Source organism: Streptopelia decaocto (genome assembly GCF_964273445.1).
Source record: "Streptopelia decaocto genome assembly, contig: HAP1_SCAFFOLD_75, whole genome shotgun sequence".
NCBI lineage: Eukaryota > Metazoa > Chordata > Aves > Columbiformes > Columbidae > Streptopelia > Streptopelia decaocto.
Genome location: NW_028116137.1, coordinates 42,138 through 112,025, shown reverse-complemented (window position 1 = coordinate 112,025; position 69,888 = coordinate 42,138). Strand labels below are relative to the sequence as shown.

The 69,888-nt window shown below is 50.6% G+C and overlaps 2 protein-coding genes across 2 annotated transcripts; both read left to right on the top strand.

Annotated features, from left to right (window-relative positions):
- The first annotated feature begins 20,428 nt into the window (after positions 1–20,428).
- On the top strand, positions 20,429–24,036 carry LOC309452363 (uncharacterized protein). Its single transcript, XM_082076997.1, has 3 exons — positions 20,429–20,713; positions 22,108–22,438; positions 23,142–24,036. The coding sequence occupies exons 1-3, from the start codon at positions 20,641–20,643 to the stop codon at positions 23,158–23,160; spliced, it is 423 nt and encodes a 140-aa protein (XP_081933123.1). The 5' UTR covers positions 20,429–20,640; the 3' UTR covers positions 23,161–24,036.
- A 10,932-nt stretch (positions 24,037–34,968) lies between these two features.
- On the top strand, positions 34,969–39,391 carry LOC309452359 (ubiquitin carboxyl-terminal hydrolase 42-like; the record flags this gene model as incomplete). Its single annotated transcript, XM_082076993.1, has 11 exons — positions 34,969–35,155; positions 35,599–35,709; positions 35,785–35,887; positions 36,029–36,096; positions 36,257–36,327; positions 36,858–36,940; positions 37,178–37,289; positions 37,544–37,684; positions 37,902–38,002; positions 38,253–38,349; positions 39,314–39,391. 11 exons carry the CDS (start codon positions 34,969–34,971, stop codon positions 39,389–39,391), a joined length of 1,152 nt encoding a protein of 383 aa, XP_081933119.1.
- Positions 39,392–69,888: the final 30,497 nt, after the last annotated feature.

Below are 69,888 nucleotides of genomic sequence, written 5' to 3'. Positions count from 1 at the left end.
CGGGACCCTGCACAGGATGGTGTTGGGGTCTGCAGGGACGGGTGGGACCTGCTGTGGTTCCTGGTGAATGTGAACTGAACTTGTCCTGATGGCCTCGAATGAAACCAGACTGACTGTAGGTGGTTTTCTTCCCAGATCCCGTTCCAACCTCCATGCTCAGTGCTAAAGAACAAGAGACCTTGTGCTGTTTTCCAGATGTCAGTGGCTGCGAATCAGCTGAGAACATCCTGCCTTAGGTAACGGGCAGGTGGTCTGTGATCAGGGCTGTGGACTTGAATGGCCGTGCTTTCATGAGCGTTTCCTGGTCTTGCCATTTCAAAGCCCTTCCTTCTCCTGGAAATTTAAGACGGCATTTCTTATACTGAGGTTCAGACGGGAGTTGGACTTACTGTTGAACGGCTGATATAATGTGCTCCCTGAGGAGCACATCTTGCTGTTTTGTTGTTGTTTTCCAACACCGTCTGAACTTTGGTCAGCAAGAGGAAGAGTGGTTGACAGAGTCTGTTTGCTGAGAGCAACGTGTTCCTGTACCTTTCCCGTAGTTCTGTGGTGAAGGATTCCTTCCCTTGCAGAGAGGACTGCGAGACCCGCTCCTGTCAGGTGGGACTTTGCCTCCAAACGAGGTGCAGCCTCTTCCATTGTGACATCAGTCACTGCTGTTGATGTCACAAAGCAGCATCAGCGCTGAGGTCGGCACAGCAGGGTATAAGACCAGGGGTCTCCCTGCGCCTCGGTCACTCTCGATCTTGAGGGAACTGAGATCGCAGAGTTTCTGGCTCACTCCCGAGCGAGCGAGATGCTTGTTACCTGCACCTCAGCAGGTACCCAGAGACACCCAGAGATGGCTGAACGTCTGAACTGGTATGTTGGGAATATTTTCTGCTCCCTTCCCCAGGTGTGTTTTCCACCTCATCAGCTGGGTGGGTGGAGGGTGGACAGGAGAGGAACACGAGGGCAGCCTGAGAGCTGGGTCTGGAGCTGTTGGAAGGCGGCAGCCGCCTTTCAGTCTCCTCATGAACGCAAGGGCTGGGCCCAGAAAGCCTTTGATCTCTGCAGAATGAGGGACAGGTCCGTTTTGGATGGGACAGAGAGAGTCCCAGGGGTGGCCCAGACACATCCTGCCGCAGTAATTGTGAGAGCTCAGCTCCGTCCTGCATTGTGCTCTGCAGGGTGGGTTCTGTCCCTGAGCCTGCTTGGTTTTCCTCTCCACGGGGACCAGAAGGACACCAGCGTGTCCTCTGTTGGCCGTGGGTCTGACTGTGTTCCTGACAGAGGAGGTTTCCATGGGAAACCTGGTCAGCTCCTCACCAGGGCTCTGCCTCAGGAAAGGGGCTCAGGATCCTCAGAGGGGTGCAAGGAGTTCTCTAGGAGAACAAAAGGGATTGTTTATTCCTGATGAGTGTCGCTGTGAGCCTGTTGAGAGCCTCCTGGAACAGGCAGGAGGAATTTCCCCCTTGCAGAGCGGTGTGTGCTGTGTCTTGGCAGATCAGGCTCAGGGCAGCAGGGCCCAGACACCAGAGGGTTTCTTTGGCGCTTCCTTGGTGCCCGTTGCTTGCCAGCACACACTGACATTCAGCCACCCTCCCTCTTTCCAGTCTGCATTTGTCTGCAGTTCTGCCGAGAGAAGGGCCAGAGATAACCCGGCTGCTAAAGAAACGCTGCGAGAGGGGAGACACACACCCCCCTGGCAGCTGTTGGACTGTAGGGGCACAGGCTGAACCTTCTCTTGAGAGGGCGGAGAACAGGAGCAGCACAAGTGTCCATCGGATGCTGGGCAGGAGAAACAGGCGTCTGTTATGTCCTTCCATTTCCAGAGAATCCCTCTCCAGCCCCACAGATGTGAAGTGTGGACACAAGTCCTGTTGCAACTCCTGCTCTTAGTACGGAATCAACCTTGAGCCCTTTGTCCCTAAATGTGAAATGTGGACACAAGTCCTGTTGCAACTCCTGCTCTTAGTCCGGAGTCAATCTTGAGCCCTTTGTCCCTAAGGAAACAATCTTTGCCGTGACAAATCCCCCCTGGTGCAGCTGGTGACACCTCCAGCAGTGACTGGAGCTGGTGCAGGACCAAGCCAATGCACACGGCAGGAACGCCAGGCTCCAGGGCTGCAGTCCCTGCTGCTGCTCTCCAGTCTGCTGCTGATCTGCACAGGAACCGCCAGCTTCACCAGCCTTTTCTTTATCTGCTCTGCAGGAAGATGAAGGCTCTCAAGGCAATGACCCTGGTGCTTCTCCTTGGTCTCTTCTCTTTCGGTGAGTCTCTGCAGAGCTCCAACCTGAGGACGGTGCTTTAGGAGGCACTCGGGGCTCCATCCTGCCCTGTTCCGCTTCCCCCGCTGTGAGCAGAGGAGCTCAGCCAAGAGCAGAAAGTCCCCACAGAGCTGTGCCGGTCCCTGCTCCAGCGGGACGGGTGTGGGTGAGGAAGGGCTGAGTTGCCTTCCCCAGGAGGGCTGAGCCAGTTCTCTTCAGCCCAGGGAGAGGCTGTGGCTGAGCTCTCCTGCCCCAGGGGCTGAGAATCTTCTGCAGGACAAGGAGCACAGTCCATGGCAGGGAATGTCCATCTATTGCGGAGCCCGTACGCCATGATGGCCACTGTCAAAGGCAACAAGAGGAGAGACAACTATGGCACTTGGGAGAGACACAGAAAGGGGAGCGGGCAGGCCGAGGCACAGCCCAGCCTTAGACCGAGTTCTAAGCTCTGGTGTGTGTCTGCCAGGTGTTTACCATGTGGGACGACTTGGCGCCTTAACCTGGAGCACCACAACAGAATTGGGAGACCTCAGCGAAGCCCTGTCCCTGCCCATTCAACTCCGTAAGCTCCAGGAACAGCTTTACCATCTGCGCTGGAGCGCAAAGGATGTCACTGAGCGGGCTCTGCAGGAAGGACTGAAGCAGGCAAAGCTCCCAGGCGTTACCGGACGGGTAAGGGCACAAGGCAGAAGGATCTGCTCAGGGGTTTTATCCTCCGTCCGCACGTATCCTACTCCATTCCTGTCACAGCCAACAGGCTGGTGCTGCTGGAACAAGTGCTGCCATGGCCACACTCCCTTTTCCTGTTGCTCCACACTTCCTTATGGGGAAGAGAGAGCGTGACGGGAATGCCAGCTGTCTGAGTCGGACCTTCCTCTGCGCCCAGATCTCGGGTCCCCCTCAAGGGAGGGCTGGAAAGAAAGAATGGTCTCAGAGGTCCAGAGTCAAGCCGGGCCTATCTCATGCCCAGAAGGCTTGCCCCTGGTCTGGGGCCTCTCCACAGGAACAGCCCCTTCCCGCAGCTCCAGCATTCAGAGCACTGCAGTGAGCAGCCCCCCCTTTCTGATCCCGACAATCACAGCAGAGCAAACCTGGGAGGCTTCCAGGCAGTGTGGGCGTTCCCTCCATCTGAAACGGGCCTTGTCCCCGCTCACCTTGGCTGGCCTTGCAGGGAGCTGCTTGCCCCGGTCCTTCTCCTGCCAACAGGCGCTCTCCTTTGTGTTCCCTCCCAGGCTGTGCACGAGATCATCAATCAGGCTTTGGAGAAGCTGGAAGAAATGCAGGTCCCGATGCCGGATTATGCCCTGAAATCAGCAGGTATTGTGACATTGTACAAACAAACCAGTTCCAAAGCGCCTCCTGTCCAGATTGACAAGATGGGCATTGGAACATGCCCAGGGGTAGGAGAGAAGGGGTGAGAAGTCACGGGTCACCTCGTGCCCTAAAAGTGCCTCCGCTGACAGAGGCTGTAACGGGCCAGACCCCATGGGAAGCACAGGAAGGCTGGTTCACATTCTTGCCTATTTCCACGGCCAAATCCGACAGTTTGATGACTCCCTGCTGTGTGTTCCAGAGGGGTCGTGCCAGCAAGACAGAGGAGAACCCACTGTAGGACATGGATGACAACTGAGAAGCCTTTTCCAAGTCAACAGTGCAATATTTCTCCTGACACTGCCTGGTGATCATGCTCATGTTTGAATTTCCAGGGGCAGCCGTCATTCAGTCCAGGACTTCTCCATCACTCCGGGATGCCAAAGCAAAAGTCTTCCTGTATTCCCTGCCGGTGATGGATTACATGAGGTCTCCTGAGCTGATTCTGGAGGTAGAAGCACCAAGAAGCAGTAACACTAAGGCTGGGAGAATGAACCACACACGCTGCTCCGAGTGTCCTTCCCACCTGTCTTTGCTCCTCGAAGCTTCTTCTCCTGCCCCTTCTCTCATGGACCTGCTCTCCTCCTGTGTCTCCCTGCTGAGTGTTCCTTGTCCTTTCAGCCGGACAATCATCCTGGCAACTGCTGGCCCTTCCCAGGGAGTCAGGGACACGTGTTCATCAAGCTGTCCATGCCGGTCGTTCCCAGAGCCGTCACCATGGCCCATGTCTCAGGGACAGCGTTCCATGCAGAAAGCATCTCCGGAGCTCCCAAGGACTTTGCTGTCTATGTAAGTGATTTCTCTGGAGTTGGGAGCTGGGGGTTCCACAGCATTTCTGATCAGGGAATGAAGCTGGGTCAAAGATTCTGGTGGCCTGAAGCTTCCTCCTGTCTCAGAACAAACAGGCTCCTTGGTGCTGCTTCCTTCCCATTGTATTCCTCTTTTATTCAATGTACCACTCAAAAAAAAAATCTCCTGGGGCAAGATGCTACTCCAGGAGCCACAGGGAAAAGGAGCTGGACAGTGCATGGTCCTAAGCCTTCTTGGCTTCCAGTCCCAGTGCATTTGTGATGCTCAGGTCACCTCCCTCTCACTGGGAGCGTCTGCTCCTTTTCTGACAGGCAGCCTGGACTCGCTGAGTGGGCAAGTGTGACGTGCTGCCCACCTGCAGCTCTTCGTCTTGTCCTGTGCTCATGGTCCTTGGACTCCGTAGCTGAAATAACCCCGTACTTCACCGGCTGAAGTTCAGTCTCCCATGGTGCACCAGACGCTCTGTTTTCTCCACCCATCTTTCTGTAGGGCTTCAAGGAAGAACACGAGGAGCAGGGAACGTTCCTGGGACAGTTCACTTTCCTGGCGGCGCTGAATCCCAGTCAGACCTTCCAGCTGAAGGTATGGGGACAGAGAGGGAGGAGAACTGCAGGAGAGGAGGAGAAATGCGGCTGCATGGGGAGAGGCTTCCCTGCCAAAGGGTACAGGCAGCCCTGTCCTTGAGCGAGTGCCACGCTGCCTTTCTTCTGCTTTAACTTCCTGGTGGCGGATGGCTGCACTGCCATCTTCTCTTTCATTTTGGGGTTAAACTTCATTGCTTAGAAGCGCCACAGTTGAAGCTGGAATCAGCTTGACTGTCTGGACCCCAAGTGCACACAAGCGGCCACATCCCGTAGGATGCAGGACTGCTGGTCTGCCAGTTAGACACAGAAATACTGGGCTTCCTGAGGGTTCTGTTGGTGCTGGCAGTGAGCAGTGACAGGGAGGCCGTTCTGTTTCCGTGGCTTTCTGGAGAAGGCAATGAGACATGTTGGGATAAAAGCCATTTTTGAAGCTCCCCATTGGGATTAAAAGGCATTTGGGGCTCCCCATTGGGATTAAAGGCAGTTTTAAGGTTCCCCATTGATCCCCATTGAGCCCCATTGACTCCAATTGACCCCCATTGACTCCCATTTGTCCCCATTGACTGCCACTGACGGCCATTGACCCCCATTGACTCCCATTGACCCCCACTGACTCCCATTGATCCCCATTGAATCCGATTGATTCCCATTGACCCCCACTGACCCTCATTGACTCTCATTGATCCCCATTGACTCCAATTGACTCCCATTGACCCCCATTGACTACCATGGAACCCCATTGACCCCCATTGAGAAATTTGTTGGTTTTGAGTCTTCCCAGAGCAAAAATTGTCAAATTTAAGGTGAAATTTGTCAGTTTTGAGGTGAAATTGTACACCAGCACTGGGTCTTCTGCCTGTGGAAGCCTGTGCCCCAAAGCAGGCGAGAGCTTTCCAGTGTATTTGCTGAGGCACCTGGTCGCTGTTGCTTCCTTGGCTGTTCTCATGGCCCAATGAGGGAACATCTGGACCACGACAGGTCAAAAACCCCGCGGGGCAGCAGGAAGGAAGCTGCTGGTCGAGGCCGTCGCTGCGGCACTTCTGTCAGTGCTCACGGGCCAGAGAGGAAAAGGCGACTCATTTCTTCTTGTCCTTGCAGAACGAGCTCCCTGGGGTCGTGAATTACATCAGGCTGCAAGTGCTGAGCAACTGGGGCCACCCGGACTACACCTGCCTGTACCGGTTCAGGGTGCACGGTGATCCGCCCAAAGACAGGGGAGACACGGCAGTTTCATCTGTCAATAAATTCCATTAATGTTCACCCAGTCGAGTTCCCGTCTGCTTTGCCTGTGATGCTGCCTGGTCCTCCCTGAGCTCACTGGAGCTCCCTGTCCTGCTCTAAACCCACCAGCTTATGGGAGACTTCAGGAGTGCACAGCAAGATTGTCATTATTAGGGAAAATAAGAAAACTGAGTCACAAACCTGCAGAAAGCCTGACATGCACACACTTGCTGCGACACAGGAACATCAGCAAGGCCCTGCCTGGACACCAGAGATTAAATTAATGGACAGGTTTCCTGTGCAGGAATAAATTATGGATCGACTGAATGGAACCATCTGTTGTTACTTGTTTTCACAAGAGGCACATGGTGCTTCAGCTGCCATCTTTCAGCCTGTTGCCGATGAGAAAATGGAAGTGTGGTTTTTCGTAAGAAGGAAACCTTAATTGGAAAGTTGGTTCATGGACTTTTTTGCCTCTCTGGGCATGTATGGACTTAATAGCCCAGGAACCGTTACAGAGTGATTAGCAAAGCAATCCCAGGACACTTAAAGATCCCATACCCACACCAGTCTGTCCTTCCTTTTGACCCCAGCTCCCCAAGGCAGGAGCAGGCAGGGCAGTCGTGCGCTCGGGCCGCACCAGGGAGGAGAGAGCAGGGCCAGCGCTTGGCAGCCGGGGCTGGGAACAGCAATCTGTGCTCTGAGCTGGGGCTTAGTCCATGTGCAAGCCCAGCACGGGTCCAGATACCAAACTGAGGGTGTCGGTTCACCCCGGTGCCACACACATGGCACCTTCTTCCATCGCCTCCTCCGATGAGCTGTTTTGCAGCCCCTTCCAGCTCAGCCCAGCTCAGACACCTGCACTCTGGCTCAGGGCTGCCTGGGGCTGGTGACCCTCGGGGCAGCAGCAGGAACCGCTCTGACCCTGGTTGTGGGGCTGTCCCTGGGCTGAGCCCTCGGGCCCAGGGCTGCTGAACTGGGCCATGCTGGGGCCCAGGGTGCTGAGGTCAACAGGTCCCCCTGTCGATTTTCTCATAGATACCCACAGGGACCAAAGAGACCATAGAGACCCACAGAGAGCCATAGAGACCCACAGGGACCATAGAGACCCATAGAGACCATAGAGATCCACCGAGACTCATAGAAGCCACAGAGAGCCATAAACACCCATAGGGACCCATAGAGACCATAGAGACCCATAGAGACCCATAGGGACCATAGAGATCCATAGAGATCCATAGAGACTATAGAGACCCATAGAGATCCGTAGAGACCCATAGAGACCATAGAGACCCACTCTGTGACTGTTGCTGTTCTCCGTGGGGCAGCGTGGTGCTCAGCAGGCACAGCCAGAGCTGTTCCTGTGCCAGGAGAGGACTTCACACAGAGCCTTGGCTGATGGGGACAGTTCCCACCAGCCGTCCCGCTCTGGAAGGTCGAGGGGACACTGACTGGTTGTCACTTGCCTTGCAGGAACAGGATTGACCAGCAGGAGGGAGGCAGGACCGGAGGGTCCATGAGGTCAGAAAGCACATCAGACAGCTGGTACAGTCATGGTGACAGCAGAGGGAGAACAGAAAGAGATGTAGTGACCTGGCTGGGCCAATGCTGCTGATGTGACACCTGCCACACAAACACAGACACAGATCCATCACCACATGGTGGAGAAGGCAGAAGTTAAAACACATGAAGCACCGTGGATCAGCTAGAAACCATCCAGATTACACGTGGGAAGGACGATCTACCTGGTGACAAGAACATCACCTGACAAAGGATGCAACAGGGGAGCACTGGCAAATGAAAGATTAGTTAATTTGGATTAGCAGCTGACCTAACAATATCAAAACTAAATACAAATTCTGGATGGCTCCCTATCAGCATAACAAGACATGTGCAGAAAGAACTGAACAGGAAGAATAAATAAATTGGTATAATATGTGTGAAATGTCAATGGCACAAGAATGCACCCTCCCGGTAGAAACTAAAGCTACACTATTTTTCTAAAAATGCAGTACATTTATTATAAACATTCAGCCAGGGAAAAGTTAGGGTGACCCTTCCCATTAAAAATGTTTTTATTTCATGTGGCGGTTTGATGGCGTCAGTGTGGAAAGTTTTTCTGTCCCTTTAGTCTCTGCAGACAGACAGAGGCCTCGGTGGGTCCTGAGGAGGCGGGAAAGGTGCCTGGGAGGGAGGAGAGCACGGGGAGATGGGGACAGAGGTGCAGACAGAGCAAAGAGCCGGTGCTGGCACTGAGGACACTGCTGCTGTGCAGGGGCTGCTGGGGTCACAGCCCCAGAGCAGTGACAGACATGACCGGGCCACTGGCTTGTGCTGGTCACAGTATCACACAGTATATGGTCCCTTGTGGAGCAGAAATCCCCCTGCAGCCCCTGGAGCTCCACGCAGGAGCAGGTTCGCCACCACGACGGTCCTTTCTGCACCCCTTGTTCCACCCCACGGGCGTCGGGCTCAGGTCCCACACGATCCAACACGTCCTCACCAACCACCGCTCCCCTTCCCGCCCTTTGGTGTCACACACAGACAGTTGCCCGCAGTCCATGGGCCACCCCTGTGAAACGCCCATGAAATGTCACAACAGCCGTTGAGCTCCTGGAGCCCGTGGCTTTGGGCTCCGTCTGTTCCGTGGCCACTCCGGACAGCACAGGTGTCTGTTCATGGGGCCACGGGCACCAAACCCAGCTCGGGTGGGAACCGAGAGGGTCCCCTTGTGTTCAGGCCCAAAGCGCCACCTGTAGCATCTGCCCACCCCTTTGAGTGCCCAGAGCGTCCTTCCTGGGGCCAAATCCTCATGTTTAGGGTCCCAACGTGTCTTTTATCACCCACGGCCTTTGTTCAGGGCCCACAGCTTCATTTTTAGGTGGGCTTCGTTGCCTGGCAACAACCAACCAGAAGTCTATGGGGAGTCAGTGGACCCAGGACAGCCAATCACATTTGAGGAGGCGGGGTGAGTCATGTGACTGATAGGTAACCAGCCAATCAAGCTTTGAGGTCTGCAGGAAAGGCGGTGAGAGTTGAAGGAGCTGAGGAGTGTTCAGGGCCGGGCTGTGCTGGCTGCACCAACCACATCTGGTGGGAGTGCAGTACATAGATGATTGACATGCAGACTGACCCATCACTTGATAGGAGGAGCCAATGGGAAATCCCAGACAGCCAACCAGAGGAAACAGGGCCTCAGGAAAGGTGGAAAATGTGGGGGGGAGTAACCCCTCAGGCAGCCAATCAGAGAGAGCATCACTTCAGAGCAGGGTGGGCCCCAAACCAGGGCAGAGCCAATCAGCTGCAGGATCAGCTCAGGGGAGGAGACTGACAGCCCTCCCGACCAATGGTGTCGCAGCCCAGGCTGAGCTTTGCCGTGGCCACCCTGGAGCTGCCCCACGGCTGAGCAGCCCCCGGCCCAGCCCTGGGGCCCTTTTTCCTCCCTCTGGGGCCCTGGGGATGTTGTGCTGCCTCTGGCTCAGGTGTGCGTGGGCTGCTCTGGCCTTGTTCTCCTGGGCGGGGGAGGGGGCAGGGGGCACTTGCTGGAGAGGAGCTGCTGGGGCTGGAGCTGGAGAGAGCAGGAGAAGGGGAAGCGGCTGGAGGGTGAAGTGCAGGGATCCCCACAGCTGCTGCTGCAGCTGCACAGAGACAGCTGCCCCTCTGGTGAGGAAGAGTCCCTGTGAGCAGCCTCAGCAGAGCAGATCACAAACGTGCACCGCAGGGTCTGTGTCAGTGAGGAAAATTACTGTACGGCCGTAGAGTGTGTGTGTGTGTGTGTGTGTGTGTGTGTGTGTGTGTGTGTGTCTGGGAAGCCTCGTGCGGTGAGAGCTGTTGGACACCCATGTGTTCCTTGGGTGGAGGACGGGCAAGAGACTGGAGCTACAGCAGAGGAAGGGAGGAAAGGACAGACAGACACAGACAGGAGGGCCTGAGCTCCACAGTTTGCCTGGCCATGCAGAGAGCTGGAGCTCTGGTGAGTCCTGGGTCATGTCACCTCTTCTGTGTCCCCGTCCCTCCCTGCCCGCTCCCCTTTCCTCCTGCTTCCTCTCCCTCGTTCTGCCACTCTTCCTATTTCTCGGCTGATTCTTCTTCCATCTCTGTCCACATCCCTGTCCCTATTTCCCCTCTTGCTGTTCATAGAGACATAGATGTCACAAATTCACACTCATAGTCACAGAGCCACAGCCACAGAGTCAAAGAATCACAGTCATAGAGTCACAGTCACAGATGTCACAGTCACAGTCACAGATGTCACAGAGTTACAGTCACAGCCACAGGGTCAGAGTCCCAATCACAGAGTCGGAGTCAAAGAGTCACACTTAGAGTCACAGAGACACAGAGTCACAGTCACAGGTTCAGAGACACAGAGTCATAGTTGTGGTCACAGAGTCAGAGTCACAGTCACAGGTTCAGAGACACAGAGTCACAGATGTCACAGAGTCACAGAGTCACAGTCACAGGGTCAGAGACACAGAGTCATAGTTGTGGTCACAGAGTCAGAGTCACATATGTCACAGAGTCACAGGCACAGGTTCAGAGTCACAGAGTCACAGAGTCACAGATGACAGAGTCTCAGATGTCACAGAGTCACAGAGTCACGGTCACAGGGTCAGAGTCAGAGAGTCGTAGTTGTGGTCACAGAGTCACCGTCACAGAGTCACATATGTCACAGAGTCACAGTCACAGTCCCAGAATCACAGTGTCACAATCACAGAGACAAAGTCACAGAGTCCCAGTCACACCATCACAGTAAGAATTTCACATTGTCACATAGTAACTGAGTCACAGGGTCACAAACAGAGAGCAGAATCACAGAGTCCCAGTCACATAGTCCCAGAGCCCCAGAGCCCCAGATGTCACAGAGTCACATAGTCACATAGTCACAGAGTCACAGGGATACAGTCAAAGAGTCACGGTTACACAGTCACACTCACAGAGTCACAGACAACACAGAGTCACAGACTTCACGGAGTCACAGAGTCACAATCATGGGGTCAGAGTCAAAGAGACATAGTTGTGGTCACAGAGTCACAGTCACAGAGTCACAGATGGCACAGAGTCTCAGTCACAGAGTCACAGATGACACAGAGTCACAGATGTCACAGAGTCACAGAGTCACAATCATGGGGTCAGAGTCACAGTCATAGTTATGGTAACAGAGTCACAGAGTCACATACGTCACAGAGTCACAGTCACAGAGTCACAGTCACAGAGTCACAGTCACAGAGTCACAGATGACACAGAGTCACAGATGTCACAGAGTCACAGAGTCACAATCATGGGGTCAGAGTCACAGTCATAGTTATGGTCACAGAGTCACAGAGTCACATACGTCACAGAGTCACAGTCACAGAGTCACAGTCACAGAGTCACAGAAGACACAGAATCACAGATGTCACAGAGACACAGAGTCACAATCACAGGATTAGAATCACAGAGACATAGTTGTGGTCACAGAGTCACAAAGTCACAGAGTCACAATCATGGGGTCAGAGTCACAGAGTCATAGTTATGGTCACAGAGTCACATATGTCACAGAGTCACAATCATGGGGTCAGAGTCACAGAGTCACAGTCACAGAGTCACAGATGACACAGAGTCACAGATGTCGCAGATTCACAGTGTCACAATCATGGGGTCAGAGTCACAGAGTCATAGTTGTGGTCACAGAGTCACAGTCACAGTCACAGTCACCTGCTGATCGTCAACCGTCAGCAGTCCTACAACGGAAGGGTCATCTGAAAGACCAGGCAAATCAGACAGCTGTTCAATTTTCTCAGTGTCCACAGCTGCTATACCAAATGCCCACCTATACCCTTTTGGGTCCTTAAAATACCCTCTCCTGAGGTAGTCTATGCCAAGGATGCACAGAGCATCTGGACCAGTCACAATGGGATGCTTTTGCCAGTTTTTTCCAGTTAGGCTCATTTCAGCCTCTACAACAGTCAGTTCCTGGGATCCCCCAGTCACTCGAACAATATTGATGGATTGCGTTCCTTTATAATTAGAAGGAATTATTGTGCACTGAGCACCAGTGTCCACTAAAGCTTTGTACTCCTGGGGGTGTGTTGTACCAGGCCTTCGTATTTGTACAGTCCAATAAACTCTGTTATCCCTTTCCTCCACCTGGTTGGAGGCAGGGCACCTCTAATTTCTGTTTTGCACAGTCTCTGGGTGTGAATTAGAGGTTCCTTCAAGAGCATCAGAATCTCTTCTGCTCCTTTTGTAAACTGGAGCAGCCACCTTCCTAGGAGTTTTTCCTTTGATCTCACGTACTCGTTCCTGAAGTTCTGAGGTAGGTCTTCCATGACACTTATTCATGTTTTCTCCCTGCTCATGTAGGAAGAACCACAGTGAACCTCTTTTTGTGGGCTGCCTCTGTCCTCTCTCTCGAGACTGGAAACGCCTTTTCCTAACAGCTGAAACATAGGTTTGTGCAGGTCGTGAATGGTATGTGTCTTCTCTGAGTTCTTTGATTTCTTGCAACAGCTTTTCAAACCGGTCATCAGATTTTTCACAGTTTCTCCACAGCAGAGACACAAGCCCGTAGAGAACCAGCAAGGCTGTCCTCAAAGTTCCAGAGCTGCTCAATCACTTCAATAATACAAAATATACAAACCCAATGTTGAAAGTCTCAGCAACTGCAGAGCCGGCACCCAAAGTCCTGGACTGGACTCTGCAGCCAACCGGAGCTGGATTCAGTCTGTCACTGGCCTCAGTTCGCAGGGACGACTTGCAAGGTCCTCTCCTAATGTCGGTCATAAGCAGAAGGGAAAAGGCAAAAAAAGGGACGAGATCCTTGTGATCTCCCACTTTTATATGAAGTATTCACGTGAATGGAATGTTATACACCGTTGGTCAGTTTCTTGGTCACTTGTTTCTCGTCGCCCCTCTCGCGAGATGTCCATCCGTGCTTATCAATAAGTTTGCATTCCATTGCTATATTTACCAAAACATGTGTCTGGTGCTCCAGGAAAATGCAGCTCATATGAAAGCTTTAGCTGACAGGCAAATTCACTAAAAGAGTAACTTGTTTTAAAAAACAACAGGACAAGTCGTTAGCAGTGCAGGTCAGAGCGGCTTCCAATCATCTCCTTCTTTAGAAGTGCTGTTTCGTCTTAAGCTTTCAGACTTTTTTTCTAATTTTTGGTGCATGCTTTCTTCTACCTCTCCCAAAATCACTGAGTCGTGTATGAACTAGTGGCACATCATGCTGGGGGATGGTGGGGACACGATGGCCTTCCACTTAGGGTGGTGTAGATGTTGAGACTTTGGGATTTTCTTCTTGTCCTGTGCTGACATAGGACATGAAAAGAATGCCTACTTTTTCCAAGGATTTGTCTGCTCCCTAGGCTGAAACCAAACTGCATGGAGGGGGGAAGAAGTGTGCTAGGGGAGCAAAAGGAGATTGAGAGCTTGCAAGGACCTTGTTAGGGTCCACTCAGCGATGGACTCGTGATGGTTCATTTACGTTCTTCTCGAGGCACAAAATTAAGGCATCTGAAACGCCAAGGGCTTAGAATGCAATCAAACAGTGATACTTTATTATTTTGCCTGTAAAGCGGCACGCGATGGCGAGAGAGTAAGAAAACAGGAAAGGAAAAAGAAACAGGGAAAGAAGAAGGCAAAGAGGGGAATGAGCACTGGTTTACCAGCAGATGAGTTCCAAAGGTGTCCGTCCCTCTGGGGTCCAGTCCCGTGGAGTCCTGCCGGTCCTCCATGGTGGTTTGGGATCCTCTGGTGGGGAGATCTCAATGACGTCCAGTCAGGAACCATCTTTATACTTCTTCACCCCCCCTCGCTCCCATTGTTTCAGGCCAATCTCCACCTTTGTTTCTCAATCCGGGCTTAACTGTGCAGGCTTGAAAAGTCTTTGCCTCTCTTGCCAGCGCTTGTCTGCGCCTGCGTGGCCTGCACTCAGGGCTATCTGTCTGGTCCATTGGGTGACCTCAGGACCCTTGGCCAGCTTCTGGGCATGCTCTTTTTGTTGTCCTTTGTTCGAGGGAGCGGGTGAGGGACAAGGTGTGACTGAGGCTGCAGGTAAGAATCCATCTTCTGGACGGCAGCGGTTGTCCCTGGGTCAGAGAGACCCATCTAACAATCCCTTTTAGGAGCTGGGGGCTAGCTTGGCTGAAGCAGCAGGCAAACTCCACACAGCAGCCATTGTTAGCAGTAGCCTTCCCGGCCAGAGACCCCTGTGCAACACAATGCTTCTCCTCAGGCCTCTGTCTAAGTCACTGTCAGTCTGTTCTGGATGGCGATGTTCAGGCAGATCCTGGTTTTGGACCGACTCTTACAGACCTGGAGCAGATTCTGAGAGTTTGCTGTTCCAGAAAGGTTTGGCTGGTGCAGCAGCTGAGAGGAAATGGCCAGCTATGATGGGTCCCCAGAGTGATGCTTTGGGACCGGTGGCACGTGCATCTCCCTAACCAGGCAGTAGAATGCACTTTGGGCCCGGTAGAAGGAAGGTGGCAGAGGCAATGCATTGGAGAGCTGGCAGGATGAAACTGGGAGGTGGATGAGGCCACCTCCTTTAGCAAGTGAGTCAGTGAACAGCTCACAAGTACTGTAAAAGCGCACCTTGGGAGAACCCTGGTTGTCACTAAAGGGGGAAACGGTAGATTCTATTGCTGAAAACAGACTGTGTGGTTTTGTGGATGTGGCTTCAGCCTTCTTCTTGAAAGGAGGCTCATACCTACTTAAGAAAACTCATGACGATCGTGTTGAAAACAAAGTATCAGTGTGGTGAGGCTGTAGAGTGGCCCTTGGTTTGTACTGCAAACAAGCTCTGAATGCGGATTCTTGCAGGTGCAGCGGAGCAGGCAGCAGCATCTGAGCAAAGCTCTGGGGGACGGGGTCCTGTGTGCTGGGGACAGCTTCCCTCGCCATTCTCTGCTCCCTCCTCCTTCAAGCAGGGGCTGCCCCACGCCGCGCACAGGCAGTCCCAGCCGGGCCCGCAGGTGGGTGTCTCCGTGGCGACCGCCGGGCTCTGTGATGTGGGCACCTCGTCATAACCAGAGGCCATTGTTACATGGGGTTGTCATAGCCAGAGGCCATTGTGACACGGGGGTCCCCGCCCTGACCATGGGGGTATTTAAGGAGCGAGAGCCCTGGGGTGCTCACTCCCAGGAGAGCAGCTTCTCAGGAGCAGCAGCTTCTCAGGAGGCAGCATCTCCCCTGGGTGCCCGTTGCAGCTCTTTGGTAGACGAGACCCAAGATGCCCATCGACGAGGAGGCGAACGCCCACTCCCAGCCCTTGGGGCTTCCCCCCTTGCTCCACAGGCCACAGGGGAGGGACGGGACAGGGCAGGAGGGAAAGGCCGGTGGTTGGACGGGGCCGCAAGCAGCTGCTGCAGTGCCGGGACTGCCACCTCCATCCCCTGTGTCCTGCTCCTCCTCCTGCTCGGAGGTCAGACACAGCCTGGGCCAGCACAGCATCCAGAGCACCTCGGTCACCACCTCGGTGCGGGAGCGCGTCCAGGACCACCGTGAAGGTCCCCAGGAGGGGTCTGGCTGGCCTCGCAGCACCAACACCGAGGCAGCAGCAGAGGCAGAGTGCCCAGCACCTGCCCCACAGGGCCCCACAGCCTACGACGCAGCTCTGTGGGACACAGCCCAGCGCATCTTCAAGGAGAGCTTGCGCAGGGCTGTGGCTGAGATCATGGGAGCTGGCCAGGAACCGCAGGAACAGCAGGACCTGGCCCAGCGCATGGATGTGGAGGATGAGAACAACAAAGAGGGGTGCGAAGGCGGAGACATCTTCATCCCCAGCATCTGGATCAACCCCTTGTTCCAGGAGCACCTCCAGGACACCCCTGCAGGTCCCCAGGAGGGGTCTGGCTTGCCCAGCTGCACAGACACGGAGGCGGCAGCAGAGGCAGAGCGCCTGGAACCTGTCCAGCAGAGCCCTGCAGAGGACGATGTGGACCTGTCTGACATTGTGGAGCACATCATCAGTGAGGCCGTGCACAGGGCTGAGGCTGAGATCCAGGGACCTGGCCAGCAAGCGGTGGAACAGCGGGACCTGGCCCAATGTGTGGATGTTCCAGTGGCAGCACCAGCACCTGCAGGACTTGAAGCCACTGAGGCTCGTTTGGCAGGAGACAATGAGGGACAGGCCAGCACAGCCCCTCTCGTCCCAGCTGCAAAGGACGAAGAAGAGAACACAGTTTCTCCAATGTCTGCAGAGCATGGAGGAGAGACCAGCACAGACATGGCCTGCCCAGCGCAGGGCCCAGCTCCACGGCGACGGCCTTCCCGGTTCCGGAGGGCGCTGCGGGCTCTGCGCAGGGCTTTCCGCTGCAGCTGCACCGCGGGACAGCAAGAGGAGTAGAGCCCGGCTGCCAGCGCCACGCGGGTGCCTGCGCAGCGTCCACGCCAGGGATGGGTGCATGGACAGTGACCGCGGGATTCACCTGCCCTGAGGACATGGTGCTGCCAGCCTCTGCTCGGCCTTGGATTGTTTTTAGAAATCATTAAAGCCAATTAAAAAAATGACAGTTTTCCCCCTGTGCTCATCTGTTCCTGCTCCACCTCGGGACAAAGAAGGCTGCAGGAAATCTCTGTCCTCGGGGTGTCCCGGCATTGGTTGCGGGAAGCCCTGGGCTGGTGCTGCCGCAAGCCGGCGGTTTGGCTGGATCCCCCTCAGGCTCCCTTCCCACCCGCCTGCCTCCAATTCCAGTCAAGGACTTGGAACATTTGAGATCTACTGCCGACTTGGCCTGGTTGACCTGCACCGTACGGCATCCCCTTCGTCTCACAAGGAACCTCCCCATTGCGGGGGTGTTTCGGAACACCTCCATGAGCCAATTGCCCCTCCATTTTTAAGTCCCTCGCCTCCACGGTGCTGGTGCTCTTCCATCAATGGCAGCAAGTGCAGCACTGTACCCTGTTAGTGAGTCCGTCCCGGCAATGCATAATCTTGGCTTTCGTTCCAGTCCCACCATCAGGGCATTCCCACTGCCCTTGGTCTCTCCTTTCACAGCCATGTCAATAACTTGCCAGGAGCAATCACAAGCCTTGTGTCTCTCATTCTCTGGACCACCACACAGCCCGGGGATGCCAGCAGCCCCTTCCCTTAGGGACTGCTGCATGGCAGGGTGCTGAGCTCTTTCATGGATTCTCTGAATTAGTTTCACTTGTTTTTCTTCACAGCTGATGAGAATTTTCTCTGTACAGCCCATCCAGGGTCCCTTGCCCTAGAGACTGGAGGTCGTAGGTGTGCTCTGCTTCCCCTAGCCCAGCTGTGGGGCCCAGGAACAGCTGCACTGTGTGTCCTTCTGCACTTGCCTGACTTTTTTTCCTCCAAAGCTCAGCTGTTTGCCCCTCTCCCACAGGCTCTAGTCCCTGGAGGCTCTGCACTCCAGGTGGAGCAGCAGCAGCTGGGTGTTGACAGAGGGTAACGTGTGGCCCTTCTTTAGCTTATCAGGCGGCCCTGATTGCTCGTCTCCAGGCTGGTGGGGCCGTGACTGCTGCCCTGGGAACTGCTCACTGCCACGCTCTGACTCCTGCCTCGACACCAGCTTGCTGCCATGTCGTGCTTGCTGCCTGCAGCCCTTCTTGCTGCCTCGCCGTCGTGCCTGCCTTGTTTGCTGCCTCACTGTTTCCATCTCTTTTACCCACCTATTCTGTGTATTGTTGCTCCTCTCAGATTCTTCAGCAGGGGACTTGTAGATCTCTGCCAGAGCCCTCTTGCTCCAAACTTGACCCCTCTTGGTGACTTTGCTGGTTCTTTGGCTGGTCCAGATGGTCCCCTACTCGGGGCTGTAGGCCACCCTCTGCTCTGACTTTGTTATCTCCCTGAATTCTGTGCTAAGCTCCTGCTCCTGGCAGGTCTGCAGGTTTGCTCCAGCTCAAAACCCTGTCCCGGAGGTTCCTGCCTTTGAGAAACACGTCACTGCTGGCCTGCTGAACTGCAGCACCCATCTTACTGCACGAACCTCCACCCTCCTGGCTTTCTTGTGCCCCGGTGCTTGGGCACCACCTCCTGGTTCTGGTGCCAGCAGGTGTTGGCTGCTGTAACAGTGCTGGTGTTGCTGGCTTGCGGGCTGATAACAGGCGAGACCCTCTGCACCCACGCGTGGTGCCGGGATGGGGTCCCTTTCTTCTGCCGAGGGACTCCCAAGTCAGGAAAAGCCGGCTGCTCGCCCCCTTGCTGGAGAGCTGAGCCTTGATCCATCTCAGGGGACACTGGAGGGTCCCCCAAACACCAGCAGCCCCGCTTCACACTGCTGAAGGCATCGGGAGGGGACCAAGGGGGCCCAGCCACAGTGAAGTGTGACCTCATTGTGTTTCTGCAGTTGCTTGGGGCTGGAATACGCGCTGCATCCATGTCCGAACCTGCCTTCTACGGGAAGCTCTCCTCCATGGGGTGTTTTCAAACCAGTTTGGCTTGGTTTATTTTTTGTGTATACCTATATATCTCACTCCAGGGTTTCCTTAGACACCACCACACAAAGCTCTGCATAGGGTTTTGCTGTTGCAAAGCAGCTGTTCTTGTGGAAACGCCCTTCACTCCTCTTCCACACTGCTAAGGTGATGGAAACAATTCAGGGGAACGGAAAAAAATCCTCACCCACCTCGTACTTTATGTGATAAACCCTATGCAGCCCTCTGTGGTCTCCCCTGTGATGCAAAGCCACGTTTTAGCCACATTCCCATCCTCTTGAGCTCATGGTAGGAAGCTGCTCTGGTAACATTATTAAAACCCAATTCTTTGTCACTGTCATGGGCTCCTTCGTGTGCCCTCACAGTCCTGCAAATGACCCATGGGGCCAGGGAATATGTCAATTCCATGAGTGCCCTTTTTGACCTGGCATTTGGATTTTTTGCACCTGTGGCAGTTGCACATCCCCCTGAGATCTGGAGCCTTCACTGGGGCAGCTGATGGCTCTTTAGCACCTTTTGTGCCCCACTGTGCCTGTCCCCACATACACACCTGGGGTGGTACCAAAGTGCTGACAGTCACATCCTCCTCTATCCCGGGGCAGGGTGACTTCACCTCCACCTGCTGGGGGGGCAGGAGGGGTGAGACCCTCAGCCAATTGGCGGGGTCGTTAACAAAGGAGGTGCCCAGAGTAGCAGGAAGCTTCTGGACCATGTTCTAATGCCCACAGCCAGATCTGACCAGACTATAAAACAGGGTCCCTGCTGGAGGCCCCCTTGGAGTGGTCTTCTCACAGTAGCGGGTCTGTGAGCCGGAGCCCTCTCCTTAGACTGGGACGCTGTCTAAGGAGATTCCTGGGATTGAGAGCGCCTCACCTCCTCGTTTGGGTGAGTCGTTATTTACTGGATATGTCCGTAAATGAGTCCTTGCCCAACCAGGTGAGTGATTATTTCTTGTGGGTACCCTGGAGTCAGAGGGCTCTGGTTTTGTTTCTTGTGTGTGCGTGCACGCTGTGGACCCTTATTCTTATTTTGCTGTACCCCAATAATCTCCTCCACTGATATACAAACCTGTATTTTATGTTGTCGGAGTGCTAACTAATTGCATGAACCCTGTTTCTGGTCGGTTTATTGGCTGCACTTCTCCGGCCAGAATAAAGTCTGTTTTGGAACTCATTGTCTGTCTAAAACTGACTTTGAGGTGCCTCTGTGACAAAATTTACAGACCTCGCAACTGCTGCACAAGCCAAATCATTCTAGAATGACAGGGTCTAAGAATCTGCTACCAGTCCTTGCAAGCTCTCAATCTCCTTTTGCTTCCCTGGCACACTTCTTCCCCCCTCCATGCAGTTTGGTTTCAGCCTAGGGAGCAGACAAATCCTTGGAACAAGTAGGCATTCTTTTCATGTCCTATGTCAGCACAGGACAAGAAGAAAATCCCAAAGTCTCAACATCTACATCGCCCTAAGTGGAAGGCCAACGTGTCCCCACCATCCACCAGCGTGATGTGCCACTAGTTCATCCACGATTTGGTGATTTTGAGAGAGACAGAAGAAAACATGCACCAAAAATTAGAAAAAAAAAGTCTGAAAGCTTAACAAAGAAACATTTGTAAAGGGAACCGTGGCAAACTGGGCAGGTACCTGAGAGGCGGCGGGAGGCATTGCCTGTGGATTTATTCCTGCGTGTTGAGTCTGGCCGCTCTAGGAAGGGGAGGGGAGAAGACGAGAAGGAGGAAGCGGGACTGCGGAACCAGTAGCCAAACCCGCGCTCCCCCACCCTGACCCCTCCTGTTCCGAGGAGGCGCCGCTCCCAGCCAGGGCGGGTTCCCCGGGCTGCGGCGGGGCCGCCCGGCCGGGTCTGCGGGCGGCAGCCGGACACTCTGGCTTCTGTCCCAAGGTCACCCCGCTGAGCGACAGCGGCACAAGCCCGGAGGGGCTGCGGGAGGGGCGGCTCCCGGTCACCCCCCCGCCCCGTCCCGGTGCCTCATGGCGGAGCTGCCTCCGCTCCGGCCCCGCCGATGCTGCCCGTGCTCTTCCTCCTCCTCCTCCTCGCCTGCCCCGGCAGCTCGGCGGCCGGGCTGGGGATCACAGGCAAGTCTCTGCTCACCGGGGGACAGGGGGGTCCCTGGGTCCCCCCGGGACCGCATGCCGGGTGGGTGGTCGTTCACGCTCCGGGGGTGTCCGTGGATGTAGCACCGCGCGGTTTGGGGTGTTTTGCTGACTTAGGAGCTGCCGAGTTGTCAGTTGCAGCAAGGGCAGCCGTAGCTCAGCAGCGGGGCTGCATCTCGCCGAGCTTCTCCCCCGGCTTTAGGGGTGCAGGACCCTTTTTCCTGACTCGTTTTTGAAGAAGGGAAGGCAAGTCCTGGACTTGGGCACTCCTCAGCCCCATCTTTTCCCCGGAGAAGAACTTTTCAATGAGGATCGGGAAGAGGCTCACTGGCTTTCCCGTTTCTTAATGCCATTTTTTGGCAGTGATCCGATGGGAAAGTGCTTGTTTGTGGGGAGGGCTCCTTGAGCTCAGATTTGTGCCTTTGGTAGAGGGGGAGGGAGGAAAAGGACTCCTGAGTGGGATCGGGGAGTTGTCCCCAGGTTCAAGCTGCTGGCGCTGTGCAGATACACCAGCTGAACGTTTAAGGCAAAGAACTGCATTTTTCGGGTGAGAGATACAAAGGGAACTCATATGCAAATGTTCGGACTTTCTGCTTTTCCATGTTGTTGCTTAAATCCAGAAATAATGAAGCCCCAGCGCCGCTGTTTGCAGAGCTGCTGAGCCAGGGCGGGTGTTGCGGTGCAGGGGGGTGACTGGGGCTGGGCCCCCCGTGCCCAGCCAGCTGCTTGATCACCACCCTCTTTGGCAGGACAGGGAAGAGAGACCATAATGAAGGCTTGTGGGTCAACATAAGGGCAGGGAGATCACTCAGCAATTACTGTCATGGGCAAAACAGACTTCACTCGGGGAAAAATTAGTTTAATTTATTTCTAGTCGAATCACAGTATGGAAATGGGATTCTAAAACCACCTTCTCCTCACTACTCCTTTTCCCCGGGCTCAACTTCATTCCCAAATTCTCCACCTGTGGATGGATGTCTGCTCCCCTGTGGACCTCCATGGGCTGCGAGAGCATCTCCTCCCATTCCTTTTTCAAATGGTCTTGGTGTCTGCAGGGCTGTTTCACATATTCTCACTCCTCTCTTCCAGTGGCTGTCGTACAACAGTTTTCCCCCCTTATTAAATACGTTATCCCAGAGGCACTACCCCTGTTGCCAATGGGCTCAATGTTGGCCAGCAGCAGGCCCGTCTTGGAGCCAGCTGGCATTGGCTCTGTTGGACATGGGGGAAATCTCTGGCATCTTCTCGCAGACGCCACCCCTGCAGCCCTCTGGCTGCTAAAACCTTACCAAGCAAACCCAATACATACAACCGCCTCCCAGGTGCATGGAGTTGACTCTCAGCGGCTGCAGAGTAACATCTGATTTCTTTTTCAGCCCGCACACTTTCTCCATGCTACTCTGCTGACCTCAGGCCAGCATCACAGAGACTCGTCTCGGCTGTGGGCTGCACTGTGCTTTTGACAGTACCACCAGTGAACGCCAGCGAAGTTGTCTTCTGGGAATACAAAACCGGCTCGCAGGAAGGAGTCATCATCAATTATGCTTTTGATAGACCTGCCAACGTGTCTCGTCCCTATGAGAATCGCACATGGTTCAATGAAACGGATTTCTCGCTGCAGATCGTGCTGCAGCAGGGAGATGACCAGCTGTACCGGTTCAGGTCCGAGTTGGAGGCCACAGACTGGTTCCAGCTGACAAAAATTAGGTAATTCTGTCCAGCACAATCCATCATCTTTATCTTTCCACCTCTTTCTGGCATTAATAATGACTAGATAAAACCTATCAGGACAGATACTGAGTGTGATAAATGACCAAGACTCCAATAATTTGCCAAACAAGAGTCTGGTTTATTTAATAGGTGAATTAAGCACATACACCTTAAGTTTCTGATCGACCTCTTTTATTTCCTTGGCTAGCCCTTCTCGCACTCTGAGTCTGTGGTTGGTTGACACTAGGGGTCTTCTCTCACTCTGATTGGTGGTTGAAGAGTTCCTTCTTCCTCAGTGCAGACTCCAGGTTGTTACTGAGGGGTCTTTTCTACCGAGTTCCCCCCCCACTTCCCCCGTGGCAGCAATCTCGGGGAAGGCCACCTTCTCCTTCACGTCACTCCCTCCCACCTTTCCTATCCACATGTGCATATGGTACAAAACAAGTTCCACAACTTTTTACAGAAAACTTAACTATCTTTTCATTTTCTTAAGAGCCCATGCCTTATTTGGTTATATCTGTAAACAACAGCATGAATCACAGCTGCATTTCTCACAATTCCCCCTTTTTCTTTATTATCCCCTTGATTCGTGCTTTGGCCTCAAAGTTAGCTAGCACCTCCCTAGTGGCGGCTAGGTCCAATTTTGTGTTCTCTTTTAAAATCATTAATTTATACCCTGTTCCTTTTGTTGCCATTTCAGGATCTATAGGCATGGCTGAGATTTGCATGCCTTGGACTACTGAATGTATTAACCAAATAAAGCGCGGGATCATACATGGCATGAACAGTAAACCTAGAAATGCACATAGTATCATGAACCCTATTTTCTTCTACCAGGCTCCCCCAAATAAGTTATCCCACCAGTGGCTAGGAAGTATAGAATTCCATTTCTGTACTGGTACGTGTGCAACTCGTTTTATCTCCTCTGCTATTTTCATTATGGCTTCCCCATTATCATCTATTTCCAAACAACACTCAGAAGTATTCCATTTCCCAAAACCCCCCCTCTTCAGCTAAAAGATAATCTAAGGCTACCCAATTTTGGTACACTGCGGCTCTGGTTTGAGACAATTGTCTCGTTATGAGATTCAGTGCCTCAGCTGTGCGGTTGCTTGTTATTTCAATCACTGCTTGCAACCGAATAATTCAGTTTAGCATATATATTGGGGTATGGTATCCCCAGCTTCCATCTTGGGCCCAGGTGGCTGGATCCATACTAGTAATCCTTCTGGGCTTACACTCTCTCCTCTCCAAGGCCACTGTTCTGCCATTTGACACCCCCCACATATCCAGCGTGAGGTAGTGTGCAGGGGTCTTGGTAGATAAAGGTCTGTTGCTGAATTAGTCAGGCTCAAAGGAATCTCAAGGCCGCTTGGAGAAGCAGAGTCTGCTGTGAGAAAGAGGGGCGTTCCTCAGTCAGCGGGGTCCTGGCGTGGCGTGAATCATCGGACATATCATCAGTGAGACTCCAGAGCACGGACAGCCCACGATACTCATTTAGCGAATCCATGCTTGGAGCGTGGACGCGTGATTAGAATATAGTTACGTATATAAGGAGACTTGTTTCTGTAATAAATGGCTTAGTGTGATTCACACTGAATCGACTGGTTTTGCTGAGTCCTTATCTCGCTCTAACAAATGGTGACCCCAACGTGATACTCTGAACGGCGTACCACTGAAGTTGGGGAAAAGCCTGGAGCGGCCCAGCCGGAGGCGGATCAGCTGGACTGAAAACCGGGCGGAGTGTACGGACGCTCCGCGTTAATTGAAGAAGTCACCGTAAAAGGGTGAGCGGCTGGGAGCGGGAGGAGGGGAGAATGAAGTTATGGAGCAAAATATATCCTCGAGGTAGAAGTTATAGTTAAACTCCTCCTGCCTATTCTCTCTATGAGAGGACTTTAATAAGAAGAAAGTAACATATGTAGACTATTAATTCGGTACAGAATTAATGGCTACCCGGGAGAAAACGAGAAGGCTTATAAATGTTAACTTTGGGATGATAAAGGGCAGAAATTATGGAATAAGGTCAGCAATGGAGATGATAAAGAAACTAAATCATTAGTGACTACATAGAAGCTTAAAATTTCCACCTTAAAAGACTTTAAGGCCGAGCGGGCTACCGTTGCCAGAATTTTTCCAGCGTTGCAGCCTGATAACAAACCTAAAAATGACTGTGAAGTTTACCCGGATCGTGTTTTTTGACCCCCTCCCCACTCCATCCCCCGTTGTGCCGTCCCCCCGATGATACAGCAGTCTGGGGTGGGGGGAGGAAAAATGCCGAGCGGGTGGCCTCCTGTACCGTCATCTAACCCTGGTGAGAGCAGCAAGTCCAGAGGATTGGAGTCAGACAACTTGCTCAAAGAACCTGTGACAGATGAGAATGCTAAAGTCGTAAACAAGTGTACTATCAGTCCTTTTACCAATCTGCTTTTACTGTCTTTCAACCCTCTAACTCCTACAAAAGAGCAGAAGGAGTCGCCGGATGAGAACTGGGCAAAAGAACTCTGTGAAAGGTAACAGCTATAGATCATTTAGGACAGAACTATGCGGATTCTTTGAAAGGGGCAGGTAACCCACAACTCCTGGAAGAGACACTAACTGACACACCACAGCTACAGACACGATAAATTTCTGAAATCCTGAGGTAGTCAACAGATCTTGCATATCAAGCTATGAGAGAGGTGTCTGAAACCAACAAAACAGCCAAATAATTTGCAACTGTTAATCAGTGTCCCAATGAGAATTACATGCAATTTATTGACTATCTTCAAGAGGCCATCAGTAAGCAGGTTGAAAACTTAGAAGCTAAGGAAGCACGAGTGTTTAAATTAGCAGTAGAGAATGCTAATGTTTGCTATCAACATGTTATTTGTGAGTTTTACAGTACATATTATGTGCTCCGTGTATTGCCTCTCTGAAAATCAAGCAGCTTGTCAGGAATGTGAGTTAATTGTTTTCAAGCAGGCCTGTGCGTTCCCCCCCCTTCCCCTCTCTCCCCCTCCCTCCCTCCCTGTTCTCAAGGTTTTTACTTGCAAGATGGGGTCAGGAATAATTGTTTTCCGTTGTGTTCCTAAAAAATCAGTATTGGGAGGTGTTTTAAAACTTGGGAAAGCACTCGGAATTATAAGGAAGGAAGATCTTGTAAAACATTGTAATTAGTGGTGGTTGCGGCATAAGTTAAATGATTGGGAATAGTGTCCGGGGAATAGAATCTTAAAGTATAACACCTTGTTGCAATTAATGTTGTTTTTAGGGCGAGAAGAGTGGAGCAAAGTAAATCCCTACAAGAGATCATTAAATCATTTCAGACAGCTGAGAGAGTTAACTGATAACACACAGGTCACAGCAAACTTGTTAGAGTCTGCAAGATGCTTTCCCTATTAACCTGTTTTCTTTGTGGGTATCTGTTTAAGCGTGTTGCAATTTTGGTAGGTCTGTGCTATATGGTACGATAAGTTCACAGTCTGTTAAATCATGAGAATCCATTGACTCAAAATGTGCATTTTGTGATAATTCAGAAGATCATCAGTAATTTAGTTCTTTACTGCGTGAATGTGATGGTAAAATTTTGCGTGTGGTAGCTGTTATTTTTCTCTCCAGCATGCTAGCTTTACTCCAGCATTCAGACTTGCGCAACTCTGTGACAAGCTGTGTCTCATCTCGCTGTGCTGTATTTGGCTTTTCCGTATGTACATCATGTAAAGAATCCTGGTTTTGGAATAACAGCTGTAGCGCACCAGATGAGACACTGAAAGAAAACAAAACAAAACAAAACAAAAAAGGCCTTGCCCAGTACCTCCACCTGGCTGAGCAGTGAGCGGCCCAAAGGTGCAATGCAAAAATTGAGATATTGTCTTAAATTAGTGTGACCGTGATCCATCTGAATATTTGAACTGGGTATTTGGTTTTCACATCTGAGCTCAGTATTTTGGTTTGCATATTGATATTTGGTACCAAAAGAATCTTGTTTGGGGAGATAATTACAAAATGGGAACCGGTTCCACTGCTAAAATTCCACCTTGCTCCCCCTTAGGATGCATCCTTACACCTTAGAGTAACTGCTTGTATTGTTAGAAAAGCATTTAAATTGTTAAAATGCTATGATAGATGTGAATTTGGAAGAGGTTGTATTTAAAAGTTGCTAGAATATTAACTGATTTGGATCTAGGAAAATAGAATAATGGCTTGATGTTTATTATACTGGTTTATACTGTTTTTTGACATCTCTAAATTGTAAAAGGTAAATGGAGCTAAGGAATGTAACTATTGCTGAGCTACTTGAAATTGCATATAAAGTGTATTATGGCTGGAATGAAATGGGAAAACAAGAGACCAAAACATCCCAGGCCTGTGTGCAGCTCATTGTAACTGAGGAGTTTCCCGGAGCCTCCCACTTCGTACCAGCCATTATGCCAGCTGCGTGACCTTGGTTATCTCTAAACTGCAGCACGAAGAGAAAGAAAAACACAAATGGAAAAACCTGGCTGCCTGCTTTTGAAGCAGTGAAAAAGGGGGGTCCCCCCCCACAGCAGAGATGTAATACTGAATGGAGCAGTCTGAGGGTGACGTTTAAAGGCATCCTTAGCAGACCCACAGTTCTAATGAAACTGGAAAACTAAATCAAAAATTTGTTGATAGACTTATTCTGTGGTAATTAGTTGTAAGAGACTCCTTAGTAAATTCACCATGCTAATTTTCAAGGTCATGGGAGAGAACGAAAGAAAGGCCATTTTTTGAGACCAATGGAATGCCAAATTTTGAACAAAGTTTTAATACATGAATTCTTATAGTTGCCAGAAAGTCCTATACCTCTCTTAGGTTAAGATTTGTTAAGTAAATTAAGCTCAAATAATGTTTTCTGAGAATTCTGTTTAGTTGCATGGCCTACAAGAAGCTGCTGGGATGGTGCAGATCTGCTTGCTGCAAGTGAGAAATCTCCAAGGAAATTTCAAATGCTGTATTTCCACCAGTATAAACAGCCAATGTTTCGATAAAGCAAATTCTACACTGATAGATCTGAAACAGGACTTCGATCCGGTAAGGGAAAACAATATCCAATAACTATGACAGCCAAAATGGAGTTAGAAACTTTGAGGAATGAATTTATGACAACCTTACAGGCTGGCTGCATTTGATTGGACTTGCAGATTTGTCTATTTATAGCTACAACACAGAAACAACCTGTGGCTATTGTGGGACAGTATGATGAGATTGCTAGCAAACTGATATACCGACTGTTATATACCAATTGTCACTCTGATCAAGAAAATGCAGGGAATGAATTTAAGTCTTAATAGGCCATGATCCTTTTGTCATATATGTACCATTTGTGAAATGTAATTCTGATTTTTTATTTGTAATCTATGTCTTTATAAATTGCACTAGCTGGTTTTCTTAACAGCACAGCTTTTGGCATGCATAAATGTAAAATGTAAATTGCTGCAGAACCTGCAAGTCTTTAACATCAGGTCATAGGCCATACTTGTATTTGGTCTGATCCTACATACTTGCACAGTTTTTGTTGATGATTCTGGGAAGTCTCATAAAGCTGTAGTGGTTTGGCGTGGAGATAACAATTGGCATCATTCTGTAAAAATTATTGAAGGTTCAACCCAATTAGCAGAACTTGGCGCAGCTTTAAATTACTTAGAGCTTTTTAAGGAGGAACCTCTAAATTTGATTTGTGATTTTGAGTACGTAGTCAAGACCCAACGTATGTATCTGGTTCTGAACTTTTTGTTTGTTTGTTTGTTTGTTTTTATTTAAAAAAAGGGGGAAGTAGGGGAAACACCACAAAACCAATTGTCAAAAGCATTGTATGTGATGAAATACTTTGCAAGCATGACCCAAAACCATGCTAAATCAGAAAGAACCTACATTAGTTATGGTCAAGTCACTAGTCAATGGAAAAGGCCTCATCAGTTGATAACCTGGGGAAAAGGTTATGTTTGTGTCATTACAGGCCGAGGATTGAAGTGGATTCAACAAAGATTCAACGGATGCAGATGGACAGGAGGGAGATAAGTTGTGAGGACTGATTCAGATGTAAGCCATGGATCCCAATTCAGTGTTACAGATGCTCGCAGACCTGCTGGTCTAGAAGCCTATTAGCAAGCAGGTGGTGTACCTTCTGTGGAGAATGGCAATTTGAACAATCAGCAGGAGATCCAAAAGGGTGATATTATGATTAGATAGTTAATGCATAGATAAGGTAAAATTAGGAGATATCTCTACCATAGTAATCTAAGTTTAGCAACTGATAAAGTTTTAGAGGAGTTATTAAGGTTAAGCTATTGATCTTTTAAATATGTTAAGATAACTTAAGATATTAATTCAATTATTAGTATATGCTGATGATATTAAGTATGTTACCCTATAAACTGCGCAGTTATAAATCTTTTAGGAATTTAAGAGAATATATTGTATTAACTTGTCTGCTTATTTTGAATCTATTAAAATCGGGTGTTAATAAGGTTGTCAGAGTAGAATTAAGGTTTTAAGAATAGGCAGGTAGTAGTTTGATCTTATTAAGTAAGGTTTAACTGCATTATATGTAATTGTCATTACGTTGTTAATCACGTGTTCTATGTTGCAGTATATTTCAAAAATGATGCACCGTGCGGTTCAAGGGGCCTGACTAATTCAGGAAAAGAAAGGGGGAAGTGTGGAGGGGTCTTGATAGATAAAGACCTGTTGCTGAATTAGTCAGGCTCAAAGGAATCCCAAGGCCTCTTCGGGAAGCTGAGATCAGAGTCTGCTGTGAGAAAGAGGGGCGTTCCACAATCAGCGGGGTCCTGTCGTGGCGTGAATCATCGGACCTGTCATCAGTGAGACTCCAGCGCACGGACAGCCCACGATACTCATTTAGCGAATCCATGCTTGGAGCGTGGACGCGTGATTAGAATATAGTTCCGTATATAAGGAGACTTGTTTCTGTAATAAATGGCTTAGCGTGATTCACATTGAATCGACTGGTTTTGCTAAGTCCTTATCTCGCTCTAACACAGGAGTATTGGTAACATATCTGAGAAAATGGATTATCTCAGTCCAGATGTTAACAATGGCAAAATCTATCACAGCCAAGTGCGAAATTTGCTTGAAAAATAATCCTTTAGTGAAAAGAAAAGTAGATATGGACAAATTAAGACAGATGTACAACCAGGAGATTATTGGCAAATAGATTACGTGGAACTCTCCAAAACTCGAGGATTCAGATATCTATTAGTTGGGGTATGCACCTTTTCAGGATGGCCAGAGGCCTTCCCTTGTCGCACCAACCAGGCACAGGAAACTGTAAAATGGTTACTAGGGGAAATAATTCCTAGATTTGGGGTACCATTAGGAATATCATCTGACAGGGGACCACACTTTGTTGCTCAAGTGGTAAAGGAAGTCAGCAGATGTTTGGGAATTAAATGGGAATTACATACCCCATGGAGACCCCAGTCTAGTGGACAGGTGGAGAAAAATGAATCAGACATTAAAACGACAGCTTAGCAGAATTTGTCAGGGAGCAAAGAATTCAATGGCCTCAGGCCTTACCTATAGCGTTATTGCGAATTAGGATTAAACCTAGGAGCGGAATGTCAGTAAGTCCATATGAAATTCTGTATGGCAAACCATATGAAGCACCTGATCCAAATCCAAGTGTATATGTAAAAGGTAATCAGGATGTATACAATTATGTGTTGTCTCTTGGCAGGACATTGAATCGACTCAGATCCGTACTAGTGTGGAATCGTCCACTAGCACTTGAGAATTCAGTACATGATATAGAGCCTGGAGATACAGTGTATATAAAGACTTGGAGAGAAGATCCTTTAAAGGAACGTTGGGACGGACCCTACCAAGTACTTTTAACTACATTTACTGCAATTAAAGTTGCTGAAGTAGATTCCTGGATACACTACACCCGAGTGAAGAAAGTCCCAAAACGGTGGCAATCGCAATTAGTGGGTCCTACCACACTTAAAATCACGGCGCAGGATGTCTAGCTTTTATTACCGTTATGTGTTTATAGTAGTAAATGTACCCAGACTGTTTGCTTTTGTGGGGACACCTCTTGAGGAAGGAACAGAGAATGCCTCTCTGATCTGCAAAGTCACTGGAGAACAATTACGTAGGACACGAAGGGGTATAGGAGAAAGTGACAACACTCAAATGCCACAAGTAGTGCAGAGTGTACAGAACCAGGCAGAGAATTTGATGATAGGATTAATTCGAGATTTTGCACAAACCCAGAATACCAGTAGCATCACTGCTTGCCTTCCCATTCCAAAATCGGCTGAAGACCCAATACAATAGGGAATAATATCTACGACCTTACCAGAAATAAATAGAACTGGTAAGATAGTGTGTGAATCTCATACCAGGTTGGAACAAGTGCCAACCAAACAATGGGTAAAAAGTGGACTTGAGAAAAGTATAATGAAGTCCAAAGAAGACTGTATAATTTGTAAAGGAAAAGTGAGCGCGTATCTCGAGCGCGCTGGAGTACTGTGCACACGTGAAAAGTGGACTACCAAGACGGTATATGAAAAGGTTAATCAAACCTATTGGGAATGTAAGGATCAGGATAATCAGAACATAACTGAATCATGGAATAACATGTGGACGTTGAGTATAATACAACAATATCAATATAGTGAAGCATTCCCATGGTGTGTACGATGCTCCAATGTAACAAAAGGAGTAGTAGTACCGTGGTGGAATTGCTCGCAAGTAGTAACCTGCCAAACAGATGTGAAAGAGATACCTCTGTCTATCATTAAAGTCGCAATGATTGCAGGTTGCATCTGTCAGCAACAATTGGATCCAAAAGAAACAATCAAAATAGGCATTGATGGAGACGAATTAGATTGTAGAGGAGCTATAGGTAGCGTGGGACATTTAGTTTGGGCCTTAAGCGATGGAACCTGGACAACACATTTACCGATAGCAGGACCTGTAAGGGAAATTATTTTGGGGTTACCAACCCTATGTCCCATTTGGAAAAAGTCACCCTTGAAGAATAGGCAGGAACTTTTACAGATTAGGCACAAGTGAGAGATAGATGAAGATGATGTGTGGCATGAACCATCAAGCAGTGTTAAATTCGGCTGGGCATTAGAATCTTTCTTTGCACCAATTGCAGCTTATAGAAACAGAGAAATAATTGACAAATTAATTGGGCAGATGGATCGATTGGCAAGGATAACCAGAAAGGTTTTTCGAGATTTCAATATACAATTGCAAGCTACGACCAGAATGACCTTGCAGAACAGAATGGCACTTGACATAATGTTGCTAAAGGAAAATGGCGTTTGCGGATATTTAAAAGATAGGGTTGATCATTGCTGCATTCATATCCCAAATGTAACTTCTGAAGTGGAGAAAGATATTTCCCAATTAACTCAAACAGAAAAGGAACTGCAAAAGGAAAAACAAGATGCAGAGCAGAGCTGGATTGGGGCCTTGCTAGGTAAATTGAACCTGAATTTGGGAGGATGGGTACATTCATTATTGGAAAGCTTATTTTTGTTTGCAGTTATAGTTGCTCTTCTCTTTTTGCTGTATGCTTGTATTAGGCGTCAAATAAGTCAATCAAACTCCAGGAACGATCGCATCTTTACTGTTCTTAGCAGAAATTATATTAATCCACTTTTTGACAACCCTCCAGCTTATAAAGATACCCAGCTATAATTAAAATAATGGAGTGAAAATGCATAAATGCATTGTCTAGGAATAGAAAAGCATTTTCAAAGGGGGGAAATGTTATGGTTAGCTGTATTTTGCTTTGTAAACTGTATCCAAGATTCTTACCTTATCTTAAAAACTATGCAGGTTGTATATGAGTTTCATATTTTAGAGAACTAAAAGTTAGTACTTATCTTATCTTGAGAGGATAAGATGTGCTGAGAAGGTACATTTGCTATCATCCAAGAATTTATATAATTTTGTGAAGAGTGCGCATGTGCTGTGATGAAAGGTGAAAAGTACACTAGTGATGAAGACTACTTACTTCATCCTGAAGACCCCCAAAACGACCACCAGAGGACACTGCGCATGCTTAGGGTAGTTCCAAGGTGTTGCAACTGATATTGTGAAATAATTGTGTAACCTAATGAATATGCAGTATACACGTTGTAACTCTAATGAATATGTATGTAACCAAACTGTATAAATGTAGTAGAGTTCAAATCAGTGGTCGAAGCCAGTTTGGGTGCGAACCCCTGGTTTCCCAGCGCTGAAATAAAGCACCGCATATAACTACGCCCGTGGTTATGTGTCCTTGAATGATAACAGTACCAGGTTTCTTGTGGCAGGTCAGAGCTGGGCTGGTGCCACAGCTGGGGTGGTTCAGCCCAGATGCGAGGCAATGTCCTCAGCCAGGGACCTGACTGGGGGAGCTGGAGCTGTCAGTGCTGCAGGAAGAGCTGTGACACGGATGGAATGAACTGCCAGGCAGGGTGGCAGAAGTGAGTTCATCAGGTCTCAAGGACAGCAGCCGCCAAGCACAGCAACAGTCCAGATCAGAACTCAGTCTAGACCTGTAAGGCAATTCAGGGGCCCCATAATGAGCTGTTACTACTGCAGGAACAGTTAAACGAGAAACAAAGTCACTGTGTGGCCACTGATGAATTTAATAAGGGAAAGCAGCGATATTCTGTGTCTCTTGTCCTCCTGCAGGTAAATAATGGAAAGTGGCTCAGTGATCCCCTCCGCCAGTTCCCTCAGAACCCTCGGGTGTATCCCATCTGGCCCCACAGACTTGTGGGTTTCCAAGTGGTGTAGCAGGTTGCCAACCATTTCCCCTTGGATCATTGGGGCTTCACTCTGCTCCTCATGTCTGTCTTCTGCTTACAGGGGCCGGGTACCTGGAGCACAACTGTTCTGACTGTTAAAGACTGAGGTGAAGAAGGCATTTAGTACCTCAGCCTTTCCACCTTTTTCACCCCCCACCACCTGGATTCCTCCTTTTGTGCTCTGCCCGCTCCAACAGTTTGTCACTTGGTTATATGGTCAGTTTATCCTCAAGCCACTGAGAGCTTCTGTAAGCGGTGAGACAGCACACAAAGCCCATCCCCTCTGCTGCCCTCCCTTGGAATTCCCTAGAAATCTCTACAAACCCACTAAAGGAGCAGCTTCACTGCTGTTCAGATCAGCCAGCCAGGTGAACACGGGGCTCTGGAACATACCACAGGGCAACAGGGCAGTCCCAAGGGGACATGAGGGCAAAGGGGGACCTGGAGACACCTGAGAGCACCCAGGTGCCCAGGGCTGAACTGGCCTGTTCCTCCCAACGGGACATGCTGCCCCTCGCTCCCCAGGCGCAGGGTCACAGTGGGGCCCTTTGTGACCTCACATGGTGACACCCACTGCCCTGCCTGTGCTCAGCGCAGCTGCAGCCCCAGCCCACACTGTCCGGCAGGACGGTGACGAGACAGGGTGCGAGCACGGAGCTGGCGAGAGCCCCCGAGCGTAGCCCACGTCTTTCATTGAGTTTGAGATTTAGAGAATCCTTTTGGTTGGAAGCGAACCTTTAAGATCATCGAGTCCAACCATACCCTCACTTCAGCTGCCCCTGGCAGACTCCCCTCTGCCCCCGGCAGCCTTGTGCTGAGGACTCCCCAAGTGCAGCCCACGTCTTTCCCGGCTGCCCTTGGCACAGTCGTGGTGTTTCACCAAGTCTTTCCAATTCCTCACCCATACCTCTTTCCCCAAACCCACGAGATGGCAGACAAACACCTCACCTGCCCCGTGGTGGCCCTGGAGGAGGACAGGGCTCCCCAGGAGAGCAGCTCTCCAGCAGAGCCCCAGGAGCTGTGCATGGCCCAGGACCTGGAGATGGGTGAGTGAGGGGCCCTGATTGTCTGGGCAGGGTAGGGGCCAGCGAGCGCTCCCTGCTCAACACCAGGACCACGTTTCCCTGCACGCTGGCAGGGGGGTTCCACAGGTGTTGGCCATGATGCTGCCTGAAGTCCAGGGCTGCTCCGAGCTGGGAGCCGGCCCCAGCACAGCCTCTGCTGGCAGAGGGGACCCAGCTCCTGCTGCAGGGCACGGGCAGCGAGAGGCAGCTGGGCAGGCAGGAGGCAGCCGTGCTGTGGGACGGGGACCTTTCCTGCCCGTCTGAAGCGAGTTCCTCACCCGCTGCACTGGGGGCTTTCCCCGTCCTGCCTGGCTCCAGCATCGCAGCCCGTCTGCCGGGCACCCTCCAGCCCTGACACGCACGGGGAGACTGTGCCGGGGGATGATCCAGGTCAAGACTCCAGAGGGAAAGGAAGGTTGCTCAGGGCACAGAAGTCAGAGTGTAGAGTTGTTGCACTTTTGGCAAAGTGAGCAGGGGAACATGCTGTTTTCCAAAACTGCTCCTTGACCAGGAACTTTCAAGAGCAGTGTTAGGCTTCCCCCAGTTTTTCTGTGTGGGAGCTTAGAGCTTGTTTTCCTGGGTGCTCCTGTACAGAACTCAACTTTTAAATCTGCTTCTGTGCAAGAACATGGACTCATCTCTCTTCCAATGTGGTTTCTTGGCAGTTGTTGCTGAGGGAATGGCTCTGCCGCAGAGGATCCTCTTTCCCCCAGAGAAGATTTGCATGGCCTGGCAGCACAGCCAGAGAGCTGGAGCAGGACTGCACAACCTGGGCAACACGTGCTGGCTCAACTCTGTCCTGCAGTGCCTGACCTACACCCCGCCTCTGGCCAACTACCTGCTCTCTGGGGAGCACAGCCGGGCCTGTGAGTACTTTTGGCAACATTCCTTGTACATCTGTTGAGCAGGGCCCAAGGGCTTCCAGAATCTGGAAGCCGATCTAGGAGAAAAGTGGCCCTCCTTTGTCAGCTCCCTGAGTTGGTGTTCTCGGAACACTCAAGCCTAGAAGCAGCTTGTTGTATCTGGATGTGTTCATCTTCAGAAAGGCACCTCTTTCTATCCCAGGCTCTTGGTCCCTGTTCCTGCAAGTTAAACTCCTTTGCTTATTGCACAGAAAGCTTCCGTCAGTTCAGCATCCCTCTGAAGAAAGTTTTCTGTGCATTAAAATGTCCCGGGCTTGTTGGGACTTGGGCACCTTGGGAGGAATGGAGAATTCTTAAACTGCAAGACCTCCATTAGGTTTCCCATCGCTGTGGATATTTTGCAAACCTCAGGAGCTTCCCTCTCCCATTCCTCCCTCCCTCTCCAGGTCGCCGGAAAATCTTCTGCGTGATGTGCAGGATGGAAGAGCACGTTCAACAGGTCCTGCATTCCTCAGCCAGTGCCATCGAGCCTTGGGCTGTCGTCGATGTTCTCACACGTGAGTCCGTGCAGGTGCTGTGACATGATTGATGCCATTCTTGTAGGAGAGAACTAGTAACTTCTTCTTTCTTAGAAATAGGAGAACATTTCGAGCATGGCAGGCAGGAGGATGCCCACGAGTTCTTACGCTGCATCGTGGATGCCATGCAGAGAGCTTGTCTGAGAGGAAACAGAGAGTAAGCAAGCAAATTGCCCAAGCCCTTTGTTCCCAAGCCCTTTGGAGTCCTTGATGTCCTCCCCTCAAGGAGAAAGCCCAGGGCTTTCAGACAAAGCCAGACTCTGGGAGGAGATAACTCCACCTTCCCGTTGGTTTGCAGCTTGGACATCTCCTCTCAAGCCACTACCATCGTCCATCAGATCTTTGGGGGCTTTCTGAGATCCAGAGGTACTTTTCCACAGCTATTGCTCTCCTTGGAATTGTCTGTGCCCTCCTGTCTGCCTGCAACAACAGCCGATGGTGTGATTGGTGCAGTGGGTGTGAAGAGGGTAACCCGGCACAGTCAGTCGACTTCCCCTGTTGCTGAGCATTTCCATCTGCCTTCCAGTCACATGCTGGAGCTGCCAAGCGGTGTCCGATTCCTACGAGGCCTTCCTGGATGTTCCTCTGGATATCAAAGTAAGAGAGTTTGTAATTGTGCTTCAAGATGTCCCAAGGCCCCTGTAGCTTTCCAGATTCCACACAGTTGGCTTAAGACTGTATCTGACAAGAGAGGTTGGTGGTGGGCAGGAGGTGGAATGGACTGTGTTCTGCAGAGGCCATGGCAGGGGTCATGGTGCTGGTTTCAGCTGGACAGGCACACGTGCCCCTCTCTGCACTGTGACGTACCCTCCTCCTTCTTCCCTTGCCCTCCCTCAACACCCGTCTGGCTCCCAGGCTCGTGGGGGTGTTGTTTCCATCACTGGTGACACCCATACCATCGTAGCTGAACTGTGCAGTGCCACAAAGAGGTGGAGAACCCTGGCAATCCCTGGGAAATGAGGGAGATGTTCAGCATCACACCCTCTTTCTGCCTCCTGGGCGCTGCTTGCAGGTTCACAGTGGGTGTCCTCAGCGTCATCAAGCTGGTTTTTTTGCGTAAACTCCTCGTAACTGTTTGGGTGTGGGAATTTCCCAGAGCTCAGGGCTCTCCCTTCTCACTCCTCCAGGCAGCCACATCTGTCACCGCAGCTCTGGAAGACTTTGTGAAACCTGAGCACCTGGATGGTGAAAACTGCTTTAAATGTAGCAAGTAAGGCTATTATTGATGATGTATTCATACTGGATCCTGTGCGAAGGTGTCATTGAGCAGAAGTCAGCTTTTCACATTGGATTAAGGCACAGTAATGAGACGCAGGTTTTTAAACATGGCATTATGGTACTGAATAGCCTTAAAAGAGCACAGGGATGTGTGAGACAAGAAAGGCTGTCTGGCCTTTGGGGGAAAAAATGGTGTGTTTCAGCCCTTGGCTCTGTCCTGGCTTTCAAGGTGTGACAAGATGACGGCCGCCTCCAAGAGGTTCACAGTCCATGGCGCGCCCAAGGTTCTCACGGTGTGTCTGAAGAGGTTTGAAGCTTTCACCGGCGACAAGATCAGCAAGGTGTGTGCACAACTGGAGTGCAACGTGCTCTTCCTGGAGCGGGTTTCCCAAAGCTGGACGCTCTGTCGCAAGCTGCTCATGTTGAGATTTTCATGTTCCCTTCTGGGGACAGTTCCTGTGGGAAGACAAATGTGTCCTCTGCTCCCACAGAGCTGCTTTGGTCCAGATGAGTTTCCTGCCACCCAACTCATGACATATTGCTGTGTCCTGAAGTGTTCCAGGGTCATTGCTGAGCCCTCCTGGTCTCTCTGTAGGTTGTGGAGTATCCCCAGTACCTGGATCTTCGCCCGTACATGTCTCAGGCAGCCGGAGAACCGCTCCTCTACTCCTTATATGCCGTCCTGGTGCATGAAGGTGACAGCTGCCGTGCAGGACACTACTTCTGCTACATAAAGGTGAAAAGCGACTTCCTTCTGAACAAAGGAAAAATGTATCCTGGGGAAAACTGACTTTCCTGGCCGTGTTACTGACAGCCAAGGATTTGAGGGGAGAAGGTTTCCTCAGGGGCTGGAATGCATATGTTTTGAACACTTCTGGTTTGGCAGTTTTTGGCCTGTGTTTTGTGGAGAAGCCGTGCCATTCATCTCCAGATATCGACGCTTTTCTTTGCAGGCCAGTGATGGACTGTGGTACCACATGAATGATGAGACTGTGAATCTTTGCAACAGTGACACAGTCCTCAGGCAGCAAGCCTATTTACTGTTTTACATCAGGTAATCACAAGTTTAAACTGTGTTCAGAACACATTTCCTTTTCCTGGCTTTGCTATTTTTCTTCTCATCCTCCTGAGCGTTTCTGTCATAGCAGACAATTACTACCTGCATTGTTCAGCCCAACCACATTTCCCATTTGTGGTCTTAGTTGCATCTTCTCCCTGTCATATAAACTGTTCCAAGAAAATGCCGGAACTCAGAGGAGGCTGCAAGAACAGCCCTCAACAAAGATCCCTCTTTTTTTCCCCAGGTGCTCTGATTTGGAAGTTGGACAAAGGGCTTCTTCCTCACCAGCACCACCAGAAGCCCGTTCCCTCCTCAGTCAGCGGGCGGCCGGCAGCAAGCAGGTGCGTTCTGTGGGACCGCAGCATCTGCCCCATAGGACTAAGGCGGCTGTGGGGAGGTGGTCAGGGCACCAGATGGACAGCGGGTTTCTTTTGGGGATCTTGGCAGCGCTCTCTTTTCCCTCCCACGCGGCAGCTTTCTGCACAGTTGCAGCACGGCTCCCACGCCCAGCATCCACCTGGATCCATCCCATTTGTCCTCCTTGGCCCCTCTGCAGCCTCCAGGAGCCTTTGAGAGGCCCTTAGCTGTCCCCTCACAGCTTCTGGGGGTTCCCCACTGGTGGGTCCGGTCAGGAGGAAAGGGCAGGAGCTTCTCACAGCTCTCTTTGCAGGACATGGTGGGGGGCATGGAGGACTCTCCAGAGGACAGCAGCTCATCCGCACCAGCCATCACCAGCCAGCAAAGCCGGGCAAGAGCGCAGGAGGCAGCTGCAGGCTGGCCGTGCCCCGTCTGGCCAGCCAGGATCAACAGCAGCTCCTCCGTGGGCTCCTGCTTGCGTCACTTCTTCCACGGCTTTCTCAGGCTGGTGTTCAGAAGGAAAGCTGCGTGCCCGCTGCGCTGTCACCCCCGTGAGCGTGTGCTCCACTCTGCACGAGAGGACAGCAGCAAAGAGGAGCAGGGATTCAGCCCTTCTGCCCCCTGCCAGGAGAACGGTGCCAGGGAGAGGCCCAGGAGCAGATCCCCGCACTGGGGCAAGGATCTCCGCAGCTGGGTTGTGGAGACCGGGGACTACGAACACTCAGACAGGAGGAGGGGGAGAACCAGTCCCCTGAGCTGTGATCCCACTCACAGGGACGAGGCAGCTCCAAGACCCTCCGATGGCAGTGCCCAGCCTGCACCAGCACCTCCAGTGTCCTCCACCAGCAGCTCCCAGTCTCTTCCTGCCACCAGAGCTGCTCAGGGGCAAACCCGGCCAAGGCGGAGAGATCGGAGCAGATCCCCGCGGTGGGACTATGATCTCCGCAGCCGGGTTCTGGAGATCACAGACCAGCATCGCTCAGCAAGGAGGACGAGGAGCTGGAGAACAAGTCCTCCACAGTGTGACCGAGCCCTAAGGGATGATGCAGCTCCAGGGCCCTCCAGCGGCAGCTCCCGGTGTCGTTCTGCACCCACAGCTGCTCGGGGGCAGACCCAGCTGAGGCAGAGGGAGCGGAGCAGATCCCCGCGGCGCCGCTATGATCTCCACAGGCAGTTTGTGGAGATCACGGACTGTGACCCCTCAGCACAGAGGAGGAGGACAAGCAGGAAGGCTTCAGTGCCCTGGAGATGCAGATGAGGAAAGCGGTCGGTGGTGACGGGGGCAGATTGCAGCCTGGATGAGGGAGGACACAGCATCTGACGCCTGTGATGCTGGAGAGGAGGAAGAGGAGGAGGAAGAGTCCAGGAAGCAGCAAAGCTGCCCCAGCAGGGACCGAGCTGCCCCAAGGGCACCAGCAGCCAGTGCTGCCTGTGGCAGGAAGAGCTCATAGAGCCCTTCCAGAGCCACGGGCAGCTCTGCCGGCCGGCCCGCCTGCCCACAGGCCCTGGAGGAAGAGCTGAACCTGCGTGCCACGGCTGGATCGCTGCTCAGAAACACTCACTGGGCACCAGCGGGCAGAAAAGCCAAAGACACGGTTAAAAACAAACTCTTGTTGGCCTCGTGTGTCTCATTTATGGGATGTTTGCTTCTCTGTGGGTTTTGAGGCAATTGGAGAAATCCCCATTCTGAGAAGTCTCTGTGGTGGGTTTTGGGAGCTGTGTGTTGTGTGTGCCCATCTTGCCGTCCCTTCTGTTTCAATGTGGAGTTGTGAGGAGCCATTGGAAGGGGGAATGTTGTTTTTGGAACTGATCTGGCACCTGACCCCAGCAGGGGAAGGACTCAGAGACATCAGCCTACGAATCCGTAACGTAAAACAAAGTCCATTTGAAATAATCCCGGAATCCAAACTGATTACTGTATTTTAAAAGTTAATCTAGGGGGAAGGGTAACCAAAGAGCCAGGAATCCATATTTTGAATAAACCAATAAGGTTAGAGGGTTGTCAGAATTAGATGAATGAGACAGGTAGACTGCGGCAAGCAGTGGGTGGTCTGTAAACCCTGCAGTACCAGCCAATGGGGAGCAGGGGAGGGATGTGCAGCTGGATCGGTGGATATGTAAGCGGGGGGTTTTTGTCCCATTCCATGTGCCTGTCTTTGGGTAGAACACCTGGTCTTGCCAAATGGTTTATAAAATACGCTTTGCTGAGATGCTGCCCGGGCTGTTCTGTTGGCGAGGCGATTGTTTCCTACAGCAGGATTTGCAGCAGAAGTTTGGCAGGACAAGAGGCCCCTGCGGTCAGACAGCACAGCAGACACTGGAACGTGGGGTCACGGGCACCAAACCCAGCTCGGGCGGGAACCAAGAGGGTGCCCTCGTGGTCAGGCCCAAAGCGCCACCTGTAGCATCTGCCCGTCCTTCTGAGTGCCCAGAGCCTCCTTCCTGGGGCCAAATCCTCATGTTTAGGGTCCCCACGTGTCTTTCATCACCCATGGCCTTTGCTCAGGGCCCACAGCCTCATTTTCAGGTGGAGCTCGCTGCCCGGCAACAACCGCCCGGAAGTCTGTGGCCAGTCAGTGGATGAAATGCAGCCAATCACATTTGAGGAGGCGGGGAAAGTCATGTGATTGAAATGTAAGCAGCCAATCAAGCTTTGAGACCTGCAGGACAGTTGGCGACAGTGGGACAAACTGGGCAGTGATCAGGGGCAGGCTGTGCTGGCGCAACAATCACACCTGGTGGGAGTGCGGCACATGGATGATTGACAAGCGGTCTGACCAATCATTTGGTGGGGAGAGCAAGTGGGAAATCCCAGACAGCCAATCAGAGGAAACAGTACCTCAGGGAAGGCAGACACTGTGGAGGGAGTGACCCCTCAGGCAGCCAATCAGAGAAAGCATCGCCTCAGGGCAGGGTGGGCCCCAAACCAGGGCAGAGTCACAGCCCAGGCAGCCAATCAGCTGCAGGATCAGCTCAGGGGAGGAGACTGACAGCCGTCCTGACCAATAGTGGCGCAGCCCAGGCTGAGCAGGCGGTTGCTGTGCGGGCGGCCAGGGTGAGTTTTGCCATGGCGGCCGTGGAGCTGCCCCAAGGCTGAGCAGCCCCGGCCCAGCCCTGGGGCCCTTTTTCCTCCCTCTGGGGCCCTGGGGCTGTTGTTGCTGCCTCTGGCTCAGGTGTGCGTGGGCTGCTCTGGCCTTGTTCTCCTGGGCGGGGCAGGGGGCAGGGGCACTTGCTGGAGAGGAGCTGCTGGGGCTGGAGCTGGAGAGAGCAGGAGAAGGGGAAGCAGCTGGAGGGTGAAGTGCAGGGATCCCCACAGCTGCTGCTGCAGCTGCACAGAGACAGCTGCCCCTCTGGGCGAGGAAGAGTCCCTGTGAGCAGCCTCAGCAGAGCAGATCACAAACGTGCCCCGCAGGGTCTGTGTCAGTGAGGAAAATTACTGTACGGCCGTAGAGTGTGTGTGTGTGGTGTGTATCCGGGAAGCCTCGTGGTGTAAGAGCTGTAGAACACCGATGTGTTCTCTTAGGTGCAGGATGGGCGAGCGACTGGAGCTACAGAATAGGAGGGGAGGAGAAGACAGACAGACAGAAGTGCCTGAACTCCACAGCTTGCCTGGCAGTGCAGAGAGCAGGAAGTGCGGTGAGTCCTGGGCCCTTGGGGACATTTCACCCTGTTTTGTGTCCCAGTCCCTCCCTGCTCCCTCCTCTTTCCTGCTGTGTCCTTCTTTCTCTTCATCTCTTCTCCCTCTGTCCCTCTGCTGCTTCCTCCCCTATTCCTCCACCCTTCTGAATCTCTGTGCAGGGTTTCTCGTATCTCCCTCTCCGTCTCCACCCCTCTGTGTTCTCATCATCCCTGGTTTCTCTTTGTTGTCATTCTTGTCTGTTGCTCTGTCCTGCTCCCTGCCCCATCATTTCTCACTGTATCCCTCTGTCCTGCTCCCTGCACCTATTCCTGCCCCTCTTCTTTTTCACTCCCTCTCCATCTTGCTGCCCACCCCAGGATTTTTTCCCCAATCTCTATCCTGCCCCCAACCCTTATTGTTGTTTGTCTCTCCTGCTCCCTTTCTGTCTTTCTGCCTGTCTTCCCTTTCCCTGTTCTTCTTTCTCCATCTCTGTCCAGATTACTGCCCCTTTTCCTTCTTGATATCTTTCTGTCCTGGTTTTCTTTCTGTCTTCCTTGCCTGTTCCCAGTCCCATCCTTTCTCACTATATCTCCCCTGTCCAGCTGGCTCTGCCTTTTCTTTGTCTTCTCTTCCTCTTTCCTGCTCCTCAGCCCTCTATTCCTCTTCCTCCAGCTCATTGCTGCATGTTTCCCTTTTCCAGTCTCTTCATTTTGATCCGAACTTTGCTTTATTTCTCAGTCTTTCTTTTTGTCTCTCCATCTGTACATCCCCCTCCCTGTCTTTCTCTACCCCCTTCCTGCTTCTCCTCCTCCCCCCTCCCCATCCCTCTGTCCTGCTCCTCAGCCCTGCTGTTTCTTCCTCCCTGTCTCATCAGCTCCTTGTCCCTTTCTGCCTTGATCTCTCCATCTCTCCATCCTTGTCCCTGTGTGTTTCTTTCTCTCTCAGCTCCTCTGTCTTCTCTCTTATCTCATTTGTCTCTTTCTAGTCCTCTGTCCTTCTCCCCAGCAGCTTCAACTGAATGACCAGGTGTCTGTGCACTCTGGTGTTTCCTCATCCCTGCCCTGGGGAAGATCTGTGTCTGTAGGGCTGGGGATCATTAGGAGCTGGTCTCCTTGTGCAGACGGCAGAGCTGGGTGCAGCTACAGCAGAGGTTGTTCTCAGCTGCTGCTCTGTGCAGCTTGTTGGAAGAGCAGCTGTGGGGCTTCTTTGGAAGGGAGGTTTCTTGTTCTGTGCTAACTGCTCCTTGGGATCCTGCACAGGATGGTGTTGGGGTCTGCAGGGACGGGTGGGACCTGCTGTGATTCCTGGTGAATGTGAACTCAACTTGTCCTGATGTCCTCGAATGAAACCAGACTGACTGTAGATGGTTTTCTTGCCTGTTTCAGTTCTGAACTACATGTTTGGCACTAAAGAATTGAGACTTTGTGCTGTTTTCCAGATGTCAGTGACTGCGAATCAGCTGAGAACATCACTGCCTTATGTAACAGGGCAGGTGGTCTGTGATCAGGGATGTGGACTTGCATAGCAGTGCTTTTATGAACATTTTATGGTCTTGCCACTTGAAAGCCCTTCATTTTCCTAGAAATTTTAAGATGATATTTCTTATTTGGAGGTTCAGACTCTGGTTGGACTTGATGTTGAATGGTCCATATAATGGGGTCCATAAAATAAGAATCTCGCTTCCTTGTTGTTTTCTTACACTGTCTGAATTTGGTAAGCGAAATAAAGAGTGGTTGACAGTGTCTGTTTTTTGAGAGTAACGTATTCCTGACTCTCTCTCTTTGTATGGTGAAGGTTTCTGCCTGCACTATGACTTTGCTGGGCTGTGAGGCTGTGTTGGAGCAGCAGAGGTAAGAAGTGGTGGCTTTAAAGGTATTGAAGCTGTGGTAAAACTAGCAGGAAAAGCTAGTTTCTTCCTAGAGAGCTGCCTGACAAAAATAGTTACAAGGAAAGACCCTTGAAGTTGGCTTTTTTTTTTAATTTACTCTTAATATGAAGCTTTTGGTATTGATTGATTGATTGGTTGATTGATTTATTGATTTCTGGGAAGCAAGAAGTGAGAGCCTGTGCACTCCCATAGGCAGCGCTGCCTCCCAAAGAGGTGCACCCTTCTCCACTTCTGTTCCTTCCATGCTCGTGTAGAACAAGGCCATGCAGTAGTGTGTAGATGTGGTGATTCCAATGTGGCTATGAGGTCACAGCCCCACGGTGACGTGCTGTGCTGTGTCTTGGCAGCAGCAGCATCATGGTGCGAGCGCGGGGCCATGGTCCTCACCCTCCTCCTCCTCCTGGTGTCCCTGCCAGCCCGGGACGCCCAGGCTGCTCCAGCCGAGCGCAGGGAGCAGGTGGGCGGGCAGGGGCAGCACCAGCCCCGAGCAGCTCAGCAGGGCAGCAGTGGGGCCAGGGCTGGGGCCGGGGCCGGGAGAGCAGCCGGGCTGGGCCGGGCAGCACGAGCCAGGCAGCACCAGGGTGTGGGCAGGGGGCAGACGCCCCGCAGGGAGGGGAGAGGGGCTGCGGCTGCTTCAGGGGCAAGTTCTGGGCAAGCAGGGGCTGGGAGTGGTGGCCCAGGGGCAGAAACCAGCACTGAGTCCCTGTGGGGCCCTCCCTGCCCCCCAGCCTCGTGCCACACGGCCCCATCCCAGGGCACGCTTTGAGCCTTTGGGCCTGTTTCAAATCAAAGCTGGGATTGCTTTGGCCCTTTGGGCCAGTTTTGAGCTAAATCTGGGCACATTTGTGCCCTTTGGGGTCATTTCTGCCTAGATCTGGGAGTTCTTTGGCTTTGCAGTCCAGTTTATACCCCAAATCTGGGGGTGTTTGGGCCACTTTTGGCCATTTTTTACCCAAATCTGGGCATAGTTTGACTTTCTAGTCCAGTTTCACCCCAAATCTAGGGATGTTATACCCCATTTTGGCCAGTTTTGATCCAAATCTAGTGGTGCTTTGGTTTTTCTGGCTCTTTTTACCTAATATACTCAGGTACTTTTGCCCATTTTTTTCACCTAATGGAGGTGCTGTGATCGAAATATGGGATGTTTCCACCTTTGCCAGCAGTTTTGCTCCCAAATGTGGACGTTTTTGCCTCTTTTGGCCACTTTTTGCCCAAATAGTCAGAATCTTTTGCCTGTATTGGCCAATTTAGCCCCCAAATATTTGGAATATTTAGTCATTTTTCCAGTTCTCTCCCAAAATAGGGCTATTTCTCTGCAATATATGGGCATTGTTGTCCTAAATATGTTGTGCTGTGTTTTGTTTTGTTTTTTCTCTGTTCTTTATGTCCTCTTTTACCCGAAATGCAGGAGTATTGCTCTGTGAGCCTGGAAACCTCTCTGCTCTGTGCTTGACTCCAGGCCATGGCATTGGCAGAGCTGATCGAGCTTCTCAGCTGGATCCTGGTTGTGAGCCTTGGGCTGTCCCAGAGGTAAGGTGTCACTGTCTGTCTGCTTGAGGGAATAAACACTCGCGTTTTAATAGGTTATTCATGTGTGATTGTACTCACGATAATCTCAGAGGCTTTCCAAAAGCTTTTTGTGCCTTGGTGGTGTTACACAGACAAGTAATGCATATTCATTTGCCTGCAAACCTGCTAGGTCTCAGCAAAAAGGTCACCCATGTTCCATTTCTAGCTGTGGAACGTACACATTTCTATGTGTCCTGTGTCATTACCTCACCCCCTCCCATCACTGCAGGTGACTGAGGAAGAAGGAGATCACAACCTGCCATGGAAGCTCCTCCCCTGTGTTTGACTCCCTGTTTGGTTCCTGCAGTCCATGGTGATCAAGCCTCTTGGTGTAATCCTGTTCCTGAGCCTGGGGGCAATCCCAGGGGTAAGTGTTCAGTCTTCATTGGTCACTGGCCTTTTGCATTTGGTAATATTTGGTTTATTATTTGTTAACATTTTCCTGCAATAGTTGCCCCTTGCAGTAGCCAGCAGGCTCTTTGCTAGAAGAAACATGGATGATCATTTTTTGCCCTGGTGCTCCATGCTCCCACCTTGTGTGGGTTTCGTTTTGTGTGTGTGAGAGGTGTCCTGGTCAGAAGGCCCTGAGAGGCCCCATGTTTGTCCATCTGGTCCTTGAGGGGTGTTGCATGTGGCCTGGACACAGTAGTTTGGAAGCTGCCAGGTCCCAGCCAAGGGGTGTGCAGCCCCTCTGCAGCTTTGGAAATTTCAGCATGCGTCTGGGCCCCATGTTGTTGCCGGACCCCCGTCCAGGCACTGCAGGTCACTGAGGACAAGTTAGATCACAACGTGAAATGGAATCGCTTTTCCTTTCTGCTTGTTTCCAGCTGTCCCTGTAGGCAGCGGCTACTTGAGTTCTTGACTTGAGTCTGTCCGTGAGCCTCGGGGCAATCCCACAGGTACGACCTTGGAACAAATGAGCGTTTACATGTTCATTTTCTGTTCCTGTGAAGTTTAGCTTGCTACTTTCTTGGCTGACGCTCGGTCACGCAGAGGGGAAGTGGGTCCGGCTCAGTGCTGTGCCCCAGAGGGCTCTGCCTTGCAAAGCTCTCTGCCAACTGCTCCATCTCTGCGCTGCTCGCAGTGCCGGCTGCCGAGCCATCAGCAGTTGGGGCTGAGTTTAGAGCTGGGTGAGCTCCAGGGAGTCCTTTCTCCTGACAGCTCCAGGCCTGGTCAGTGGCCACAGCAAGTGCTGGATAAATGTTGGCAAGATGCTCCTGACGGGAAGGGAGAGAGGAGCTGCCACTGGGATGGGTTTGGATCCTGAGGACACAGCGGTGGGTGACAGGGGTGGCCATTGCGGAGGAGCAGTGTGAGCTCTGGTGCTGCTGTCTCCAGGTTGGATCACCAGACCCAGGCCACCATGCTGGTTCACCAGATCTTTGGCGGATCCCTGTGGTTCCGTGTTGAGCGCTGGCTGCCAGGTCCTGGGCCTGTGACTCTCAGGGCAGCGGTTTCCCTGAGAGCCTTGCAGTAAAAATCTTTTGGGAAAACTGCTGAGTGTGTGTAACTTACCCAGAGGTGCAGCTGGTCAGTCTTGTGGTTCCTGTGGGTTGTGGCGTGTGTTGTAGTGATGAAAAAAGCTGTTGGCTGGGGGCCCCCAGCTCTTTGCCACCAGCTGAGGAGCCCATGTTGGCAGTTATGTACCAGCTCTTGCTGTCCCAGCACACAGTGGAATTGCACGCTGTGAATCCTGGTGCCGACATCCCAGAGCCCAAAGCTGGAGAGGGGGAACACGGCAGCTGCCTGTGCTGTGCTGGGGTGGTGTTGGGTGCAGGTGTTGTGCCAGGGTGTGCTTACTGCTCTTGCTTTTGCAGTGAAGTTCTCAGCGTGCAAGAGCATCTGGGACACCTCTGACCCTTTCCTGGACCTGGTGCTGGAGATCAGGTAGTGGGGCAGGGTGTGGGTGGGGGAGCTCTGCTCTCACAGGGGATGTTTCTGCAGCTGCACCGTTACTGCTCTCAAGGCTGCGTAACTGCCAGTGTCAGGCAGGGTGCAGGCAAGAGGGAAGCAGCTTCTGTTGTTGTGCTGCCTCTGTCTGGCAGAGCAGAGCCTGTTGCCTGAGCATGAGCCACGACTCCTCCATTGAGGCTCCACGGGACTGGGGACAGTACAGCCGTCCCTCATGGCATGCTGGCCAGTGCCTGGCTGGGGCCAGGCTCAGGGGTTTGGTGCAGTCTGTGGCCCTGTGCTCATGCTCTGTTTTATCTCTTGGGGCCAGCGTCTCTGATCAGGTGAAAAAAGCTGTGACCAACAGACCCATGTCTTCACCAGTGACAGGCCAGGTGAGTCCTGAAGGCTGTTCTGGGCCAGAGCTGCAGGGAGCTGCTGCCCCTCTGCCTGCTCTGCAAGGGCAGGTGGGCTGCAGCTTGACAGGGAGGCAGGCACTGCACCCAATGGACAGGGGTGAGGGGGATGACTTGCAGGAAGGATCCTGCTCAGTTAAGAGTTGCTGTGTGAGCTTGGAGGGGATGGGATTGCAGTATCACCCTGTGTCCTTGGCACAGTGATTCCGCCTGGAGGCCCAAAAAGCTGCTCGCCCTCCTGCAGCTGCCTCCTGTGCCCAGAACAGTTCAGAGCTCCTGCAACACCAGCAGCACAAGTGGGGCCAAAGCAGAGCTGTCCCGGCAGAGCTCCTGGGAGAGCAAGCAGCCACCTACCTCACCCAAGCTGCTGCTGGAGCCCATCCCCAGCCAGGAGCCCAGGGGCAGTGGGGAGAATGCTGAGACCCTGGAGAGGGACTCCTGCAGCAGCGGTGCTGCCAGCCCAGTGCACGGCACAGCGGGGATCTGCCCAAAGCGTCCCAGAAGGCCCAGGGTGGAACCAGCAGCTTCTGCGCCTCTCAGGAAATGGACTGTGGCATGGACCTTCCTACTGGCTCCAGCACCAAGACGGCTACACCCAAGACTCCAAATTGGCAAAATTGAAATCCTCCCTGTTGGCCAGCGCTGCTCTGGAGCTGAACATCACCATGTCACCACCACCAGCCATGAAGCTGGTGCTTTCTCCCAAAAAGTGAGTCTGAGCTTCTGCCTGGAGTCTTCGACAGGTGCCTTGTGTCTTCTGAGCTGGAGATTGTGTTGGGGAGAGTGTAGACTGGATGCTGGGTGTCTTGCTAAGCTGGAGGCAGACAGGGAGAGCCCCTCAGCCCCAGGGCTGCAGCAGTTGCTCTGGTTTGGGGTACAGGGCCAGGTCCCCGCTGTTGTTCCCATCCCTGATTAAGGCTGGAGAAACGCCTCCTGTCTTCTTGCTCAGGACAGAGGGGCGGCTGTGCCAGTCCCTGGAGCGCGGTGGCCTCACCAATCTTCTCTGAGTGTCTTGTCCCCTGGGGTGATGGGAGCAGGTGACTCCCCAGCTGGAGGCTGCAGAGTCTCCTCCTCCCCACACAGGGGCTGGGACCGGCCCTCTGGGCGCCGCTGTGCAACCAGGGCTCAGGACAGTGCGCTGGGGTTTCTGTTGTTTAAATTTCCTTCCTTCCTTTTTTCGTTTCTGCTTCTAAGAGAAAACACTTCTGATTTGTTGACCACCCCCCACTTTCCTCTCCCCTTCTGTGTCTTTACCCTTCCTTTTTCTCTGGGCTCACCTTCTTGTTTTCTTCTCTTGGCTCATGGAAACCTCTTTTCTTTAGATCACCAAGTTTGTTGGTTTTTCATTTCATGTCAATAACTGCAGGCAGCATCCTGTGGAAGGCGAGCAGAAGTGACCATTGCACACCACCTCATTCACAATTGGCCAACCACACCTACCCCATGGACACCACCCACCCCAACTCCTTGGCCTTTTGGCAAGTCAAGGTAAGTGGTGCCAGTCGCTCCCAGGCTCCTGCACGGCAGCAAGGCCAGTAGTCCACGAGGCAACTGTCTGACATGGCAGGTGGCCCGGGGAGTGATTTCAGCAGCCACCTCTCCTGTTCTCTTGGATTGGCTAAGATGGTAGCAGTTGGGTGCTGTGCTTGTGCACTGTGGAGTGTGGAGGAAGAGGGGGGCTCCTGCTCCTGACCTGGCCTTCAGATCATGTCAGCCTCTTTTCCTGTTCTGTGGGCTGTCCTCATCTGCTCTCCGTTGGCCAAATCATGAAAAGCCGACCTTCAGCTTCATCCTCAGCTCAGCCCTTTGGCTCCCAGCCTCCCCGTGAACACCTGTTCCACTGCCCACCCTTCACACCACCTTCCTCCCTGCAGCAGCGAGAAGGAGCCCAGCCAGGTCACCCTGGTTCCTCCAGAAAGTGTCAGTGTCAGCAGCACTGTGGAGCAGACAGCAGCCCCTGTGCTCTGGCTGGGAAGGACAAGGATCAAGTCTCCAGCCCCCAGGGAAGAAGAAGAAGAATCTCACAGGAGGGCTCAGTGTCCCCTGCAGGGAAGGAGGTGGCAGGCAAGGGTCCCAGCGGTGGCAGGGAGGCACCCAGCTGTCAGCACCGAAAGATCAGGACTGGTGCAAGTGTCAGGCCCCAGGACCTGTCTGGACACAGGGCCCATCTGCCCCTCAAGAGGAAGAAAAAGAGGAGAATGGAGGAGACAGAAGAGTGCTGCTCAGGGTTAGAATTAGGTTTAGCATTAGGGTTACAGATTGTGGGTAAGGGTTAGAATGAAGGCTTGGGTTTAGGTTTAATGTTTAGGGTTTGAGTTAGTGATAGGGTTAAAGTTAGGTTTATGGGTTAGGATTAGGATTAGAGTTTGCTGTTAGGTGCTAGGGTTAGACTTGGGGTTAGTGAAGAGTATTATGGTAAGTAGTTAGGGTTAGGGACAGAGTTCAGGTTGGGTTTTGGTTAGAGGTAGGTTTATGGTTTAGGTTCAGAGTTAGTGGTTAGGATTAGGGTAGGGTTAGGGATGAGGAATTGGCATTGTAGTTAGTGGTATGGTTTGTGGATAAGGGAAATTGTTAGATTTTGGGTTTGGGGTTAGGATTAGGGGTCTGGTAGTGCTTGGAATAGTGGTTAGGGTTAAGAGTTAGTCTTAGAGCGATGGGTAGAGTAAGGGCTGGAATCTGGAGCAGAGCTGGGGTTAGCGGTTAGGACCAGGATCAGAGTTTTGCTTAGGGTTATCATTTGTTGGTTATTGTTTCTTGGCTAGTGTGTATTAGTTAGGTTTAGAGTTAGCATTAGTGTTTAGGGTTAGGTTTCAGGGTTAGGGTTAGGGGCTAGGATTAGAGGATATGTTAGGTTGAGAATTAGTGCTACAGGTTAGAGTTAGGATTAGGTTTGTATTAGCGTCAGAGGGGGCTACTGTTTCGTCAGATGTAGGGATAGGGCTTTGGGTAAAGCACAGGATCAGGATTAGAGTTACCAGTTAGGGATTAGGAGTAGTGTTAGGTTGAGATAAGGTGTATGGTGAGGCTTAGATAAGGGTTAGGGGTTTGGGTGTAGAGTTAGAGTTAGCATTAGGTAAGGTTTCAGGTTAGGTTTAGATTACAGGTAGGTTTAGGGGTTAGGGTTATAGTTAGGATTAGGGTTTGCGGTTAGGGTTAGTGGTTAGTTTTCGAGTTCTAATTAGAGATAGGGTTAGACTTAGCCTTAGGGAAAAGAATTAATTTTAGTTGTAGGGATAGGATTTGGGTTAGTGTTAAGGTGTAGGGGTTATTGTTAAAGTAAGTTGAGGTTTAGAATGAGGCTTGCAGGCTAGGGTTGGGGTTAAGGTTTAGGAGTTAGGTTTAGAATAAGTGTTAGGGGTTTGTTTTTGTGGTTAGAGTTAGAAGTAGAGTTAAGAACAGGGTTATAGTAAGCAGTTAGGACTCAAGGTTATGGTTATAGTTAGGCTTAGGGTTAGATTAGGGTTATTGTTAGGGTTTGGTGTTAGGGCTTTGGTCAGGGCTAGAGTTAGCATTAGGTTTCAGGTTTAGACTTAGGGTTAGGATTTACAGTAAAGGTTAGAGTTAGGGTAAAAATTAAGGCTTAATTTAAGGGTTAAGTTAGGGTTAGATTGAGAGTTAGGGTTAGAATTTGGTTTAGGTTTAGCATTTAGATGAGGGTTAGGTTTTAGATAAGGTTGAGGGTTAGTGTTAGATAAGGTTTTGGGTTAGGGGCTAGAGTTAGGGTTAGAGTTTGGGATAGGCTTAGGGAGCATGGTTAGGGTTAGTGTTTGGGGTTAGGGTTTTGAGTGAGGGTTATGGGTCAGGTTTTGGGTTAGAGTTAGTCTTAGAGCTGGGATTAAACTTTGGGCAAGAGGTTAGAGTATAGTGTTAAGGGTTAGGAGTTTGTGTTTGGGTTGTATGAGGTTTACATTAGGGTTACGTGGTAGGGTTAAGGTATAGGGTTAGATTTAGGGTAAAGGTAAGTGTTAGGAGTTACAGTTAGGGTTAGGCTTAGGAATTAGGGGGTTGGGTTAGATTTTGGGGTTAGGGGTTTGAGCTAGGGTTAGGGGTAAGGGTTACATTTAGGGTTAGAAATAGGGTTAAATGTAGGCCAAGGGGTCAGAGTTAGGGTTAGAATTCCTGTGTTTGAGTTAGATGAGGTTTAGGATTAGGGTTATGTGTTAGAGTTAGGCTTCAGGGTTAGGAGTTATGGTTAATGCTAGAGTTAGGAGCTAGGGATTAGTGTGAGAGGTAGGGTTTGAGGTTAGGGTATGTGTTTGCATTGGGTTTTGGGTTCGGTGTTCAAGTGTTAGGGGTAGGATTTGATTAGTGTTGGAGTTCAAGAGTAATGTCAGTGGAAGTGGTTAGGGTTAGGGGTTAGTTTTAGGAGGTAGGGCTAGGGTTAGGGTTATGTTTAGAGTCAGGGTTAGGGTTAGAGTTAGGGGTAGGGTCAGGGTTTGATTAGGATTAGGGTTAGAATTAAGGTTAGGGCTTTTGGGTTTCAGTTAGGGATAGAGTTTGGTTTTAGGTTGAGGCTTAGATTTGTGATTACAGTAAGAAGGCTAAGCATTAGGTTTAGAGTTGGAGTTAGGGTTAGGGGTTTGCATTAGCGTTCCATTAGGGTGAAGAGAATTGGGTAGAATTTAGGGTTAGGCTTAGGGTTGAGGGAGTAGCATTAGTGGACATAGTTAGGAGTAGCTTAGGTGTAGGAGTTGGGGCTTGGGGTAAGATTTAGGGGTTGGGGTTAGAGGTAGGGATAGGAAATATAATTAGGATTAGGGTAAGGGTTAGATTAGTTTAAAGTTTACGGGTTAGGCAGTAGTGTTGGCAAAGGTGGTTAGGGTTAGGTTTTAGAATTCTGTTGGAGATAGGGGTTCAGGTTCATGTTTAGGGAGTAATGTTATTGTAAATGGTTAAGATTAGCATAGGAGATTAGGTTTAGGGGTAAGGCTAGAGTTAGGGTTAGAGTTAGGCTTAGGATTCTGTTTAGAGGTCAGGTTAGGGTTAGATTTCATGTTAGGGTTAGTGTTGGGTTAGGTTGGCTTAAGGGTTGTGGTTAAAGTTAGGTTAGTGATAGGGTTATGGTTAGGTTAAGGTTAGGGTTTAGGTTTAGTGTTAGGACTAGGTTTCAGGTTAGGGTTAGAGTTAGTATTAGGGTTTAGGCTTACCATTAAGGTTATAGTTAGTGTTAGGAGTTAGCATTAGAGTTATCATAAGTGTTCGGTTTGTGTTAGGGAGCAGTGTTACGGTTAGTGGAACTGGTTAGGCTTAGGTAGAGTTAGTTTCAGGGTTTAGGGGTTATTGCTCGAGTAAGGGTGAGGTTTAGATTGATGGTTACTGGCTAGGGTTAGGGTTAAGGTTTAGGGCTGAGGTTTAGAGTCAGCTTTAGGGGATTGGTGTTAGGCTTAGGTATTAGGGAGAAGAATTAGGATTAGATTGAAGGATAAGATTATGGCTAGGATAAGTGGTTAGGACTCAGGTTTAGGGTTATAGTTCCTTTTAGGGTTAGATTAGAGTCAGTTATTGGGTAGCGTTACCAGTTAGGGAGAAAGGTTAGAGTTAGGGCTTGATGTTAGCGTTAGATTTTGGGTTGGGGGTATTGTTAGGTTAGGGTTTGGATTTCTGTTTATGTGATGTTAGTCTTAGGGTTAGAGTTAGGGGTTTGTCTTAAATTTTAGGATTAGTATTTAGGTTTACATTTAGGCTTAAATTTTAGGATTTGGTTTAGGGTAATGGTTGGATTAGGGTCACTGTTAGGGGTTCCGGAGTTGTCTTAGGGGTAGAGTTAAGTTTTGGGGTTAGATTTAGGGGTAGGGTTAGATTAAGGTTTAGGGTAAGAATCAGGGTTAGGGCATTGAATTAGTTTTAGAGTTAGGGCTAGAGGTTGGTCTTAGATTTAGCCTTTGCTTTAGGATTACAGTAAGTGATTGGACTAACATTAGAGGTTTAGATTTAGGGATAGGTGTTGGGGTAGTGTTAGGGTTATTATTAGGGTTTGATTAGGATTAGGTTTAGGGTTTATGGGTAGGGATGTGGTTAGTGGTAAAGGTTAGTATTAGGGTTAGTGTTAGAGATAAGGATTAAGGTTAGGGGTTAGGGAATAGTGTTAGTATAAGCAGTTAGACTTCATGTTTCGGGGGAAAGGGTAGGAATATGTTTAAGGTTAGCACTATTTGTAAGTATTACAGTTATAGTTAGGTTTAGGTTAGGGGTGAGTGTTAGGAGTTAGAGTTAGAATTAGGGTTAGGGTAAGGGTTAGAGGTCATCCTAGGGGTTACCATTATAATTTTCATTAGATTTAGGATTAGAATTAGGCTTAGATTTTAGACTTAGAGTTAAGATTTGAGTTAAAGATAGGGATTAGGATTAGGGTTGGGGTAAGGTTTGGATTAGAGTTAGATGTTGGGGTTAGGAGTTTTGTTATTTGGATGGTCAGGTTTAGGTTTTAGATTTATATTGAAGGGTTAGGGCTAGGACACTGGGTTAAGGTTAGAGGTAGTGTTAATGTTATTTTTGGGATAGAGGTTTAGGGTTAAAGTTTATCTTAGAATGATGGGTTAGGATTTAGCATTAGATTAGAGATAGGTTTAGGTTAGGCTTTACGGTTAGGCTTAGAGGTTGAGTTAATGGTTAGGGTTAGATATTAGGGTTGGGTTAGTGTTAATTTTAGTATAAGTGCTTCGGTTGGCGGCTGGGTTCAGGAGCTAGAGATAGAAATGGGGCTAGGATTAGATTAGGGTTATGTTTAGGCTTAAGGTTTCATTTAGAGTAAATTTAGGGGTTAGGCTTAGATTTCAGGTTAGAATTAGGGTTAGTGTTGGGTCTGGGTTAGGGTTAGGTTAGGGTTAGGTTAGGTTAGGTTAGGTTCAGCTTACCATTAAGGTTAGGTTAGTGATAGGGTTAATGTTAGTTTAGGGTTATAGTTTAGGATTGGGGTTAGGGTTTAGGGTTGCTGTTAGGGTTAGAGTCAGGGTTAGGGCTCAGTTTTAGATTTATGGTTAGAGTTAGTGGTAGAGGTTAGGGGTAAGGTTAGGGTATGGGTTGGAATAGTGTTACGTTTCGGGGTTAGGGTGTAGTTTGGATTTACATTTCGGGTTTGGTTAGTGTTCAGGTTAGAGTTAGGGTTAGTGGTTAGTTTTAGATTTACATTTAGGGTTAGGTTTAGGGGCCAGGGAGTTGTGTCAGTGGAAGTGGTTAAGTTTAGGGGTTAGTTTTAGGATTTAGGGTTTGAGTTAGGGTTAAGTTTCAGATTAGGTTTAGGGTTAGATTAGAGTTAGGGGATGGTGTTTACAGTTAGATTTATGGTTAGGGGTTTGGATGAGGTTTACATGGGTTAGAAGTGAATTTAGGGGTTAGGTGTAGATTTCAGGTTAGAATTAGGGTCAGGGTTAGGTTAGGTTACGTTAGGTTAGGTTAGGTTAGGTACGGCTTACCATTAAGGTTAGGTTAGTGATAGTGTTGGGTTAGGCTTAGCGTTTAGTATTGGGGTTAGCGTTTAGGGTTACTGTTAGAGTCAGCGTTAGGGCTCAGTTTTAGATTTATGGTTAGAATTAGTAGTAGGGGTTAGGATTAAGGTTAGGGTAAGGGTTGGAATAGTGTTAGGTTTCGCGGTTAGGGTGTAGTGTTAGGGTCAGTTGAAGTGGTTAGGTTATGGGTTAGGGACAGGGGTAGGGTTAGGGTTAAGTTTAGATTTAGGTTTATGATTAAAGTTAGAGGTAGGGTTAGGGTTTGAGTTTAGACTTAGACTCAGGCTTTGATTTAGGATTAGAGTGAGGGTATGGGTTAAGCATTATGGTTAGATTTTTTTAGGGATAGTTGTTAGGGGGTAGGCTTACAGTTAGGATTAGGTTGTGAATAGGGTTAGGGTTTGGGGATGGGGGTAGAGATTAGGTTAGGGTTAGAGTTATGGCTTAGAGGTTGGGATCAGGGTGGAGGTTTAGCAATGGATGTTCATATATGTGGTTATGGTTAGGGGTTAGTTTTATGGGTTAGGGGAAGGGTTAGTGATTAGGGAGATGAGTTAGTATTATAGCTAGGGATAGTGTTAGGGTCAGCAGTTATGACTTAGGGTTAGGGTTTCAGCTAGGGTTAGATGATGGTTAGGGTTAGAGTTGGCATTACCAGTTGGGGGAAGGGTTAGAGTCTGGTGTTACGGTTTTGGTTAGGGGTAGAGTTAGCGTTAGATGTTTAGGGTTAGACTTGGAGTTAGGGTTAGGAATTACAGTTAAGGTTAGCGTTAGGGTAAAAGTTAGGGCTTAGTTTAAGGGTTAAGTTAGGTTTAAGAGTTAGGATTGCATTTAGAGTTAGGGTTAGCACTAGAGTTATCATTTAGATAAGGGTTAGTGTTGGATAAGGTTTAGGGTGAGGTTTAGATTAGGGTTAGGGAATAGAGTCAGGGTCAGGATTAGAGTGCGGGTTAGGTTTAGGGGTAAGGGCCTATGGTTAGTGCTTGTGGTTAGGCATTTGAGTTAGGGATAGGGGTTAGTTTTCAGGTTAGGGTTAGGCTTACTGTTAGGGTTATGCTTAGGGTTCGGAGTTAGGGTTAGGGTTGGAATTGGGGTAAGGGCTTGGGGTTACAGTTAGAATAGTTTTAGGTTAGTGTTAGTGTTGGTGGTAGGGGTTTATTTTGGGGTTAGGGGTTAGGGAGTAGCGTTATTATAAGTGGTTAGGATTACCGTAAGGGGGTAGAGTTAGGAGTGGGGATAGGGTTAAGGTTAGAATGACGGGTTGGGGTTGCAGTTAGGGTTTGGGATTAGCGGTAGAGTTAGGTTTCGGGACAGGGGTTTGGGGTTCAGATTAGATTCAGGGTTAGGGTTTAGGATAAGGATTAGGCTTTTGGTAAGTGTTGGGTTAGTGTTACAGGTTGGGGTTACGGAGTAGCGGAAGTGGTTAGGTGTAAGTTTAGGTACTAGGGTTAGATTTCGGGTTAGGGTTTGGATTTACATTTTGGGTATGGTTAGTGTTCAGGTTAGAGTTAAGGTTAGTGGTTAGTTTTAGATTTACAGTTAGGGTTAGATTTAGGGGCCAGGGAGTTGTGTCAGTGGAAGTGCTTAAGGTTAGGGGTTAGTTTTAAGATTCAGGGTTTGAATTAGGGTTAAGTTTTAGATTAGATTTAGGGTTAGGGTTAGATTAGAGTTAGGGGATGGTCTTTACAGTTAGACTTATGGTTAGGGCTTTGGATGAGGTTTAAAATTAGGATTAGATTAGTGTTAGGATATAGTTAGTGTAAGGGCTAAGCATTAGGTTTCAGAGTTAGTGAACAGTGTTAGCGTAAGCAGTCAGAGTTAGGTTTTAATATTAGGGTGGAAGGGTAGGACTAGGGTTAGGGTTAGAGTTAGGATTATGGGTAAGTAATAGAGTTAGATTAGGTTTAGAAGAGGGTTAGAATGTAGGGTTGGAGTTAGCGTTAGGGGTTAGTTTTATGTTTTGGGTTAGAGTTAGGATTACGTTTTAGCTTTAGATTTAGGTTAGAGTTAGGGATGGGGTTAGCATTAGGGTTAGGGTTAGTGTTAGGCAGTAGTGATAGTGGAATGCTCAGAGTTAGGTTTTAGATTTATATTGGAGATGGAGGTTGGGGTTGGCATTAAGGGTTGCAATTCTGGTTAGTGGTTGGGGGTAGTGTTGGTGTAAGTCGTTAGGATTAGTGTAAGGGGTTAGGTCTAGGGGTTAGGGGTCGGGATAGCTTTAGGGTTAGGATAATGGGTTAGGGTTTGAATTAGGGTTAGTTTAGGGTTAGAGTCAGTCGTAAGAGTTGCAGGTTAGGATTTAGGGTTAGGGCTTGCTTTAGTTTAGTGTTTGGTTTAAGGCTGGTGTTAGTATGATGGGTTAGGGTTACTTTTAGGGTTAGGCTAGGGTTATAGGTTAGGGTTAGAGGTAACATTAGGGTGATATTTCAGGTAAGAGTTTGGGTAAGGCTAGGGTTAGGGTTAGTTTTAGGGTTAGGGGGGGTTTGGTTTAGGCTAGATTTTGGGCTAAAAGGTAGGGTTAGGGTGGTGGTTGGGTTAATGTTATGGTTAGTTTTAGGTGAATGATAGGTGTAGGGTAAGTTTTAAGTGCAGGGGTTAGGATTAGGGTTAGGGTAAGGGATGGATAAGTGTTAGAGTTAGTGCTTAGGCAGTGGTGTCAGTGGAAGTGGTTCGGGTCGGGGTTTAGCTCAGGGTCCCAGGGGGATTTGTCAGGTTCCAAGGCCTGGATGAAGAGCTCCCTTCTTGGTCGCACACATCCACAAAGACAGGGACACGTCTGTGACTGATCTGCCTGGCGCTGTCCCACCAGCAGTGGCAGATGCATCCTGGAGAGGAGTGGAGCTGCCAGGCGCTGTCAGAGGATCTCCCTGAGGTGCCACTCGCTGCCCACCCAGACTCACACACTGTCCCTGGCTGTGACAGATACACCAGCTACGAGCTCTGGACACAGGACACAACAGTCCAACAGCAAAGACCATCTCTCCTGTCCTGAAAGACTCTTATGACCCCTGGAGCCCAAAGCCATGGACCACATGAACTCACTGGACATTTTAGAGGTGTGGCCTATAGGCTGAGGAATGAGATCTGTGTGTATATCCAGAGATAGGAAAAGTGCTGTTGATTAACTGGAATGTATTGGAGAGTGTGGGACCCGGGCACAACACAGATGGTACAGAATAAGGGGGGGGCACTGTCCTGGTTTCAGCTGGGAGAGAGTTAATTTTCTTCCTAGTAGCTGGTAGAGTGCGGTGTGTTGGATTTAATCTGAGAAGAATGTTGATAGCACAGGGGTGTTTTGGTTGTTGCTAAGCCATGTTTATACCAAAGCAAGGACTTTTCATCAAGGAGGCTGGAGATGCACAAGAAGCTGGGAGGGGCACAGGCAGGACAGCTGGCCCAAGTGGCCAAAGGGATATTCCACACCATATGATGTCATGCTTGGTATGTAAACTGGAGAAAAGTTATCTGGGGGACTGCTGTTTGGGATCTGGCTGGGTGTCACTCAGTGGGGTGTGAGCAATTGCATTGTGCGTGACTTGGTTTATATCTCCTGTTATTATTATTATTACCATTTTTGCAATTACTACTATTACTACTGCCATCATTATTATTATAATTACTATTACTATAATTATTTTATTTATTATCATTATTATATTATATTTATTGTAGCTGTTGTAGCTGTTGTAGCTGTTGTAGCTATTGTTGCTGTTGTTGCTGTTGTTGCTGTTGTTGCTGTTGTTGCTGTTGTTGCTGTTGTTGCTGTTGTTGCTGTTGTTGCTGTTGTTGCTGTTGTTGCTATTGATGCTATTGTTGCTATTGTTGCTATTGATGCTATTGTTATTGTTTTGCCTTTCTGTCTCATTAAACTGTCTTCATTTTAACCCAAGATGTTTGTTTCTTTCCTGATTCCCTCTCCCATCCCACTGGGCTGGAGGCAGTAAGAGAAGGGCTGTGTGTGATGTTCAGCTGCCTGCTGGGTTAAACAAAACAGTCCTGGTGAAAGGAGTGATCATGCAAGGTGTCCCAGAGGAAGAGGTGAACCTGAGGAGGGCACAGGGTAACAAGGGCCCTTCAGTGCCAGGACAGGCTGTGAGGAGCCAGGATGCCAAAAGATGTCAGACTGGAGAATGTTTCAGGACACCATCTTGGTTCAGCCGTCCCCTGCCCTTTTTGCCATGAGAGACACCCCATGGTCCTGCCCAGCCTTGTCCTCGGCTCCTGAGCCAGCTGGGAAGATGGAAAGGGCTCAGCAGCAGTGATCCTCATCCAGCTGGGTCTGTTTCCCAGCCCAACCAGCGTGGCCAGAGCAGAGTCACCCATGGCCCCAGGGCACCACAGCCCCTCGCTCTGCAGAGCAGCATCGCCAGCTCAGGGCCCTGTGGGGAGCACAGGGAGGGAACCAGGACCAGCCGGCCAGGCCAGGCTGGACACCCTCACCTGGGGAAAGGGATGTCCCTGGAGAAGAGCAAGGGAGCATTTCTGTGCCTGCAGGGAGGAATCCAGGAGGAAGAGAAACCTCTTTCTGCAGACACTCATTTGGGTCAGGCTGCTCTGTTGCTGGAGCAGGACTCTTGTTCTGGTCTGAGGAGAGGGGCTGGCACTGATGGACACAGGTCATCTGTGGTGGGATCTGCTGGAGTTGAATCTGCTTTTCCTGTCTGTCCACACCTCCTCAGGAGACACTCTGCATCAGTATCCATTGGAGAATTCTACTATCACATCTTCAAAGTGCTCATTCAAAGTGTCCTCTTTATCTGCTCTCCTGAAACCTCTCTAATTAACTCTATAAGCTTTGTAGAGCTTGAAGAAAATGATGCAGGAGACATGGCTTGTGAGAGCTTGGGGCATTTTAGTGAGCTCATGCTGCATTTGAGGCTGAGTCCATGAACCTCAGGTACTGAGAACAAACAAAGCTCTCAAGGAAGCAAAGTCAGAAACAAAACTTCAAAGCTCCTTGAAGCATTAATGGGCCCCACTGAGGCCTGTTACTGACAAAGGCTCCCCAGGGATCCGTTGGAGGCTGTGATGACAGGTGGGCCAAGGCCCTGTGCAGGTGGCTCTGATGCTCAGAAACCCCTTGGTTTGCTTTCTGAAGCAGAAAGGAGACCCATGAGCTCCAGGCAATGGGAAGGGGGATCCTGTCCCTCACACACGGCTCAGGGCTCTTCCTGGGACCGTGGGATATGTGTGTGCAAGGCCCAGGGAAGGACAACACTGGGACAACAACTTCCAGCTTCCCCATGGGGCTGCAAGGAGGCAGCGAGGCCCCAGTGCCATGAGGACAACATGTCTTCTCCTGGGCCTCAGTGGCAGAAACAACTGCCAAGGCCAAGGAGACAAAGACCTGGGTTCTATTGATGCCTCCCAGCCTTGCCAGCGCCCTTTGCCATCTCCACCACAGGCTGCTCGACACCTACACCTTCCCCTCTTTCCCTGCAGGCTATAGACGCCCATCTCACTTCCCCACCTGCTCTCACCCAGCATTTCTCCACCTTCACTGCTGTGTCTGCACCCTCACTGGCTGCTCTTTGGAACACAAACCATGGGCTGATCCAGACTACCTCTGGGCGACCTCTTGCACCACAGCAGTGCCCTTCCAGTGACATTTCTTCCTCCTGATATTCAGTCTCTATCTTCCAAGTTGCTCTTCTTGCCTTTTTTTCTCCCTCTCCGTTTTCCCACTACCATGGAAAGCTCGACTATCTCAGAAACTGCCCTTCAAGTAGGGAACCCAACCTGTCAGGCTTCTTGTGGTCTTTCACCTCACCACACAGAAGTAACCTCACCGTGATCTTGTAAAACCCATGAGTGCCTTTCAGCTTCTCTGGTAGACATGACCATGTACCAGCTGCTGTCCTGCCACGTGCTCAGACAGAATGGACATGACAGCCCATCTCCAAGTCCTCTTCGTGGACAGGGCCTGTCCTAGTGCAGAGGTTCTTTCCCAGCCATGTCCCTGCTGCTGGTCTGTCACCCCCAGAGCCAGAACTGACCCCATGGTCCCCTCCACAGCCACAGGCTTTTTACTGGATTATGAGCTTCTGAGACACAAATTACCTCATAACACCACGCCCATCATTCGCCCAGTAAGGAAGGGGTCTTAGGGTTAGAGTTAGGGGTTTGTCTTAAATTTTAGGATTAGATTTAGGATTAGTATTTAGGTTTACATTTAGGCCTAAGTTTTAGGATTTGGTTTAAGGTAATGGTTGGATTAGGGTTAGTGTTAGGGGTTCCGGAGTTGTCTTAGGGGTAGAGTTAAGTTTTGGGGTTGGATGCTTCACGTGCTTCACCATATGTAGAGGCGTTCCTGGGGTCATTATGAATATGTAGCACCTCACTGTATTTAAGCACACCTCTTATTGTTAAAAGGTGTGAGTGTTGGGCGGAGCGAATCCCCCGCGCACCCAGCGCTGTTTGGCTTATGCTCTAATGAACACGTGTTTAAGGAATACAATTAAGGAATTGGATTAAACGTTGTTTATCCATAGAAAAAGCGTAAGTTAGTTATTTCAGTTCTTTATTTGGCAAAAATGATGTATTTCTGTGCAGCACAACCCGTTGTCTTTATCTTTCCACCTCTTTCTGGCATTAATAATGACCAGATAAAACCGATCAGGACAGATACTGAGAAATGCACGTGGCCCATGGTCTGTCACGTTCGTTAGAGCTGCTGCTGTTTTGAGATTCCAGGAAGCGGAAACTTCTCTTCAGCGACTTTAAAATGGAACCTGTTCTCAGCAGCCAAGACACTTCCTCTGTGACAGGGCAGAACACTCCGGGTGTGGAATCCACCGGCCCTTAGTGCTGCTGCAGCCAGCGAGTGAGGTGACGAGCGAGCGCGGACACCGTGTGACCGCGGGACGTGCCGATCGCACTTTGTGCTGCGGGTTCAGCGGCTGCGGAGCGGGGAGGGAGAAGTTTATTTGAGAGCCGAGGCTGATCTTCAGTTCAGTGGATTTTCCACTGCACTGAGCCACCATGACGGCACGGCTACCCAGAGACTTTTTTATTTTAATAATGGTTCAACTCAATCAGATTTCGTATAAAAACTTGGCGGGTCATGCGAATAATGGGACAGCTCTGGCGGGGTCCTGCCGGCAGCGCGGCTCGCCTCGCCCATCCTGGTGACACAGTTTCCGGCTGCAGCGCTGGGCTGAGTGGAGGCTCCTGAGTGGGTGCTGGGGGGTGAGCGGCGGGTCCGGGGCCGAGCGGCGGGTCGGGATGGGGGCGGGAGAAGCGCCCGCGGCCGGGGCGCGCACAAAGGTCCGTGTGCGAACAGGCCCTTGGAGCCCCCGGTCCCGGGAACCGCCGGAGCTGAGCCCACAGCTGCCGGCCTGTTGGTGCTTGTGCAGGGGGCAGCGCAGAGGCCGCCATGGGAAACCCGGCTGTCCCCAGCACGTTCCTGTTGGAGCAGCACGTGGCCTGTGCAGGATTTCTAAGTATTAAAAAGGACAAATGCAGTTAAAATGTTTGCAGTGCTATTCTGGGACACATGGACACACTGACAGAAACAGCACCAAGTTCTTGCCTTGCTCCTCTGGGGCTGGGGGCTCAACACACCCAGACAGGACACGCTGCCTTTCCCTGGGGGAATTTCTGGAACACAGGCTGTTTGCTTCTGACCAGAGGTGTCTCTGGACTTTTCTCATGACACCTGTCTCCAGCTCTGGAGCTCAGGCCCATGAACAACTCGATTTTAGGCCCCTTGCTCCTGCATCTGTGACAAGTCACGCTGCTCTCACTCCAGCTTCTGCCTGATTTCTGACACCTGTCTTGGTGCCCTGCCCTGGACACTTTCCCTGCTCCAGGTTCAGCCGTCTAACAGGACTCCTGGAAGCCAAGAGCTCCTCTGAGAAAGGAATGGAAACAAACAAACTAACAAAACTTGTAATGGTGCTTTTTTATTTTCCAAAACTAATTTGATTTTCAGATATTATATACCCTTGCAAATGATTTCTGCAGCATTTCTGCTCTGTGGATCCCAGCAGCCTGAATCACCACTTGTGACATGATCTTTCCTGCAACACGAAGATCCGTAACACGGCAGCTCAAAAAGTCGTATGGCAACACTATTCAAATGCCAATACAAGTCCTTTCTTTGCTCTGAACTCACTGCGGTAGCAGATCCTACGCCACTGATTTACCACGGTACATTTTGAACCTTCATAGAGATTACTAAGCACCGCAAGGACATTCTTGTGTATGTACTTACTCCAATGAAAAAATAGTAGAGAAAATATTTTCACTCACTAGGTGGCAGGAAAAGTCCATTGATATTTCAAGGTTTGCTGTGATGGAAGGCACAACTGATCCTCGAACAGCCTGAGGGTTGTTTTTCCCAGAAACAGGAGATGTGGCTGTACTTCTGCTGCAGGAGAAAAGAGTTGTCATCTGTTGTAAGCAGAACAATAAAAATGGACTAAATGGAGCAGGACACGGTCTGCTGCTGGGACCATATTACCAAGATTTTGTGGGACCATGTTCTGATATTTTAGAGCTCTTAAAGTTATCTCTAAAAGTTATCATGAGCTCCAGATAACTCTAAAGTTCTCCTGAATTAGGTCAGTTGAGCTTTCACGATGTCAAACTGTTACCAGATGAGCAGTGAAGCCGTTTACTTATTGTACTGCAGCCTTTCCACGAGATGCTGGGCAGAAAGTTACTGAACTGACATGTGGTTGAGTTTCCTTTCCTGCACAACAGGATAATCAGGTCAATCCCCAATGAGATGAGCTGTACAAGTGCAAATCCTACACTAGACTCTCTTGCCATTAATGGACGTGAGTCCTTGGGAAATAGGAGTAGGAAATCAAACCCAGAAAGATTCCCAGCAAAAAACCGAAAAACTACAAGTCTGGGAACTGGTGTTCTAGACTGCTGTCACTGCACTGCTCACACCATCTCCCAGCTGTTTGTGCATTTGAAGGTGTTTCACCCAGATTCAGACATTAACAGCTGGGTCTCAAAGCAGCATCTCCAAAACACGCCCCGTTTGGACTGCAGTCAGTACAACTGGGCCATCCCCTGAGACACACTGCGGTCTGGAGCCAAAGCCCAGCTCCAGGGCATTAATGCCAAAATCCCCAGTGTCGAAATGGATGCAATAATGGAGAGCCCAACACCAACCCTGGATTTCCAGCAGGTGGAATTTAAATACAGGGCAAACACACATTGTGGGACTTTCTTCTCAATAACTTATTTTGCAGTACTTCAGGAAGGAACTAAAAGCAGAAATTATAAACGTGGTCTACGTATTCAAAATCAATATAATCCTGATTCAATACGACAGATGAGTGATCTTCACCCATGACTTTTATGTGTTCCCTGAGCACCTGAGCACAGTTCACGTGAGAAATTCCCACGGTTCAGATGATCATTACCTCTTCCCACCACCTCCAAAAACCCGATATTTCATCTACAGATGTGGCCATGACCCAGACAGACATATCAGCTTCTACGCTTACATAACAGACCTCCCTGTCAACACGGCTGTATCAAGAAATCAAGGATCCAAAGCACTCTGAGATCTACGGCATTTACCTGTGCATTTGGGGAACGCTGGAAAGGGCAGTTTTTCCCACGTTCACTCATTCTGTCAACGCCGAAGTTCAGCAAAAGGCACCAGCATGAAGCAGCTGGTGCCTCCTGCAGCCGCCCGAGTCACCAAAGGCGGTTGCCGGCCAGTATAGAATGTTACGTTTCAAAACTTCCAACTGCTCCTCCAGCTCCTGATGTCAACATCATGGCGCCAGGAGACACGTCCAGTTTGAACATCTTCCTTCATCTCCATTGCTTCAGTGTAAATTACAGAAAATAGGGCTATTTCGGAGTCTCCCATCCCAGTGTTTCTTTAATGAAAAATGGAACAAACCCATTTGCCAGGGCTTAAATAATACCCACCCCCTTGCTGAAGGAGCTGTGGCCTGAGAAACAAACCTTTGATAATGCAAAGACAAATCTTATTGACTGTTTTTTAAGCAAAACCCTTCTGCCCAATGTTTTTCTTACTGTAGCTCTTTGGATGGAGGGGTGTTGGGAAGGTGCTTTAAGACTGAGGTTTTATTTCTCATGACTCCACTCAGATTTGATTGGTAATGAATTAATTTCCAGTGGTGGAGTCTGTTTTGCCTGTGACAGTGATGGTCAGTGATGTCTCCCGTCCTTGTCTCGCCCATGAGTGCTTTGTTTCTCTTCTCTCCTGCCCAGCTGGGGAGGGCAGTGACAGAGCAGCTTTGGTGGCACCTGCTGTCCAGCCAGGGCCAGCCCAGCACAGCTCCCGAGGTTTATCCCGAGGCGCAGAGCCCGGGAACCACCCGGAGGCCCCTGTGCTGACGGGGCCAAACCCGCACAGCGAGTTCCCCACGGCCCGGGGCCCGCGCATCCCGGCCCAGCCAGGCGTGCGGCACCGGGCGAGCAGAGAACAGCCCGAGGAACGGCTGCCGGGGCGGCGGCACCAACGGCACCGCCAGGGCGCGCTGCCTCAGCCCGGAGCCGAAACCAGGCGGGCGGGGCGGCCCTGACACAGCGGAGCCGCTCTGGACAGAGAACGGCGCCTGGAGCCCTGGGGCTGCCCCAGGCCCGCGGCCGGGCTGGGCGCCTCCGAGAGGGGAGGCCCCGCCTCGCTGGGGCTGCTGGGGAGGGGCCCGAGGCCACCGCGCCCGCCTGTCCCGCCCTGTCCCGGGCCGCCCTCCCCACGCTCGGGTGCGTCGCGGGGCTCCTGGCGGCGGGCGGGCCGGGCTCCATTTCCCGTGGGCAGCGCGGGGCGGTGCAGCCGCAGTTCCGCCCGGCGCTGGGCCGGGTTGGGAGCGGGCGGGCTCGGGTGCCGGGGCCATGAGGCGGCGGGCGCGGGGCAGCGGGAGGTGCCGTGTGTGTTGGTGACCGAGGTGAAGGAGGCGCCGTGGGCCCAGCGGGAGCGCCAGGTGGCCGAGGCGGAACGGGGCCGGGGCCGGGGCCGGGCCCAGGGGGAGCCGCTGGGCCGCGGGGAGCGGCGCCGCACGGCGGGCGGAGCGGGGTGGGGCGGGCAGGCAGCGGCACCGGCCGTGTCAGACCCGCCCGGGCTTTCCCGAAGTGTCTGCGCCTTAAATGCGGGAGAGAAAGCTCGTTCGGGAGCCATTTGAGCTCAGACTGGCCTGAGTTGGGAGTTGGAAGGACCCACAAGGATCATTAGTCCAACTCCTGTCCCCGCACAGGACACCCCACAGGTCACCCCCTGTGTCTGAGGACGCTGTCCAGTCTCTTCTTGAACACTGTCAGGTTGGGGCCGTGACACCTCCCTGGGGAGCCCGCTCAGTGTCCAGCACCTCTGGGGGAAGAACCTTTTCCTCACGTCCAACCCAAACCTCTCCTGGCACATCTTCTGCCATTCCCTGGGTTCTGTCATTGGTTGCCAGACAGATCAGCGCCTGCCCTTCCTCCTCCCCGTGTGAGGAGGCTGTAGACCGTGATGAGGTCTCCTCTTAGTCTTCTCTAGGCTGAACAAACCAAGTGACTTTAACTGCTCCTCTTATGGCTTCTTCTCCAAACCCTTCACCAGCCTCTTCTGGACACCCTCCAATAGCTTTATCTCCTTTTTATCCTGTGGCGCCCAGACCTGCACCCAGAAACCCCAGATCCCTCTGCAGAGCTGCTCTCCAGCATCTCGTGCCCCAGTCTGTGTGTACAGCCAGGGCTGCTGGCACTAAGATGGATGCTTGTGGAACCCACCAGTGACTGGTGTCCAACCCAGCATGGCCCCATTTACCAGAACGCTTTGAGCCCGGCCCGTCAGCCGATTGCTCACCCACTGCACTGTGTGTTTATCCAGCTGTGTGCTGGACATCTTGTCCAGGAGAATGCTGTGAGAGACACTATCAAAGCTTTACTGAAATCCAAAAACGATTTATTTATTCACGGTACACATACATTCAAACTTCTGTTGTGCATGAAAATTTCTGTGAAATAAATTGGGGGAGCACTCTGATTAGAGATTTTTTCATCTCTGTACATATTAATTTGAAGTACTCGCTTCATCCCATTCTCCGCTCTACGTATGGTTCTTGGTTTTCTTTTTGCTTCCAGGTCTTCTTGGCTCTGTTGTCAAAATAGATATACAGAAATTTTTCTACATTATTGACTAGAATAAATCTATATGCTTTTTCAGAAACATGTTCAGACACAGGCTGCCTGCTCTGTGGACATCTCGGAGCGCGGGCCAAATGCTGCGCCGAGAGCCCCCCCTTGGGCAGGATGGCTGCCTGAGGGAATCTCCCGGGACCGGGATTCCCTCATCTCCCCGTGTGGGTGAGTGAAATAATTCCTCGCAGGATCACGGGTCTCTGTTTATTTTTCCTCACTTAGGCAAAGTGAGTGTATTCCGTGCTTAAATATAAGCACGTGTATTTTCTTTAGTAATTCCTTGCCAGATTCAGGCAAGTGTGTACTTTTCCCGGAGTCAGGGAGGGCTCTGGCGTTGTATTTGGTGAGCCACGTGTGTGCACACCGTGGATCTCCATTGTTATTATTTGCTGCACCCCAATAATTTCCTCAACTGGTACTCAAACCTGTATTTATGTTCTTGGAGAGCTAAAACCCCGTTCTTTACCGGTTAATCTGCTGCACCTTTTTGACCAGAATAAAAGTTTGTTTTGAACACTGTTGTCTGCCTAAAACTAACTTTTGGGGTGCCTCTGTGACACACGGGATGGGGGGACACAGGGGGCATAGAGGGGACGTTGGGGGTGACATGGGGGTGGGGTGTCAAAGCGGACCTGGAAGGGACATGAGGGTCACAGAGGGGGACACGTCCCCCACTTTTCCCCCCTGCACCACAATTTATCCCCCAGTTTCCTCCGGTTTTAGAATCCCCAAATAACTTGCGTTGGAAAAGACCTTTAAGATCATGGAGTCCAACTGTTCCCCCGATACCCAATCGGAGTTGAAACACCCGTCGCCGGTTTCCCGTGAATCCCTTTGGGCCTCGAGTGTTTTATTCCCCCCGAGCGACCCCCGGATGAAACACCCAGATACTCAAGTTCTCGCGTTTGCAGCAAAATCCCCATTTTGCCCCGTTTTAGTTTCTCAAACTGGGATGAACATCCTGGGCTCTTCTCAAACGCAAAATAACGGGGGTTTTGCTGCCCTCTGGGCTGGACTTTGCTGCTGCTTAATGGAGATAAACCTGGCATTTTTATTAGTGTGAATTTCCTTAAGTGGGATCTTCCCTATGATCCTAATGGGGATGAACTTATATTTTTTTTAACAGTGTAGATTTCCTTAAATTCAGCTTCTTTGTTAGTGTGAATTTCCTTAAACTCAGCCTTTTTATTAGCATTGAGTTCCTTCATTGGGATCTTCCCTACGATCTTAAAGGGGGTAGACTCGGCTTTTTTAATTAGTGTGACTTTCCTTAATTGGGATCTTCCCTATGATCCTAATGGGGATAAACTCATTTTTAACAGGTAGGCCGGGAGACAGCCCAGAGCAGCCGGACCGTGCAGCAGCCGATTTTCTCCTGCCCGACGCCGTCTGCTCTGCAGGGACGAGCCTGAGCCCGAGCAGCCTTGCGCGCCCATCCCGGCATCAGGCGAGCCACTGCTCCGGCAGCGTGTGCGGGTGAGCCAGGGCCATGCAACGAGGAAGAGGGACCTCCTCCTCTGCAGTGACACCTTGGTCATCGCCAAGCACCAGTAAGATTTGCAGAGCCCAGTGGCCTTTCCTCCCAACCCTGGACAGGGCAGCAGGGCAGCAGGGCAGGGACAGCCCAGGAGCAGCCCCAGGTGGCCGGCACCCTGGTGCTGGATGCAGCCATGGCCGTGACCATGGCAGGGGGACTTGGGAGGGGAGCCAGCAGGCTCAGGCACCTCCAGGTCACTCCCTGCCACTCCTCTATGCAGACGTATTCCATATCATGCACCAGCCCCTGGGAAAACTGAAAGGTACAATAGTTTGTTAAAAACTACACTAAAGGCATTGGGTGGTGGAACCTTTTAAAACTGGGAGTCACATTTAGCAAAAGCCACTTGGTTGGTCAACACTAGAGGATCAGTTGATTGAGCTGGGCCTGGGGTGGAATGTCCCGGTTCTGTTAAAATCAAGTTTCTCTTGTAGTGAATTTGCCTGTCAGCTAAAGCTCCATATTAGCTGATTTCCTGAAAAGCCAGATCCATGTTTTGGTAGACACAGCAATGGAATGTGAGGTGACAGTGACAGGCTGGGCTGACAGGCTCCCCCTCCCCTAGGGGGCGCTCGGCTGCCACACCCAGCTGACACAGAACCTTTGTCACAATGCCCGCTACCGTGGCGAGGATGCGGTGACTCTGCAGGTGACAGGGACACTGCAGGACTTGCTGTCAGCTCAGCAATTTCTCAGTTCCCTGAAGAAGCTGAATTCTGCAAATGGCTGGTTTGGCTTTTGAAATGATGTCATCAGGTGGGTGTTTTGGTGTAATACGCTGAAAACCAGAGCAGAAATGGTGAAATATTTCCATGATATGCATGATCCCTGCACCAAACCACCATGACAGAGCCTAACTAGATCTGCAGCTTTTTTTTGTGCTGCCAGCAGATTGTGGAAGTACAGTATAAAAACCATCCTTATGGAGAGATCCTGTATCAAAAATAGCGTGGTCAGCAGGACAAGGGAAGTGATCCTTCCCCTGTACTCTGCATTGGGGAGGCCACACCTGGAGTACTGTGTTCAGTTCTGGGCCCCTCAG

Coding starts and splice junctions, on each gene's coding strand:
- LOC309452363 (XM_082076997.1), top strand. CDS start 20,641: ATGCTGCCCGTGCTCTTCCTCCTCCTCCTCCTCGCCTGCCCCGGCAGC. Junction 20,714..22,107: donor GGCCGGGCTGGGGATCACAG/GCAAGTCTCTGC, acceptor TTTCTTTTTCAG/CCCGCACACTTTCTCCATGC.